The sequence below is a fragment of the Salmo trutta genome, unplaced genomic scaffold, assembly GCF_901001165.1.
Source record: "Salmo trutta unplaced genomic scaffold, fSalTru1.1, whole genome shotgun sequence".
Taxonomy (NCBI): Eukaryota; Metazoa; Chordata; class Actinopteri; order Salmoniformes; family Salmonidae; genus Salmo; species Salmo trutta.
The window spans coordinates 115651-173150 of record NW_021822266.1 but is presented as its reverse complement, the minus strand read 5'-3'; the positions used below and the strand labels follow the sequence as shown (position 1 = coordinate 173150).

The 57500-nt window shown below is 43.3% G+C and overlaps 1 protein-coding gene across 6 annotated transcripts; it reads left to right on the top strand.

Moving 5' to 3' along the window:
- Positions 1-2265: 2265 nt before the first annotated feature.
- On the top strand, positions 2266-31034 carry LOC115181509 (protein mono-ADP-ribosyltransferase PARP9). 6 transcript variants are annotated; one of them, XM_029743431.1, is made up of 9 exons: positions 2266-2721; positions 14441-14627; positions 20394-20872; positions 20965-21127; positions 28026-28319; positions 28732-29235; positions 29592-29737; positions 30293-30467; positions 30669-31034. In XM_029743431.1, the coding sequence occupies exons 2-9, from the start codon at positions 14468-14470 to the stop codon at positions 30950-30952; spliced, it is 2205 nt and encodes a 734-aa protein (XP_029599291.1). In that variant the 5' UTR covers positions 2266-2721; positions 14441-14467; the 3' UTR covers positions 30953-31034. The 6 variants fall into 6 exon arrangements, with proteins under 6 accessions (XP_029599291.1, XP_029599295.1, XP_029599296.1 ...); XM_029743433.1 differs by lacking the exon at positions 2266-2721 and adding an exon at positions 12897-13004 and having other exon boundaries at positions 28732-29229; XM_029743434.1 differs by lacking the exon at positions 2266-2721 and adding an exon at positions 12897-13004 and having other exon boundaries at positions 30675-31034.
- Positions 31035-57500: the final 26466 nt, after the last annotated feature.

Here is a 57500-nt window from a genome sequence, read left to right as displayed (position 1 = left end):
CTGGTACATCAAGCTGTCTCACTACAGAAACAGGAGATAGACAAGTGTCCTGTCCAGGGGGTGTCCTGTACATCAAGCTGTCTCACTACAGAAACAGGAGATAGACTAGTGTCCTGTCCAGGCCGTGTGTACTGTACATCAAGCTGCCTCACTACAGAAACAGGAGATAGACTAGTGTCCTGTCCAGGGGGTGTCCTGGTACATCAAGCTGTCTCACTACAGAAACAGGAAATAGACTAGTGTCCTGTCCAGGCCGTGTGTACTGTATATCAAGCTGTCTCACTACAGAAACAGGAGATAGACTAGTGTCCTGTCCAGGGGGTGTACTGTACATCCAGCTGTCTCACTACAGAAACAGGAGATAGACTAGTGTCCTGTCCAGGGGGTGTACTGTACATCAAGCTGTCTCACTACAGAAACAGGAGATAGACTAGTGTCCTGTCCAGGGGTGTCCTGTACATCAAGCTGTCTCACTACAGAAACAGGAGATAGACTAGTGTCCTGTCCAGGGGGTGTACTGTACATCAAGCTGTCTCACTACAGAAACAGGAGATAGACTAGTGTCCTGTCCAGGGGGTGTCCTGTACATCAAGCTGTCTCACTACAGAAACAGGAGATAGACTAGTGTCCTGTCCAGGCCGTGTGTACTGTACATCAAGCTGCCTCACCACAGAAACAGGAGATAGACTAGTGTCCTGTCCAGGGGGTGTACTGTATATCAAGCTGTCTCACTACAGAAACAGGAGATAGACTAGTGTCCTGTCCAGGGGGTGTCCTGTACATCAAGCTGTCTCACTACAGAAACAGGAGATAGACTAGTGTCCTGTCCAGGCCGTGTGTACTGTACATCAAGCTGCCTCACTACAGAAACAGGAGATAGACTAGTGTCCTGTCCAGGGGGTGTCCTGGTACATCAAGCTGTCTCACTACAGAAACAGGAAATAGACTAGTGTCCTGTCCAGGCCGTGTGTACTGTATATCAAGCTGTCTCACTACAGAAACAGGAGATAGACTAGTGTCCTGTCCAGGGGGTGTACTGTACATCCAGCTGTCTCACTACAGAAACAGGAGATAGACTAGTGTCCTGTCCAGGGGGTGTACTGTACATCAAGCTGTCTCACTACAGAAACAGGAGATAGACTAGTGTCCTGTCCAGGGGTGTCCTGTACATCAAGCTGTCTCACTACAGAAACAGGAGATAGACTAGTGTCCTGTCCAGGGGGTGTACTGTACATCAAGCTGTCTCACTACAGACATAGGAGATAGACTAGTGTCCTGTCCAGGGGGTGTCCTGTACATCAAGCTGTCTCACTACAGAAACAGGAGATAGACTAGTGTCCTGTCCAGGGGGTGTACTGTACATCAAGCTGCCTCACTACAGAAACAGGAGATAGACTAGTGTCCTGTCCAGGGAGTGTCCTGTACATCAAATCAAATCAAATTTATATATATAGCCCTTCGTACATCAGCTGAAATCTCAAAGTGCTGTACAGAAACCCAGCCTAAAACCCCAAACAGCAAGCAATGCATGTGAAAGAAGCACGGTGGCTGGGAAAAACTCCCTAGGAAAAACTCCTGAGAAAGGCCAAAAACCTAGGAAGAAACCTAGAGAGGAACCAGGCTATGAGGGGTGGCCAGTCCTCTTCTGGCTGTGCCGGGTGGATATTATAACAGAACATGGTCAAGATGTTCATCAAGCTGTCTCACTACAGAAACAGGAGATAGACTAGTGTCCTGTCCAGGGAGTGTCCTGTACATCAAGCTGTCTCACTACAGAAACAGGAGATAGACTAGTGTCCTGTCCAGGGAGTGTCCTGTACATCAAGCTGTCTCACTACAGAAACAGGAGATAGACTAGTGTCCTGTCCAGGCCGTGTGTACTGTACATCAAGCTGTCTCACTACAGAAACAGGAGATAGACTAGTGTCCTGTCCAGGGAGTGTCCTGTACATCAAGCTGTCTCACTACAGAAACAGGAGATAGACTAGTGTCCTGTCCAGGGAGTGTCCTGTACATCAAGCTGTCTCACTACAGAAACAGGAGATAGACTAGTGTCCTGTCCAGGGGGTGTACTGTACATCAAGCTGTCTCACTACAGAAACAGGAGATAGACTAGTGTGCTGTCCAGGCCGTGTGTACTGTACATCAAGCTGCCTCACTACAGAAACAGGAGATAGACTAGTGTGCTGTCCAGGCCGTGTGTACTGTACATCAAGCTGTCTCACTACAGAAACAGGAGATAGACTAGTGTGCTGTCCAGGGAGTGTCCTGTACATCAAGCTGCCTCACTACAGAAACAGGAGATAGACTAGTGTGCTGTCCAGGCCGTGTGTACTGTACGTCAGTTTTAACACAGATTCGCATTGAGGTATTTTTTCTCCAACGTTGTTTTTTCCCTTCACAGTTTCTATTAGTTCAGAAAGTGTTGTAACTTAGGTAAACATGTGCAACACAAAACACTTCAAAGGGAATACGTGTTAAAACATGTTACAGAACTTATTGCAGACACACCTACGAGTGAAATGTCTGAGTGAGCACTTTCCCACATTATAAGAAGTGAACTGCCTCTGTTGTAAAGTTAGAACAAAATAGTAGCTAATGGATACTTGTGGATACATTGACACAGAACTTTATCCCGACAACCAAATTGTAGCTTTTGGACTAGCCCAATGAATAGGCCTATCAGACCGGTGGGATACCAATTGCACCAGCTATAAACAGGTAGTTTATGTGTATTTTAACATTAACAAAATCTGATCTAATAGTACCACAAAGTGTTTTTCTAAAATCCGATATGGCTATATTTCGATTCATAACATTTAGAATTTTAACTTTTTCAGGATGAGAAAAACATTTTATGCTAAATGCCCAACACAGTGTGAAATGCACAGAAACAATAGCCTAAATGTAGGCTGATTTTTACCTCAACACAGTGTGAAATACACATAGAAACAACAGCCTAAATGTAGGCTGATTTTGATTGCCGGCAGTCACAATATTCTGAATATTTCCCCACCGGGGGATGAGAGCGTGGCGTTTTCATAGTTTTAGTCAAATTCTGTTGATATCTTAATGACATCTATAGACTCCTCCATTGAAAAATATATATAGAGTACCAGTCAAAAGTTTGGACACACCTACTCATTCAAAGCTTTTTCTTTATTTTTACTATGTTCTACATTGTAGAATAATGGTGAAGACATACAAACTATGAAATAACACATATGGAATCATGTAGTAACCCAATTTTCTTTAAACAAATCAAACAGGGGTGACTTGTTTAAAGTTCATTTGTGGAATTTATTTCCTTCTTAATGCGTTTCAACCAATCAGTTGTGTTGTGACAAGGTAGGGGTTGGTATACAGAAGATAGCCCTATTAGTGAAAGACCAAGTCCATATTATGGCAAGAACAGCTCAAATAAGCAAAGAGAAACGACAGTCCATCATTACTTTAAGACACGGTCAGTCAATACGGAACATTTCAAGAACTTTTAAAGTTTCTTCAAGTGCAGCCGCAAAAACCATCAAGCGAAATGATGAAACTGTCTCTCATGAAAACCGCCGCAGGAAAGGAAGACCCAGAGTTACCTCTGCTGCAGAGAATAAGTTCATTAGCGTTACCAGCCTCAGAAATAGCAGCCCAAATAATGGCTTCACAGAGTTCAAGTAACAGACACATCTCAACTGTTCAGAGGAGACCGTGTGAATCAAGCCTTCATGGTCAACTTGATGCAAAGAAACCACTACTAAAGGACACCAATAATAAGAAGAGACTTTCTTCGGCCAAGGAACACGAGCAATGGACATTAGACCGGTGGAAATCTGTCCTTGGGTCTGATGAGTCCAAATTTGATATTTTTGGTTCCAACCGCCGTGTCTTTGTGAGACGCAGAGTAGGTGAACGGATGATCTCTGCATGTGTGGTTTCCACCGTGAAGCATAGAGGAGGAGGTGTGATGGTGTGGGGGTGCTTTGCTGGTGACACTCTCAGTGATTTATTTAGATTCCATATGTGTTATTTCATAGTTTTGATGTCTTCACTATTATTCTAGAAAATAGTAAAAATAAAGAAAAACCCTGGAATGTGTCCAAACTTTTGAATGGTGCTGTATATATATACACAGTTCCTTCAGAAAGTGTTCAGACCCCTTGACTTATTCCACATTTTGTTGTGTTACTATTATTGTTATTGCACACAGGGTGAGTTCATGCAACTTATGTTACGCAAATATTTACTCCTGAACTTATTCAGGCTTACCATAATAAAGGGGTTGAATACTTATTGACTCAAGACATTTCAGCTTTTCATTTTTAATTCATTTGTAAACATTTCTAAAAACATAACTCCACTTTGACATTTTGGGATGTTGTGTATTGGCCAGTGACAAAACTCTCAATTTAATCTATATTAAATTCAGGCTGTAACACAACAAAATATGGAAAAAGTCTACTTTCTGAAGGCACTCAATATAGCCTCTTCCATTGAGAAATATATACAGTACCTCCAGAAATGATTCATACTCCTCAACGTATTCCACATTTTGTTTTGTTACAGCCTGAATTCAAAATGTATTAAATAAAACATGTTCTCACCCATCTACACACAATACTCCATAATGAAAAAGTGAAAACGTGCTTTCGATTTTTTTGCAAATGTATTGCAAATTAAATAAATATATCTCCTTTACATAACTATTCACACCCATGAGTCAATACATGTTAGAATCACCTCTGATTCTAAGGAGTCTTTCTGGGCAAGTCTCTAAAAGCTTTGAACACCTGGATTGTACAATATTTGCACATTATTCTTAAAAAAGTCTTCAACCTCTGTCAAGTTGGTTGTTGATCACTGCTAAACAGCCATTTTCAGTTATTGACAAAGATTTTCAAGACGGTTAAAGCCAAAACTGTAACTAGGCCCCTCAGGAACATTCACTGTCTTATTGGTAAGCAACTCCAGTGTATATTTGGCCTTGTGTTGTAGGTTATAGTCCTGCTGAACGGTGAATTTGTCTCCCAGTGTCTGGTGGAAAGCAGACTGAACCAGGTTTTCCTCTAGGATTTTGACTGTGCTTAGCGCTATTCCGTTTCTTTTTATCCTAAAATACTCCCTAGTCCTTGCCGATGACAAGCATGCCCATAACATGTTTCAGCCACCACCATGCTTGAAAATATGAAGAGTGGTACTCAGTGATGTGTTGTGTTGGATTTGCCCTAAACATAACACTTTGTATTCAGGACATAAAGTGAATTTCTTTGCCACATTTTTTTGCAGTTTTACTTCAGTTCCTTATTGCAAACAGGATGCATGTTTTGAACTCTGTCATTTTGTCTATACCAGTGGTCTGTCTATACCAGTGGTTTGTCTATACCAGTGGTTTGTCTATACCAGTGGTTTGTCTATACCAGTGGTTTGTCTATACCAGTGGTTCTGTTTATACCAGTGGTTCTGTTTATACCAGTGGTTCTGTTTATAGCAGTGGTTCTGTCTATACCAATGGTTCTGTTTATAGCAGTGGTTTGTCTATACCAGTGGTTCTGTTTATACCAGTGGTTCTGTCTATACCAGTGGTCTGTCTATACCAGTGGTTTGTCTATAGCAGTGGTTCTGTTTATAGCAGTGGTTTGTCTATACCAGTGGTTCCTACTGTGGGGACCCACTTCTGGGTTGTGGCACTGGCAAGGGTCGAGGTGGGTCGACCTTTTTAGTGCATCGTTAAACATAATTTCATTATTATACAGTCAATTTCTTAATATTGGTCAGAAGAACCCATACCATACCCATAAATCTGCATTCAGTTTACTGTTTCTACCAAAAGGGTTTTATTAATAAATGTTTGATGTATTATTTGGTCTATGTTTTTTCACCTCTCTACTGAGTCATTTCTACAGTTGTAGTTGTAAAGGAGGAAATACCATAGCTGTCTGGTCCCTGGTATACAAAGGGTTGAGAAACACTATTCCAACAGGTCCTGCCTCCTGGGATCGTATTGTTAGTAGTGTCAGCAGGGATGGGTACATTACAAAATACAAATACAAAACACTACAAAGACCAATGTATCAAAATAAACTACAAAATACTTGTATTTTTCTGTGTATTTCATTAAAATACATGTATTTTGTATTTTAAAATACAGAAATACATTAGCCAGTATCCAGCCCCAACAGCAACAACATTCTCAGTAATGGTTACAGAAAAGGTTTACTTGCTATGACTGTGATACAGTATGTTGTTGTTATCTACCTTAGTTGAATCACGCCTGCTCCTGCTAGAGCGCCAGGCTCCCCAGCATTACACACTCCTGCCTTATTACCCCCGTCATGCGCATCAGCGTATCATTGGACTCAATCACCTGTTTATTACCTCCCCTATATTTGTCAGTTCCTCATCTTTGTTCCCCGCTGCTGCATTTAAAAATATAGATATTTCACCTTTATTTAACCAGGTAGGCTAGTTGAGAACAAGTTCTCATTTACAGCTGCGACCTGGCCAAGATAAAGCAAAGCAGTGTGACACAGACAACAACACAGAGTTACACATGGAGTAAACAATAAAGAAGCCAATAACACAATAAACAAGTCAATGACACAGTAGAAAAAAAAGTCTATATACAGTGTGTACAAAATGCATGAGGAGGTAGGCAATAAATAGGCCATAGGAGCGAATTATTACAATTTAGCAGATTAACACTGGAGTGATACATGAGCAGATGATGATGTGCAAGTAGAAATACTGGTGTGCAGAAGAGCTGAAAAGTAAATAAAATAAAAACAGTATGGGGATGAGGTAGGTAGATTGGGTGGACAATTTACAGATGGACTATGTACAGCTGCAGCGATCGGTTAGCAGCTCAGGTAGCTGATGTTTAAAGTTGGTGAGGGAAATAAAAGTCTCCAACTTCAGCGATTTTTGCAATTCGTTCCAGTCACTGGCAGCAGAGAACTGGAAGGAAAGGTGGCCGAATGAGGTGTTGGCTTTGGGGATGATCAGTGAGATATACCTGCTAGAATGTGTGCTATGGGTGAGTGTTGTTATCGTGACCAGTGAACTGAGATAAGGCGGAGCTTTACCTAGCATAGACTTATAGATGACCTGGAGCCAGTGGGTCTGGCGACGAATATGTAGCGAGGGCCAGCCGACTAGAGCATACAGGTCGCAGTGCTGGGTGGTATAAGGTGATTTGGTAACAAAATGGATGGCACTGTGATAGACTGCATCCAGTTTGCTGAGTAGAGTAATGGAAGCTATTTTGTAGATGACATCGCCGAAGTCGAGGATCGGTAGGATGGTCAGTTTTAGTAGGGTAAGTTTGGCGACGTGAGTGAAGGAGGCTTTGTTGCGAAATAGAAATCCGATTCTAGATTTGATTTTGGATTGGAGATGTTTAATATGAGTCTGGAAGGAGAGTTTACAGTCTAACCAGACACCTAGGTATTTATAGTTGTCCACCTATTCTAGGTCGGAACCGTCCAGGGTGGTGATGCTAGCCGGGCGGGCAGGTGCGGGCAGCGAACGGTTGAAAAGCATGCATTTGGTTTTACTAGCGTTTAAGAGCAGTTCGAGGCCACGGAAGGAGTGTTGTATGGCATTGAAGCTCGTTTGGAGGTTTGTTAGCACAGTGTCCAAGGAAGGGCCAGAAGTATACAGAATGGTGTCGTCTGCGTAGAGCTGGATCAGGGAATCGCCCGCAGCAAGAGCGACATCATTGATATACACAGAGAAAAGAGTCGGCCTGAGAATTGAACCCTGTAGTACTTCCATAGAGACTGCCAGAGGTCCAGACAACATGCCCTCCGATTTGACACATTGAACTCTGTCTGGAAAGTAGTTGGTGAAACCAAGGCTATTGAGTCTGCCGATAAGAATACAGTGATTGACAGAGTTAAAAGTCTTGGCCAGGTCGATGAATACAGCTGCACACTACTGTCTTTTATCGATGGCGGTTATGATATCGTTTAGTACCTTGAGCATGGCTGAGGTGCACCCGTGACCGGCTCGGAAACCGGATTGCACAGCTGAGAAGGTATGGTGGGATTCGAAATGGTCAGTGATCTGTTTATTAACTTGGCTTTCGAAGACTTTAGATAGGCAGGGCAGGATGGAAATAGGTCTGTAACAGTTTGGGTCTAGGGTGTCACCCCCTTTGAAGAGTGGGATGACCGCGGTAGCTTTCCAATCTTTAGGGATCTCGGACGATACGAAAGAAAGGTTGAACAGGTTGGTAATAGGGGTTGCAACAATGGCGGCGGATAGTTTTAGAAAGAGAGGATCCAGATTGTCTAGCCCAGCTGATTTGTACGGGTCCAGGTTTTGCAGCTCTTTCAGAACATCTGCTATCTGGATTTGGGTGAAGGAGAAGCTGGGGAGGCTTGGGCGAGTAGCTGCAGGGGGGGGGGGGGGGGGGGGGGGGGGGGGGCTGTTGGCCGGTGTGGAGTAGCCAGGAGGAAGGCATGGCCAGCCGTTGAGAAATGCTTATTCAAATTTTCGATTATCATGGATTTATCGGTGGTGACCATGTTACCTAGCCTCAGTGCAGTGGGCAGCTGGAAGGAGGTGCTCTTGTTCTCCATGGACTTTACAGTGTCCCAAAACGTTTTGGAGTTAGAGCTACAGGATGCAAATTTCTGCTTGAAAAAGCTAGCCTTTGCTTTCCTGACTGACTGCGTGTATTGCTTCCTGACTTCCCTGAACAGTTGCATATCGCGGTGACTTTTCGATGCTATTGCAGTCCGCCACAGGATGTTTTTGTGCTGGTCAAGGGCAGTCAGGTCTGGAGTGAACCAAGGGCTATATCTGTTCTTAGTTCTACATTTCTTTAACGGGGCATGCTTATCTAAGATGGTGAGGAAATTACTTTTAAAGAATGACCAGGCATCCTCGACTGACGGGATGAGGTCAATATCCTTCCAGGATACCCGGGCCGGGTCGATTAGAAAGGCCTGTTCACAGAAGTGTTTTAGGGAGCGTTTGACAGGGATGTCGTTTGACCACAGACCCATAGCGGATACAGGAAATGAGGCAGTGATCGCTGAGGTCCTGATTGAAAACAGCGGAGGTATATTTGGAGGGCAAGTTGGTCAGGATAATGTCTATGAGGGTGCCCATGTTTACGGAGTTAGGGTTGTACCTGGTGGGTTCCTTGATGATTTGTGTGAGATTGAGGGCATCTAGCTTAGATTGTAGGACTGCCGGGGTGTTAAGCATATCCCAGTTTAGGTCACCTAACAGAACGAACTCTGAGGCTAGATGGGGGGCGATCAATTCACAAATGGTTTCCAGGGCACAGCTGGGAGCGGAGGGGGGTCGATAGCAGGCGGCAACAGTGAGAGACTTATTTCTGGAGAGATTCATTTTTAAAATTAGAAGTTCGAACTGTTTGGGTATAGACCTGGAAAGTATGACAGAACTTTGCAGGCTATCTCTGCAGTAGATTGCAACTCCTCCCCCTTTGGCAGTTCTATGTTGATGGAAAAAGTTGTAGTTGGGTATGGAACTCTCAGAATTTTTGGTGGACTTCCTAAGCCAGGATTCAGACACGGCAAGGTACATCAGGGTTGGCGGACTGTGCTAAAGCAGTGAGTAAAACAAACATAGGGAGGAGGCTTCTGATGTTAACATGCATGAAACCAAAGCTTTTTCAATCACAGAAGTCAACAAATGAGGGTGCCTGGGGACACGGAGGGCCTGGGTTAACCTCCACATCACCTGAGGAACAGAGGAGGAGTAGGATGAGGGTACGGCTAAAGGCTATCAAAACTGGTTCGCCTAGAGCGTTGGGGACAAAGAATAAAAGGAGCAGATTTCTGGGCGTGGCAGAATAGATTCAAGGCATAATGTGCAGACAGTGGTATGGTGGGGTGAAGGTACAGCGGAGGTAAGCCCAGGCACTGAGTGATGATAAGAGAGGTTGTATCTCTGGACATGCTGGTTATAATGGGTGAGGTCACCGCATGTGTGGGAGGTGGGACAAAGGAGGCATCATAGGTATGATGAGTGGAAATAGGGGCTCCATTGTAAACTAAAACAATGATAACTAACCTAAGCAACAGTATACAAGACATATGGACATTTGAGAGAGACATACAGCGAGGCATAAAGCAATCACAGGTGTTGATTGGGAGAGCTAGCTAGACAACAACGGGTGAGACAGCAACAGCTGATCAGCTAAAACAACAACAACAGGTAAAATGGCGATGACTGGGCAGAGAGGGTCGGTTAACTACACACAGAGCCTGAGTTTGCGTCTGGGGCCGACAGATAAACAAAAAAATAAACAGAATTGAGTACCGTGATTAATGGACAGTCCAGCAGGCATCAGCTATGTAGCCAAGAGATCATATGGTCCAGGGGGCAGCAATAGATGGAACAGGGAAGCCGCGGAGTAGTCGCTACTACGCTAGCACGCGTGCGTCAACGCGTTTAAAGTTAGTAGCCCGGGGCTAGTAGAAGCGTCTGCTCTGACGTCCGACAGAGGCCGGTTGAAGGCACAGCGGATGGAGTATTCGTCGGCAGACCAGTCGTGGTGGTGCGGCGGTGCGCCGTGTCGACAAAGGATCCAAGCCAGATGGCGAACGAGGTATTGTAGTTGTAGTAATTTATGCATTGATTGTCGTTGTGTATCCGTGTGCTGACTCTGTTCCTGTCTTGCTCTTTATCTGTTCCTAATTAAATGTCAACTCCCCGTACCTGCTTCTCGACTCCAGCGTCGGTCCTTACACTCTGGTTAAGAGTGTCCGCTAAATGACCAAAATGTAAATGTTTGTGTGAGAATGAACATACCAAAATGAACTGCAAAGCATAATGGGTGTTGTTATTGGCCCTATTTCAGGGCAGAGCTCATTAGAATAATACTCAACATGCTTTGCGCTAATTTTTACATATACAATTAAACTTAGTCCATTTAGCAGACACTCTTATCACACCATAGTACCATCAGACTTCTGATACCAATGCAGGATGAAAGGGGGCCACAAAATGGTGAACAGCTATCAAAAATGGTATAGAATAGTATTTTGTATTTAAAAAATAAAAATTACAGCTCTCTAAAGTATCTTGTAACAAAATACATTGGAGTGTAGTTCAGCCCAGTGTAATACAAATTACAGCTCTCTAAAGTATCTTGTAACAAAATACATTGGAGTGTAGTTCAGCCCAGTGTAATACAAATGACTAAATACTCAGCAGTAATTGAAACACATATTTGAAATACATGCAACAGGAATAGGCCTACTGTCCATCTGTGATTGTTAACTTTTCAACCATAAAAGCGTTGCAAGAGATTTAGTGTTTCTCAACCTTTGTTCCGTGGACCTGCGCCAGTCAGTGGGATGTTGCTGGCCGGTTCCTGAGATGATTAACTGACACTATTGTAGTCCGTTCTACAGTGCTAGTTTGAATGTAAGCAGTCCCCCAAGGAGGAGAAACCATAGCTCACCAGTCCCTAAAAGGAGAAAAGGTTTGATAACCTTCACTGTAGCTCAAACATCTGGGCCCGTATCTTAAAAGCATCTCAGACTAGTGGTGGTCTAGGATCAGGTCCCCCTGTCCATGTAATCTTATTCATAATGATTCTAATAATTAAAACTGATCCTAGATCATAACTGCCCGCCTGCCCGCCCATCCAGCATAACTTCTCTGGACGGTTCTAACTTAGAATTTGTGGACAACTACAAATACCTAGGTGTCTGGTTAGACTGTAAACTCTCCTTCCAGACTCACATCAATCATCTCCAATCCAAAGTGAAATCTAGAATTGGCTTCCTATTTCGCAACAAAGCATCCTTCACTCATGCTGCCAAACATACCCTCGTAAAACTGACCATCCTACCAATCCTCGACTTCGGCGATGTCATTTACAAAATAGCCTCCAATACCCTACTCAACAAGCTGGATGCAGTCTATCACAGTGCCATCCGTTTTGTCACCAAAGCCCCATATACAACCCACCACTGCGATCTGTATGCTCTCGTTGGCTGGCCTTCACTTCATAATCGTCGCCAAACACATTGGCTCCAGGTCATCTACAAGACCCTGCTAGGTAAAGTCCCCCCTTATCTCCGCTCACTGGTCACCATAGCAGCACCCACCTGTAGCACGCGCTCCAGCAGGTATATCTCTCTGGTCACCCCTAAAGCCAACTCCTCCTTTGGTCGTCTCTCCTTCCAGTTCTCTGCTGCCAACGACTGGAACGAACTACAAAAATCTCTGAAATTGGAAACACTTATCTCCCTCACTAGCTTTATGCACCAGCTGTCAGAGCAGCTCACAGATCACTGCACCTGTACATAGCCCATCTATAATTTAGTCTAAACTACTACCTCTTCCCCTACTGTATTTATTTATTTTATTTATTTTGCTCCTTTGCACCATATTATTTATATTTGAACTTTGAACTTTCTTCAAACTACAAATCTACCATTCCAGTGTTTTTCTTGCTATACTTTACTTACTTTGCCACCATGGCATTTTTTTGCTTTTACCTCCCTTATCTCACATCATTTGCTCACATTGTATATAGTCTTATTTTTTTTCTACTGTATTATTGACTGTATGTTGTTTACTCCATGTGTAACTCTGTGTTGTTGTATGTTGTCGAACTGCTTTGCTTTATCTTGGCCAGGTCGCAATTGTAAATGAGAACTTGTTCTCAACTTGCCTACCTGGTTAAATAAAGGTGAAATAAAAATAAATAAATAAATAACACTGATGCAGAGACGCTATTTGAATCAAGGAGGCAGAAAGTAGGTATGGAACACAGCCAAGCCCAGCCCATGACTAGGACTACTTTCAGTTCAATTTCCTGAACACTCTGGGCTCTTCATGGGTAGTCCTGCCCCCAGAGTAAATAACGACACACACACACACACACACACACACACACACACACACACACAACAACAAAGCTTGCAGATCATCCAATCATCTTCTCACACGGCCTCATACAGATCTAGACGGACATCGAGCACCAGAAAATAGAGATTACATTTATTTTAAAACACCAGGTACAGTGATTTTTTTAATGTACTTTTTTGTGATCTGGTCTGTCCTTACTAAACAAGTTAGATCTAGTCTGTCCTTACTAAACAAGTTAGATCTAGTCTGTCCTTACTAAACAAGTTAGGTCTATTCTGTCCATACTCAACAAGTTAGGTCTATTCTGTCCATACTAAACAAGTTAGATCTAGTCTGTCCTTACTAAACAAGTTAGGTCTAGTCTGTCCATACTCAACAAGTTAGGTATATTCTGTCCATACTCAACAAGTTAGGTCTAGTCTGTCCTTACTAAACAGGTTAGATCTAGTCTGTGATGTATATTTTTGTAGGTCTGAAGAATATGCCCGAATCTAGTTGACAATTAACAACTTGATACTTTATTTGATCTAATTTGAGTTTATTGTTTATGTTCAGATACACCAACAGTTGTAATCTAACGAGCTAATGACGTGATTCAAAATCAATTATACATACATCACCGGTCAAAAGTTTTAGAACAACTACTCATTCAAGGGTTTTTCTTTATTTTACTATTTTCTACATTGTAGAATAATAGTGAAGACATCAACACTATGAAATAACACATATGGAATCATGTAGTAACAAAAAAAGTGTTAAACAAATCAAAATATATTTTATATTCTTCAAAGTAGTCAACCTTTGTCTTTTATTTAACTAGACAAGTCAGTTAAGAACACATTCTTATTTACAATGATGGTATACCCTGGCCAAACCCAGATGACACTGGGCCAATTGTGCACTGCCCTATGGTACTCCCAATCACAGCTGGATGTGATTCAGCTTGGATTCGAACCAAGGACTGTAATGTTCACTCTTGGCATTACAAAAAAATAAATAACGTAATTTCACTTTGACATTATGGGGTATTGTGTTTAGGCCAGTGACACAACAAAATCTTAATGTAATGCACTTTAAATTCAGACTGTAACACAACAAAATCTACATGTAATCAATTTTAAATTCAGACTGTAACACAACAAAATCTACATGTAATCAATTTTAAATTCAGACTGTAACACAACAAAATGTGGAAAACGTCAAGGGGTGTGGATACTTTCTGAAGGCACTGTACATGTCGGCAGTTACGAGCAAACTACCACAATAGGCTATATGAAAGGCTATATTATGTTGATGAGATTTGATTTGTATAATGTATGCCTTAAAGCTGGAATATTTAATGGTGAAACTGCCATGTCCGTTTATGGTATTACAACATACACTACCCAAGTTACTTCAAACAACCAACGCTGCTTTTTCCCTCAGACATCATTGCATCACGGGACGTGATAGAACAGCAGAGTGTGTTTTTGTTTCACCACGGTGCGTGATGCTCCTCACCTCCACTTGGTCAACAAAACAAAAACAATAACAACGCCGCATATTCCATCTTTTATTGATCTTAAATGTTCTCCTCATTCCTCAGATCAATATTCCCTGTTCTGTAAGAGCAATGGCCAGTTCAGAGAACATCCCTCTGGAGGAGGAGATGGTGAGCATCCTGGACCAATGCGGGCCAGCTCTGACATATGTCCTGCATAGCAAGTTTGGATGTACTGCTGTGCTCCATGGTGTTGATGCCGGTGCAGGTGCCATGAAGTTCAAGAAGCCAGGTGAGGAAAGGTTTTCTACCCAGCTGTCAAAGGGCCTCAACCGTAAAAAGACAGTGAAAAATAACAGTAGCGAGGCTATATACAGGCACCGGTTAGTCGGGCTGATTGAGGTAGTATGTACATGTAGATATGGTTAAAGTGACTATGCATATATGATAAACAGAGAGTAGCAGTAGCGTAAAAGGAGGGGTGGGTGGCGGGACACAGTGCAGATAGTCCGGTTAACCAATATGCAGGGTCACTGGTTGGTCGGGCCAATTGAGGTAGTATGTACATGAATGTATAGTTAAAGGGACTATGCATATATGATAAACAGAGAGTAGCAGCAGCGTAAAAAGAGGGGTTGGGGGGCACACAATGCAAATAGTCCGGGTAGCCATTTGATTACCTGTTCAGAAGTCTTATGGCTTGGGGGTAAAAACTGTTGAGAAGCCTTTTTGTCCTAGACTTGGCACTCCGGTACCGCTTGCCATGCGGTAGAAGAGAGAAGTCTATGACTGGGGTGGCTGGGGTCTTTGACAATTTTTAGGGCCTTCCTCTGTAGAGGACCTATAGAGGTCCTGGATGGCAGGCAGCTTCGCCCCAGTGATGTACTGGGCCGTACGCACTACCCGCTGTAGTGCCTTGCGGTCGGAAGCCGAGCAATTGCCGTACCAGGCAGTGATACAACCAGTCAGGATACTCTCGATGTTGCAGCTGTAGAACCTTTTGAGGATCTGAGGACCCGTGCCAAATCTTTTTAGTTTCCTGAGGGGGAATAGGCTTTGTCATGCCCTCTTCACGACTGTCTTGGTGTGTTTGGACCATTCTAGTTTGTTGGTGATGTGGACACCAAGGAACTTGAAGCTCTCAACCTGCTCCACTACAGCCCCGTCGATGAGAATGGGGGCGTGCTCGGTCCTCCTTTTCCTGTAGTCCACAATCATCTCCTTAGTCTTGGTTACGTTGAGGGATAGGTTGTTATTCTGGCACCACCCGGCCAGGTCTCTGACCTCCTCCCTATAGGCTGTCTCGTCGTTGTCGGTGATCAGGCCTACCACTGTTGTGTTGTCTGGAAACTTAATGATGGTGTTGGAGTCGTGCCTGGCCATTCAGTCGTGGGTGAACAGGGAGTACAGGAGGGGACTGAGCACACACCCTTGAGGGGCCCCTGTGTTGAGGATCAGCGTGGCAGATGTGTTGCTACCTACCCTCACCACCTGGGGGCGGCCCATCAGGAAGTCCAGGATCCAGTTGCAGAGGGAGGTGTTTAGTCCCATGATCCTTAGCTTAGTGATGAGCTTTGAGGGTACTGTCGTGTCTTTGGCATCATTAAAACGGAAGACATGTTTATCAAATAACTCTCTGTAATTATTATCACGCGATTAAACTGATTAATCGTGTAACTGTAATTAACTAGGTCAGGGCACCAAGGAAAATATTCAGATTACAAAGTTATAATTTTCCTAATATTACTTTCAGATATTAATATCTGATCGATTAGTCTCCTTTAATGATGTTAGTTTACCTCACGTCAATCTCATTCCAAACGTCGTAAATTGTTGGTTATCTGCACGAACTCAGTCTTCACTATGAGTCATCCATACATCAATTGTCTTAAAATCATTTATTTACTAATCTAAGTATTTCACAGAAATGCATAAACAAACAGATATGGTTACAAGGAAATGATAGGAGAATGTGCCCTAGTGGACTAAACTGGCATGGCGGCTTGGTACACAAAGAAAGGGGGTTGGGCTTGAATGAAAGAGCGGGAAGACTGAGGAACAGAGAAACAGCTCTGCTATCGTAAATACAGAATCTTATGCATTCTAAATTACCGCCCATTTGGAAAAGGAAAATGCAATAAATATTTACTCTGAGCTGCGCTTCGGTAGGTTGGTCGTAGATGCTGGCCGTGTTGGCCAACAGAGATCTTCCTGTCCTCGGAAGAATGTCACTGGTGGCAAAATGGATACGTTTTAGTATCTTCGTTGTGTGTTAGAATGGATACGTTGTCCGTCCTTTCTTAGCCCACATTTACAGCGGCCGCTGCTAACTCAACGGCTAGGAAGTATCACTTCTGTAGTGAATAAGGGTTCAAAGTTCATACCATTTGCAACCAAAGCTCACGCTGAGGTTGGCTTAGTTCTGTACTTGACATGTGTGTCCTTTTAACGCAGAGGCTGCAGACCTCACGTACCCGAAACTGGGTGGTTACCTTTTCGTCAAAAGCTTATATAGTGGCGAGGGAGAAGGGTGTGTTTCATCGTTTATAACCCATGTCTCTTCACAGGGGTGGGCCACTGATTAAGCAGGGCACTTTCCTTATGAAAACCCAATTCTCTCATTTGGATGCTAAAATTACATTTAATCTTCTAACAAACATTTTCATTATCAAACATTTAAATTGCACAACAATTCCATGTGAATCTGATAACTAGAATGTGTAGACTTTCCCAGGTACAGTTTATGTCGTCCTGTCATCAGTCATAATGTCTCAGATGACAACCGAACTGACATCCATACTTTTATTACCAAAATATGGTTCCTTTCCCCCAACTTGTTTGATGTTCCCAGACTCTCTATGTTTAACAACGCTATTCGAGAGTCCTTCAGTAGGGTCAGAGAGAGAGGGGAAGGGAGAAAGGTATTTATGGGGGGGTCATAAACCTTACCCACAGGCCAACGTCATGACAGTACTATGGTGTTGAACGCTGAGCTGTAGTCAATGAATAGCATTCTCACATAGGTGTTCCTTTTGTCCAGGTGGGAGAGGGCAGTGTGGAGTGCAATAGAGATTGCATCATCTGTGGATCTGTTTGGGCGGTATGCAAATTGAACTGGGTCTAGGGTTTCTGGGATAATGGTGTTGATGTGAGCCATTACCAGCCTTTCAAAGCACTTCATGACTACGGACGTGAGTGCTACGGGTCTGTAGTCATTTAGGCAGGTTGCCTTCATGTTCTTGGGCACAGGGACTATGGTGGTCTGCTTGAAACATGTTGGTATTACAGACTCAATCAGGGACATGTTGAAAATGTCAGTGAAGACACCTGCCAGTTGGTCAGCACATGCCCGGAGCACACGTCCTGGTAATCCGTCAGGCCCCGCAGCCTTGTGAATGTTGACCTGTTTAAAAGTCTTACTCACGTCGGCTACAGAGAGCGTGATCACACAGTCGCCCGGAACAGCTGATGCTCTCATGCATGCCTCAGCGTTGCTTGCCTCAAAGCGAGCATAGAAGTGATTTAGCTCGTCTGGTAGGCTCGTGTCACTGGGCAGCTCGTGGCTGTGCTTCCCTTTGTAGTCTGTAATAGTTTGCAGGCCCTGCCACATCCGATGAGCGTCGGAGCCGGTGTAGTACGATTCAATCTTAGTCCTGTATTGACGCTTTGCCTGTTTGATGGTTCGTCGCAGGGCATAGCAGAATTTCTTATAATCTTAGAGTCCCGCACCTTGAAAGCGGCAGCTCTACCCTTCACCTCAGTGCGAATGTTGCCTGTAATCCATGGCTACTGGTTGGGGTATGTACGTACAGTCACTGTGGGGACGACGTCCTTGATGCACTTATTGATAAAGCCAGTGACTGATGTGGTGTACTCCTCAATGCCATCGGAAGAATCCCGGAACATGTTCCAGTCTGTGATAGCAAAACAGTCCTGTAGTTTAGCATCTGCTTCATCTGACCACTTTTTTATACACCGAGTCACTGGTGCTTCCTGCTTTAATTTTTGCTTGTTAGCAGGAATCAGGAGGATAGAGTTGTGGTCGGATTTACCAAATGGAGGGCGAGGGAGAGCTTTGTATGCTTCTCTGTGTGTGGAATACATGTAACCTAGAATTTTTTTCCCTCTGGTTGCACATTTAACATGTTGATGGAAATTAGGTAGAACTGATTTAAGTTTCCCTGCATTAAGTCTCCGGCAACTAGGAGCGCCGCCTCTGGGTGAGTGGTTTCCTGTTTGCTTATTTCCTTATACAGCTGACTGAGTGCGGTCTTAGTACCAGCATTCGTCTGTGGTGGTAAATAAACAGCCACAAAAAGTATAGCTGAAAACTCTCTAGGCAAGTAGTGTGGTCTGCAGTTTATCACAAGATACTCTACTTCAGGCGAGCAAAATCTAGAGACTTCCTTAGATTTTGTGCACCAGCTGTTGTTTACAGATATGCACAGACCGCCCCCCCCCCCCCCCCCCCCCCCTCGTCTTACCAGAGTGTGCTGTTCTATCTAGCCGGTGCAGCGTATATCCCGCTAGCTGAATATCCATGTCATCATTCAGCCACAATTCCGTGAAACATAGGATATTACAGTTTTTGATGTCCCGTTGGTAGGATATTCGTGATCGTACCTCGTCTAATTTATTGTCCAATGATTGCACGTTGGCGAGTAATATTGACGGTAACGGCAGCTTTCCCACTCGCCTTCTGCGGGTCCGTACATCCTGTTCTGTGTCCTCTGTACCTGCGTCTCTTCCTCTTGCCAATAACTGGGATGTTGGCCTTGTCGGGTGTTTGGAGAATGTCCTGTGCGTCCTGCTTGTTGAAGAAAAAAATCTTAGTCTAATCCGAGGTGAGTGATGGCTGTCCTGATATCCAGAAGCTCTTTTTTTGCAGTAAGATACGGTTGCAGAAACATTATGTACAAAATAAGTTACAAATAACGCGAAAAAAACACATAATAGCACAATTGGTTGGGCGCCCGTAAAACTGCTGCCATTTCTTCCAGCTCCATTTTACATCTAGTTCTTAGTTCTTCCAAGTATCCTAGTTCTTCCAACAGTGCCTCCTCTCAAGGTGAGATTCTGGTCAAAAGAAGTAGATGAAGGGGAACTCTTATTATCATTGGTGTATTATCAGAACACCTGCCATATATCTCACTGTATTTCCTACAGTATATCTTACAGTATTTCCTACAGTATATCTCACAGTATTTCCTACAGTATATCTCACAGTATTTCCTACAGTTTATCTTACAGTATTTCCTACAGTATATCTCACAGTATATCTCACAGTATTTCCTACAGTATATCTCACAGTATTTCCTACAGTATATCTCACAGTATTTCCTACAGTATATCTCACAGTATTTCCTACAGTATATCTTATAGTATTTCCTACAGTATATCTCACAGTATTTCCTACAGTATATCTCACAGTATTTCCTACAGTATATCTTACAGTATTTCCTACAGTATATCTTACAGTATTTCCTACAGTATATCTCACAGTATTTCCTACAGTATATCTCACAGTATTTCCTACAGTATTTCCTACAGTATTTCCTACAGTATATCTCACAGTATTTCCTACAGTATATCTCACAGTATTTCCTACAGTATATCTCACAGTATTTCCTACAGTATATCTTACAGTATTTCCTACAGTATATCTCACAGTATTTCCTACAGTATATCTCACAGTATTTCCTACAGTATATCTTACAGTATTTCCTACAGTATATCTCACAGTATTTCCTACAGTATATCTCACAGTATTTCCTACAGTATATCTTACAGTATTTCCTACAGTATATCTCACAGTATTTCCTACAGTATTTCCTACAGTATTTCCTACAGTATATCTCACAGTATTTCCTACAGTATATCTCACAGTATTTCCTACAGTATATCTCACAGTATTTCCTACAGTATATCTCACAGTATTTCCTACAGTATATCTCACAGTATTTCCTACAGTATATCTTACAGTATTTCCTACAGTATATCTCACAGTATTTCCTACAGTATATCTAACAGTATTCTTCTTCTATGTCTCATCTTTAAGTATTTAAGCACGAAACGATCCATTCCGACTCCAGAGATGCAAGGAAAGGTTTTCAACCGTTTATCAAGCTCTGCGGTGCCTATCATGAGACATTGAGGGAGGCCAGACGCTGGTATTTGGATGTTTTGTACCCTGCCTCGAAGAATGTAATCACCATTCACAACAATTTCATCCAGCACTTTGGCCAGAGGGAGTTTGAAGAGCTTCTTTCCCTTCAGACCAAGAGGGAAGTTTCCATCGAGGAGAACTTTAAAGATGGCCGCTTTGGATTGACCATCCAGGGGGCTTCTAGAGGGTTCAAAGCTGCTGTGTTAGAGGTGGAAGCCCTGTGCTGCAAAGTCCAAGAGGACTTTGCAAAAGAAGAGTTGAGTTTAATAGGCCTGCAATCTCTCATCAGTTCCCCAAGGAAGCCTGTAGATGACAACAGTTCTGACTATAAAGAGAGAAAGCAACATTTTCCCGGACTTCAAATTGTCAGGGTGAGTGTCACAAGAAACGATGGATAACATTAATGGTGCAATCTGTGGTATTCACTGCCTGATCAAATATGTCCATGGCTGATGCGTTACAGGTTGAGAAGGTGGAGAACAAAGCTCTGAAGCAGGTCTTTGACCTTAGGAAAAGGCAGTTGCAGGTGTCTACCTCTTCTCAGCGAATGTACCAGCGCTTGCCTGTGCAATTCTGTGACCTGCTCAGCAGAGTGGGCTTTCAGATGGAGTTTGCACCACCTGATGGTAAGAGAGATTCAGAGTTTGCACCACCTGACGGTAAGAGAGATTCAGATGGAGTTTGCACCACCTGACGGTAAGAGAGATTCAGATGGAGTTTGCACCACCTGACGGTAAGAGAGATTCAGATGGAGTGTACGCCACCTGATGGTAAGAGAGATTCAGAGTTTGCACCACCTGATGGTAAGAGACTCAGATGTAGTTTACACCACCTTTTATTTAATTTATTTTATTTCACCTTTATTTAACCAGGTAGGCTAGTTGAGAACAAGTTCTCATTTACAATTGCGACCTGGCCAAGATAAAGCAAAGCAGTTCGACAACATATAACAAACATACAGTCAATAATACAGTACAAAAATAAGTCTATATACAATGTGAGCAAATGAGATGAGATAAGGGAGGTAAAGGCAAAAAAGGCCATGGTGGCAAAGTAAATACAATATAGCAAGTAAAACACTGGAATGGTAGATTTGTAGTATAAGAAAGTGCAAAGTAGAAATAGAAATAATGGGGTGCAAAGGAGCAAAATAAATAAATACAGTAGGGGAAGAGGTAGTTGTTTGGGCTAAATTATAGATGGGCTATGTACAGGTGCAGTGATCTGAGAGCTGCTCTGACAGCTGGTGCATAAAGCTAGTGAGGGAGATGTGTTTCCAGTTTCAGAGATTTTTGTAGTTCGTTCCAGTCATTGGCAGCAGAGAACTGGAAGGAGAGACGGCCAAAGGAGGAATTGGCTTTGGGGGTGACCAGCGAGATATACCTGCTGGAGCGCGTGCTACAGGTGGGTGCTGCTATGGTGACCAGTGAGCGGAGATAAGGGGGGACTTTACCTAGCAGGGTCTTGTAGATGACCTGGAGCCAGTGGGTTTGGCGACGATTATGAAGCGAGGGCCAGCCAACGAGAGCGCACAGGTCGCAGTGGTGGGTAGTATATGGGGCTTTGGTGACAAAACGGATGGCACTGTGATGGACTGCATTCAGTTTGTTGAGTAGGGTATTGGAGGCTATTTTGTAAATTACATCACCGAAGTCGAGGATCGGTAGGATGGTCAGTTTTACGAGGGTATGTTTGGCAGCATGAGTGAAGGATGCTTTGTTGCGAAATAGGAAGCCAATTCTAGATTTAACTTTGGATTGGAGATGTTTGATGTGAGTCTGGAAGGAGAGTTTACAGTCTAACCAGACACCTAGGTATTTGTAGTTGTCCACATATTCTAAGTCAGAACTGTCCAGAGTAGTGATGCTGGACAGGCGGGCAGGTGCAGGCAGCGATCGGTTGAAGAGCATGCATTTAGTTTTACTTGTATTTAGGAGCAGTTGGAGGCCACGGAAGGAGAGTTGTATGGCATTGAAGCTCGTCTGGAGGGTTGTTAACCTTGCGTCCCACCTACTCAACAGCCAGTGGAATCCCGTGGCGCGTTATTCAAATGCCTTAGAAATGCTATTACTTCAATTTCTCAAACATATGACTATTTTACACCATTTTAAAGACAAGACTCTCGTTAATCTAACCACACTGTCCGATTTCAAAAAGGCTTTACAACGAAAGCAAAACATTAGATTATGTCAGCAGAGTACCCAGCCAGAAATAATCAGACACCCATTTTTCAAGCTAGCATATAATGTCACATAAACCCAAACCACAGCTAAATGCAGCACTAACCTTTGATGATCTTCATCAGATGACAATCTTAGGACATTATGTTATACAATACATGCATGTTTTGTTCAATCAAGTTCATATTTATATCAAAAAACAGCTTTTTACATTAGCATGTGACTAGCATGTGACTAGCATTCCCACCGAACACTTCCGGTGAATTTACTAAATTACTCACGATAAACGTTCACAAAAAACATAACAATTATTTTAAGAATTATAGATACAGAACTCCTTTATGCACTCGCTATGTCCGATTTTAAAATAGCTTTTCGGTGAAAGCACATTTTGCAATATTCTAAGTAGATAGCCCAGCCATCACAGGCTAGCTATTTTGACACCAACCAAGTGTGGTACTCACCAAACTCCGATTTACTATTAGAAAAGTTTGATTACCTTTGGTGTTCTTCGTCAGAATGCACTCCCAGGACTTTTACTTCAATAACAAATGTTGGTTTGGTCCCAAATAATCCATAGTTATATCCAAATAGCGGCGTTTTGTTCGTGCGTTCAAGACACTATCCGAAGGGTAAATAAGGGTCACGCGCCCGACACGTTTCGTGACAAAACATTTCTAAATATTCCATTACCATACTTCGAAGCATGTCAACCGCTGATTAAAATCAACTTTTATGCAATTTTTCTCATAAAAAAGCGATAATATTCTGACCGGGAGTGGTGGTTTTTGTTCAAAGAGAGAGAAAGTAAACATGGAGTCGACTCGGGCACGCGCGCCCCGTCCCATTGTCCTCAGATCGACCACTATCAAAATGCGCTAATGTTTTTCAGCCATGGGCTGCAAAGCCACGATTCAGCATTCTGGCGCCTTCTGAGAGCCTATGGGAGCGTTAGAAAATGTCACGTCATGCCAGAGATCCCCTGTTTTTGTTAGAGATGATCAAGAAGGCCATGAAATGGTCAGAGAGAGTGCTTCCTGTTTGGAATCTTCTCAGGTTTTGGCCTGCCAAATGAGTTCTGTTATACTCACAGACACCATTCAAACAGTTTTAGAAACTTTAGGGTGTTTTCTATCCAAATCAAACAATTATATGCATATTCTAGTTACTGGGCAGGAGTAGTAACCAGATTAAATCAGGTACGTTTTTTATCCGGCCGTGCAAATACTGCCCCCTAGCCCCAACAGGTTAACAGTGTCCAAAGAAGGTCCAGAAGTATACAGAATGGTGTCGTCTGCGTAGAGGTGGATCAGAGACTCACCAGCAGCAAGAGCGACATCATTGATGTATACAGAGAAAAGAGTTGGCCCAAGAATTGAACCCTGTGGCACCCCCATAGAGACTGCCAGAGGTCTGGACAACAGGCCCTCCGATTTGACACACTGAACTCTATCAGAGAAGTAGTTGGTGAACCAGGCAAGGCAATCATTTGAGAAACCAAGGCTATTGAGTCTGCCGATGAGGATGTGGTGATTGACAGAGTCGAAAGCTTTGGCCAGGTCGATGAATACGGCAGCACAGTATTGTTTCTTATCAATGGTGGTTATGATATCGTTTACGACCTTGAGCGTGGCTGAGGTGCACCCATGACCAGCTCTGAAACCAGATTGCATAGTGGAGAAGGTGTGGTGGGATTCGAAATGGTCGGTAATCTGTTTGTTGACTTGGCTTTCGAAGACCTTAGAAAGGCAGGGTAGGATAGATATAGGTCTGTAGCAGTTTGGGTCAAGAGTGTCCCCTCCTTTGAAGAGGGGGATGACAGCAGCTGCTTTCCAATCTTTGGGAATCTCAGACGACACGAAAGAGAGGTTGAACAGGCTAGTAATAGGGGTTGCAACAATTTCGGCAGAAAATTTTAGAAAGAAAGGGTCCAGATTGTCTAGCCCGGCTGATTTGTATGGGTCCAAATGTTGCAGCTCTTTCAGAACATCAGCTGAATGGATTTGGGAGAAGGAGAAATGGGGAAGGCTTGGGCGAGTAGCTGTTGGGGTTGCAGTGCTGTTGACTGCAGTAGGGGTAACCAGGTGGAAAGCATGGCCAGCCATAGAAAAATGCTTATTGAAATTCTCAATTATAGTGGGTTTATCGGTGGTGACAGAGTTTCCTATCCTCAGTGCAGTGGGCAGTTGGGAGGAGGTGTTCTTATTCTCCATGGACTTTACAGTGTCCCAGAACTTTTTTGAGTTTGTGTTGCAGGAAGCAAATTTCTGCTTGAAAAAGCTAGCCTTGGCTTTTCTAACTGCCTGTGTATATTGGTTTCTAACTTCCCTGAAAAGTTGCATATCACGGAGGCTGTTCGATGCTAATGCAGAACGCCACAGGATGTTTTTGTGTTGGTTAAGGGCAGTCAGGTCTGGAGAGAACCAAGGGCTATATCTGTTCCTGGTTCTAAATTTCTTGAATGGGGCATGCTTATTTAAGATGGTGAGGAAGGCATTTAAAAAAAATAACCAGGCATCCTCTACTGACGGGATGAGGTCAATATCCTTCCAGGATACCCGGGCCAGGTCGATTAGAAAGGCTTGCTCGCTGAAATGTTTCAGGGAGCGTTTGACAGTGATGAGTGAAGGTCGTTTGACCGCTGACCCATTACGGATGCAGGCAATGAGGCAGTGATCGCTGAGATCTTGGTTGAAAACAGTAGAGTTGTATTTAGAGGGCAAGTTGGTTAGGATGATATCTATGAGGGTGCCCGTGTTTACGGCTTTGGGGTGGTACCTGGTGGGTTCATTAATAATTTGTGTGAGATTGAGGGCATCAAGCTTGGATTGTAGGATGGCTGGGGTGTTAAGCATGTCCCAGTTTAGGTCACCCAGCAGCACAAGCTCTGAAGATAGATGGGGGGCAATCAGTTCACATATGGTGTCCAGAGCACAGCTGGGGGCCGAGGGTGGTCTATGGCAGGCGGCAACGGTGAGAGACCTGTTTTTAGAGAGGTGGATTTTTAAAAGTAGAAGTTCAAATTGTTTTGGTACAGACCTGGATAGTAGGACAGAAGGCTATCTCTGCAGTAGATTGCAACACCGCCCCCTTTGGCCGTTCTATCTTGTCTGAAAACGTTGTAGTTATGGATGAAGATTTCAGAGTTTTTGGTGGACTTCCTAAGCCAGAATTCAGACACTGCTAGGACATCCGGGTTGGCAGAGTGTGCTAAAGCAGTGAATAAAACAAACTTAGGGAGGAGGCTTCTGATGTTAACATGTTTGAAACCAAGGCTATTATGGTTACAGAAGTCATCAAAAGAGAACGCCTGGGGAGTAGGAGTGGAGCTAGGCACTTCAGGGCCTGGATTCACCTCTACATCACCAGAGGAACAGAGGAGGAGGAGGAGGATGATAAGGGTACAGTTAAAAGCTATGAGAATTGTTCGTGTGTGACATCCGGAATAGAGAGTAAAAAGAGCAGGTTTCTGGGGGCGATAAAATAGCTTCAAGGTATAATGTACAGACAAAGGTATGGTAGGATGTGAATACAGTGGAGGTAAACCTAGGCATTTAGTGATGATGAGAGAGATATTGTCTCTAGAAACATCATTCAAACCAGAAGATGTCATAGCATGTGTAGGTGGAGGAACTGAAAGGTTGGATAAGGTATAATGAGCAGGGCTAGAGGTTCTACAGTGAAATAAGCCAATAAACACTAACCAGAACAGCAATGGACAAGGCATATTGACATTAAGGAGAGGCATGCTTAGCCGAGTGATCAAAGGGTCCAGTGAGAATTAGACAGCTAGCCGAGCCATAGGTAGCAAGCTGGTAGAAGATGGAGGGAGCTCTGTTTTTAGCCACCTCGTGCGTTTCCGTCTGTAGATTAGTGTGGTTCCGTGTGGTAGGGGGGACCAGTCCAATTGGCAAAATAGTTATAGTTATAGTGGCCGAAGAAAATTGTCCGATAGACCTATTCAGATTGCAGCCGATAAGACAGCTAACGTTTAGCGGGCCGCAGATGGGTGTTCAAGTTACGTCGAGACGGAGGGGCCAGATTGGATAACTCCCTCGGTCAGATTACGTCGGTAGTCCAGTCGTGAAGGCCCGATGGAGCTCCGCATCGGCAGTAAAACGGGTCCAGATAGGTGATTGTAGCCCAGGAGTGGCTGATGGAACTCTTGAGCTGGCTAGCTCCGGAATAATTGATGTTAGCTCCGGGACCGACGTTAGCCAATAGTCACTCGGGTAGCAGCTAGCTAGCTGCAAGATCCAGGTGTAAATGTCCAGAGCCTGCGGTAGAAAACCGGGGATATGGAGAGAGAAATATGTCCGGTATGCTCTGGTCTGAGTCGCGCTGTACAAAAAAACTGCCGATAGCATTTCAAGCTAATGGATAGCTGATGACCGCTAACCGTGGCTAGCTGAACTCCAACGTTAGCCAGTTCACCTCTGGCAAGCTTCTGTTGTGGATTTCAGATTTGAGGTAAACACCTGATGGTTAAAGAGATATAGAGTTTGCACCACCTGACAGTAAGAGAGATTCAGATGGAGTTTGCAACCCTTGACGGTAAGAGAGATTCAGATGGAGTTTGCAACCCTTGACGGTAAGAGAGATTCAGATGTAGTTTGCACCACCTGACGGTAAGAGAGATTCAAATGGAGTTTACATTAAAGGACACTAAATGAAGTGTCCTTTAATATAGACCATTTGGAAAATTCAATAAATCAGATTTTTTTTCATATGAATAAAAACTTGCTCAAGTTCATTTTTCCCTCGTCATGTTTTTCCAAATTCTAGGAAGATTGTAAACATCGAGCATAACACAATCAAACCTTTTACCCATAGATAGATTGGCTAGACGTTGTTTTTGTGAAGCTTGCACTCAATTGACCCTCCCTGTTGCACACAACAAGCTTCCATTCCACATGTCACAAGGGACAATGTATGGCTGATTTAAAGATGAAAACCTCTACCATGTTACCTTAATGGCACTTTAGTATTTGATTATTATTTAACGCCTTGAGATTGGAAAACCATGTTTTTTATGAAGATGAACATGTGTTCTTTATGACAGAATGTTGTAATAAATAGTTGTAATAAATAGAATGTTGTAATAAACAGAATGTTGTAATAAATAGGTGTAATAAATAGTTACATTAGCCGACATGTACTCTATCCGTGGGTCTACCGCAATCAGAATATGCAGGTCGGCAACTTTCACTAGTCCTTTTCAGTCAAAGCACATACCTATTCCCGGTGTGTAGCTACAATAACCACACAACCATCACAAAATGGTTTTATGTTGCCATGGAGTCCACTTTCTCTGATGCTGTGCATGAATATGTTTCATCCGCAGAGCAAAAGCTGGGAGAGGGGATCTATTTCAGCAGCAGCGTGCATGGAGCAGAGAGGCTGTGGAAGCGCTCAGCTGACGAGGAGTACCTCTACTTCATTGAGGCACAGGTGCTGACTGGCAAGTCAATTGTTGGCTGTCCAGGTCTCATCGTGCCACCTCCCTTTGCCAGAGACCCACTCACCCTGTATGACAGTGTGAACGGAGGCGGAGACACCTGGGTCATCTTCAATGGTCACCAGGCTCTACCTGAATATCTGATCACCTGCAAAAAGCCTACATACGTAAAACCTCACGGTAAGACATTCTACATGACTTTCTACTTGACGTTCTACTTGACGCTCCACATGACGTTCCACTTGACGTTCTACATGATGTTCTACATGACATTCTACATGACATTCTTTAGAATACCCTATTACTTCATTAAAACAGTGTGTTCTGTCCCATATGGTAGCCTAGTGGTTAGAGCATTGGGCCAGTAATCTAAAGGTTGCTGGATCAAATCCCTGACCTGACAAGGTCAAATCTGTTGTTCTCCCTGAGCAAGGCAGTTAACCCACTGTTCCCTGGGTGCTGTGGATGTTGATAAAAGGCAGCTCCCTGCACCTCCCTGATTCAGAGGGGTTGGGTTAAATACGAAAGACACATTTCAGTTGAAGGCGTTCAGTTGTACAACTGACACGGTATTTCCCTTTCATTCTCACAGCATTGTTCAACTGGGGTAAAGCTAAAAAGCCACAAAAGAATGAGGACATTGTCATCGAGGGCCGGGAAGTGGATCCGGCTGTCTTCCACATTTCTTCCAAAGTGGATCATTGGATCAAGGACCTGGACCTAAAGGAACCAGAGAGCAGCAGAAGCCCACACGACGCTGTCTACCTGTCCGAATCCCACCGCCACCGCATCCATGACATGAGAATCCAGGAGATGCTGAGGAAGGCCAGGGAAAAAGAGTCCTTCAACAGGAACATTAAAGTGGCTAGCAACATGGTGGATTGGCAGCAGCAGCAGCCAGGGGGGCAGTACCAGAGATTCCACCCCATCAATAACTTCCATCTGCAGCAGGCGCTGGAGAGGAAGCAGCCACGTGTGGAGGCCTCTGTCTGGGGGGAAATGTGCAAGTTCACCCTGCCTGACAGGGCTGCTAACAAAACAAGTGGGGGAAAAAAAGCAGACAAAAGCAGACAAATCGACAAGTTAGCAGGTACAGGTTGGTGTATTCCATACAGAGTTCATTTGTTATTTTAACCTTAGTTAACAAGAGGATAAGCTAAGTTCAAGTTCAACACGTCCATTAGCCGGAAGTCTATTTGCATTTTCTTAACCTTTGTATTCTGTTCATGGATACCATTATTGTGAGGAAGGTAACATTTTTAGAGCAGTGGAAACAACTATTACATGGGCAGATGCTTCGCTGAGACTGTTCTTCTTTCTCGTGGCACTATCATATCCTGTATACAACTATGCATGCACAGTTAGTGTTAGCATGATGGCTAAGTGTGACATGGTTTTCTTATGGGAAATGCTAACTGTTCACCAACTTAGTAATAACCGTGTTTGTTCAAGCTCAACCTATTGAGGTTCTCCCTCAGCATTGGGATGCCATGCCAGCCAACATGTCCTGCCTGTCCTGCCTCATCCAGCCAGGAAGCACAGAGCACAATGCAGTTTTAAAGCTGTTCCGAGCCACCTGCCCCAACAAAGTTATAAAGGTAGGCTACCTGTTTTCCAAAATACACGTCCATTGTAGTTATTTTTATGTCTTCGGATGTTCTGGATGTTTTCTGCATGGCTGTGTGAGTAGTGGGTTGATTAGTTCAGGGTGACTCATCTGTTGGTCTCTAGCCTTCTGACTAGGTTCCTGTCTTTCTATCCACCATGCTTCTTCACCTGTATAGTTTGCTGTTTGGGGTTTTGGGCTGGGTTTCTGTACAGCACTTTGACATCGGCTGATGTAAAAAGGGCTTTATAAATACATTTGATTTGAATTTGATTTGAGATCAGCCATATTAAATGGTTTGTTTATTAGAAACTTTGTGTGTTAGTATTTAGTTAAGCACTTGGAAATAATGATGAGGCCCCTCAGCTCATCTAGGGGTCATCTTGGGGTCATCTTGGGGTAATATAGGGGTCAGCTAGCCAGATATTTGTTTGTCTGGATCTTTTTCAGCCCACAATAATAATCTAAGATGTATAGAAGGTATTCAGGATACATTTTAGAGTCTATTAATGGCTCCTATAAAGTGTTTTCCCTCAATTTATTTCAGATTGAGAGGATCCAGAACCCAACCCTGTGGAGGAGTCTCCAGATCAAGAAACATGACATGGAGCTCAGGAACGGTCACCAGAAGAATGAGAAGAGGCTCTTCCATGGAACATGCCACACAACCATCAATCACATCAACAACCATGGCTTCAATCGGAGCTTTGCTGGGAAAAATGGTAAGATAGATACGTACGTTCCATGGACAAGTAGCCTGGTCCCAGATCTGTTTGTCATGTCTTGCCAACTCCTATGGTTATTGGTAAAAGTTATATGTAAAATTATTTTGCTTTTGATTTTAAATTTAGCTTGTGCTTCTCATTTACTCAGTCCTGTCTCTGCAATAATCTGAAACCTAAGCAATGTATAATTTTTTCCAGCTACAGCATTTGGATATGGCACCTACTTTGCTGTTGGTGCCAGCTACTCTGCCAGAAGCACATACTCAAGACCGGATCTCCAAGGGCAGAAGTATATGTACCTATGTCGAGTTCTGACTGGAGATTTCACAGCAGGACGACATGGGATGACAGTGCCTCCAGCTAAAAGCACCACGACTGTTGAACTCTACAACAGCGTGACAGACAACCCATCAGGACCATCTATGTTTGTCATTTTCCATGACAATCAGGCATATCCTGAGTACTTGATCACTTTCTTCTAGACCCTGTGGAGAAGTCTTCCTTATGATTATGACTATGTGCCTTATAAACTGTTATACACAACTTTTATTGACGAAATGAAAATGACTGTCACTTTTGCATGAAAAAGTGTAACCATTACAGGTTATAATGTATCCCGGTTCAATCTAACCCTAGCCTGAACCACAACCACAACCCTAATCCTAACCCTAATCCTAATCCTAACCCTAGCCTGAACCACAACCACAACCCTAATCCTAACCCTAATCCTAACCCTAGCCTGAACCACAACCCTAACCCTAATCCTAATCCTAACCCTAGCCTGAACCACAACCACAACCCTAATCCTAATCCTAACCCTAGCCTGAACCACAACCACAACCCTAATCCTAACCCTAATCCTAATCCTAACCCTAGCCTGAACCACAACCCTAACCCTAATCCTAATCCTAACCCTAGCCTGAACCACAACCCTAACCCTAATCCTAATCCTAACCCTAGCCTGAACCACAACCCTAACCCTAATCCTAATCCTAACCCTAGCCTGAATCACAACCACAACCCTAACTCTAATCCTAATCCTAACCCTAGCCTGAACCACAACCCTAACCCTAATCCTAATCCTAACCCTAGCCTGAACCACAACCCTAACCCTAATCCTAACCCTAGCCTGAATCACAACCACAACCCTAACTCTAATCCTAATCCTAACCCTAGCCTGAATCACAACCACAACCCTAACCCTCAACCCTAATCCTAACCCTAACCCTAGCCTGAACCCTAACCCTAACCCTAATCCTAATCCTAACCCTAGCCTGAACCACAACCCTAACCCTAATCCTAATCCTAACCCTAGCCTCTACCACAACCCTAACCCTAATCCTATCCCTAATCCTAACCCTAGCCTGAATCACAACCACAACCCTAACCCTCAACCCTAACACCAACCCTACCCTCTACCACAACCCTAGCCGTAGCCTCAACCCTAGCCACCGCCTCAACCCTAACCCTAGCCTTAACCCTAAACCTCAACCCTAACCCTAACCCTAGCCTCAACCCTAACCCTAAACCTCAACTACAAACCTAACCGTAGCCTCAACCCTAGCCACCGCCTCAACCCTAACCCTAGCCTTAACCCTAACCCTAAACCTCAACCACAACCCTAACCCTAGCTTCATGTCTATGACCCAGTTCAACCATAACCCAAACCACATCCAACCCTATTCCTGCAGCCATATTCTACCCCTTTATTATTTGTAACTTAGACCTCTGCTCTGACATTCTGGGGTTTCATTCTCAATTCTAAAAACCAGATTCTAAAATGGGTGGTTCAAGCACTGAATGCTGATTGGCTGACAGCCGTGGTATACCACGGGTATGACAAAACATGTATTTTTACTGCTCTAATTACGTTGGTAACCAGTTTGTAATAGAAATCAGGCACCCCGGGGGTTTGTGGCATATTGGCCATATACCACAAACTCCTCAGGCCTTATTGGACACAACTTGGTGTGATAGTGAGATAAAAAAGGTTTTATTCTGAACTCACCAGAATGCAGAGAAAGACAGTGAGCGAGTGAAAGCAAGCGAGATCGAGTGAGTGAGAGAGAGAGAGAGAGAGAGAGAGGGAGAGAGAGAGAGCTAGAACTAAGCATGTTTAAGTGGTTTTATAATGGTGAATTGAATTTAATAACCTACAAATAAAACCTCATTATTCTGTATACATTTATGAAGATAAAAAAATATGTTGTTTTTCGCATCAATTCAATGTCTCCATCCTCCCTAACAAGGCCTGGCTCTAGAAATACTAGTACAGTCTGTGCAGGGCAGGATTTGGTTCCAGCAAAGCATCAACACACTTTCCAGCTAATTGAAATGTTGTTTTTGTGCCCCTAGGCCAATTCAGAAAGCTGATAGAGGACCTTATTACTGATCAATGTGTTTGTTTTCTCTGACCCTGTTTTCCTGACTCGTGTATTTTCTGTCATTTCTCTAATTCAGGGCTCATCTGTGAAGAGACCTCGGTCTCAGCATGACTCCCTGATAAAATACAGGTTCAATAAAATAACCAGGGTCTTGATGATGATTGGTTGGCTTGTTGAATCAGGTGTGTTAGTGCTGGTATCAGTGCTTGACTTGAGTACCGGCACCTTCCTGCACCTCTTATTGAATATCAGACCAACAGTATAGTGGAGTTGCTGTTCCTCTTATAGAATATCAGATCAACAGTATAGTGGAGTTGCTGTTCCTCTTATAGAATATTAGATCAACAGTATAGAGGAGTTGCTACATCTCTTATAGAATATTATCTACAACAGTATAGTGGAGCTGCTGTTCCTCTTATAGAATATTAGATCAACAGTATAGTGGAGTTGCTGTTCCTCTTATAGAATATCAGATCAACAGTATAGTGGAGCTGCTGTTCCTCTTATAGAATATCAGATCAACAGTATAGTGGAGTCCCTGTTCCTCTTATAGAATATTAGATCAACAGTATAGAGGAGTCCCTGTTCCTCTTATAGAATATCAGATCAACAGTATAGTGGAGTCCCTGTTCCTCTTATAGAATATTAGATCAACAGTATAGTGGAGTCCCTGTTCCTCTTATGGAATATCAGATCAACAGTATAGTGGAGTTGCTGTTCCTCTTATAGAATATTAGATCAACAGTATAGTGGAGCTGCTGTTCCTCTTATAGAATATTATCTACAACAGTATAGTGGAGTCCCTGTTCCTCTTATGGAATATCAGATCAACAGTATAGTGGAGTTGCTGTTCCTCTTATAGAATATTAGATCAACAGTATAGTGGAGCTGCTGTTCCTCTTATAGAATATTATCTACAACAGTATAGTGGAGTCCCTGTTCCTCTTATAGAATATTAGATCAACAGTATAGTGGAGTTGCTGTTCCTCTTATAGAATATTAGATCAACAGTATAGTGGAGTTGCTGCACCTAAATATTAACAGTACAGGCACACAACATGAGTACTGGCACCTATTTCAGTCCAAGTCAAGCATGGGCTAGTATGGAACTAAACCCTGCACTCCCTGGCCTTGTAACTCTACAGCTGCAGAGGATGTAGTTTCTATGTAAATCCACATGGGGAAGACAGTGGTTTGTGTTGACGTCACTCTCATACCAAACTGCCACAAGGAGAAGTTGCTGGTGTGAGAAGAATGAGTTTGTTTATCTTACGCCACTAAAATACATAACTCTGTTGTTCATCAATGAGGCAGTTGGGACAGAGGGACTAACTCTGGTCTGTTGTTCATCAATGAGGCAGTTGGGACAGAGGGACTAACTCTGGTCTGTTGTTCATCAATGAGGCAGTTGGGACAGAGGGACTAACTCTGGTCTGTTGTTCATCAATGAGGCAGTTGGGACAGAGGGACTAACTCTGGTCTGTTGTTCATCAATGAGGCAGTTGGGACAGAGGGACTAACTCTGGTCTGTTGTTCATCAATGAGGCAGTTGGGACAGAGGGACTAACTCTGGTCTGTTGTTCATCAATGAGGCAGTTGGGACAGAGGGACTAACTCTGGTCTGTTGTTCATCAATGAGGCAGTTGGGACAGAGGAAATAACTCTGGTCAAAAGTAGATTATTAGGACGCACGTTGAGAGACTAAGGGGACTTTTCAGATGGGGGTGACCAGAGAGATATACCTGCTGGAGCTCGTGCTACGAGTGGGTGCTGCTATGGTGACCAGTGAGCTGAGAAAAGGCGGGGCTTTACCTAGCAAAGACTTGTAGATAACCTGTAGATAGTGGGTTTGGCGACGAGTATGAAGCGAGGGCCAACCAATGAGAGCGTACAGGTCGCAGTGGTGGGTAGTGTATGGGGCTATGGTGACAAAACGGATGGCACTGTGATAGACTGCATCCAATTTGTTGAGTAGAGTGTTGGAGGCTATTTTATAGATGACATCGCCGAAGTCGAGGATCGGTAGGATGGTCAGTTTTACGAGGGTATGTTTGGCAGCATGAGTGAAGGATGCTTTGTTGCAATATAGGAAGTCGATTCTAGACTTAATTTTGGATTGGAGATGCTTAATGTGAGTCTGGAAGGAGAGCTTACAGTCTAACCAGACACCTAGGTATTTGTAGTTGTCCACGTATTCTAAGTCAGAGCCGTTCACAGTAGTGATGCTGGACGGGCGGGCAGGTGCGGGTAGTGATCGATTGAATAGCATGTATTTAGTTTTACTTGTATTTAAGAGCAGTTGGAGGCCACGGAAGGAGAGTTGTATGGCATTGAAGCTCGTCTGGAGGTTAGTTAACACAGTGTCCAAAGAAGGGCCAGAAGTATACAGAATGGTGTCGTCTGCGTAGAGGTGGATCAGAGAATCACCAGCAGCAAGAGCGACATCATTGATGTATACAGAGAAGAGAGTCGGCCCGAGAATTGAACCCTGTGGCACACCCATAGAGACTGCCAGAGGTCCGGACAACAGGCCCTCCGATTTGACACACTGAACTCTATCAGAGAAGTAGTTGGTAAACCAGGCGAGGCAGTCATTTGAGAAACCAAGGCTGTCGAGTCAGCCAATAAGAATGTGGTGATTGACAGAGTCGAAAGCCTTGGCCAGGTTGATGAATACAGCTGCACAGTAATGTCTCTTATCGATGGTGGTTATGTGGTTTAGGACCTTGAGCGTGGCTGAGGTGCACCCATGATCAGCTCTGAAACCAGATTGCATAGTGGAGAAGGTACGGTGGGATTCGAAATGGTCGGTAATCTGTTTGTTAACTTGGCTTTCGAAGACCTTAGAAAGACAGGGTAGGATAGATATAGGTCTGTAGCAGTTTGGGTCTAGAGTGTCACCCCTTTAAAGAGGGGGATGACCGCGGCAGCTTTCCAATCTTTGGGAATCTCAGACGATACGAAAGAGATGTTGAACAGGCTACTAATAGGTGTTGCAACAATTTCGGCAGATAATTTTAGAAAGAGAGGGTTCAGATTGTCTAGCCCGGATGATTTGTAGGGGTCCAGATTTTGCAGCTCTTTCAGAACATCAGCTGTCTGGATTTGGGTGAAGGAGAAATGGTGGGGGCTTTGGCGGGTTGCTGTGGAGGGTGCCGGGCAGTTGACCAGGGTAGGGGTAGCCAGGTGGAAAGCATGGCCAGCCGTAGAGAAATGCTTATTGAAATTCTCAATTATAGTGGATTTATCGGTGGTAACAGTGTTTCCTAGCCTCAGAGCAGTGGGCAGCTGGGAGGAGGTGCTCTTGTTCTCCATGGAATTTACAGTGTCTCAGAACTTTTTTGAGTTTGTACTACAAAATGCAAATTTCTGTATGAAAAAGCTAGCCTTAGCTTTCCTGACTGCCTGTGTATATTTGTTCCTAACGTCCTTGAAAAGTTGCATATCACGGGGGCTAGTCGAATGTAATGCAGAACGCCACAGGATGTTTTTGTACTGGTCAAGGGCAGACAGGTCTGGAGTGAATCAAGGACTATGTCTATTCCTAGTTCTAAATTGTTTGAATGGGGCATGCTTATTTAAGATGGTGAGGAAGGCACTTTTAAAGAATAACCAGGCATCCTCTACTGACGGGATTCAATTCAAAACGGATTAAATATATATTTTTTGTCTCACTCATCTACACACAATACCCTATAACAACAAAGTGAAAGTGAAATATATATATACATATATATATGTATTCACATCCGTGAGTCAATAAATGTTAGAATCACCTTTGGCAGTGATTACAGCTGTGAGTCTTTCTGGGTAAGTCAATAAGAGCTTTACACACCTGGATTGTACAATATTTGCACATTACTATATTTCAAGCTCTGTCAAGTTGGTTGTTGATCATTGCCAGAAAGCTATTTTGAAGTCTTGCCATAGATTTTCAAGAAGATTTAAGTCAAAACTGTAACTCATCTGTAACATTCACTGTCTTATTGGTAAGCAACTCCAATGTAGATTTGGCCTTGTGTTTTAGGTTATTGTCCTGCTGAAAGGTGAATTCATTTCCCAGGTTTTCCTCTAGGATTTTGCTGTTACTTAGCTCCATTCCATAAACTTTTTATCCTGAAAAACTCCCCAGTCCTTAATGATTACAAGCACACACAACTTGATGCAGCCTCCACTAAGCTTGAAAATATGGAGAGTTGTACTCAGTGATGTGTTGTATTGAATTTGCCCCAAACATAACATTTTGTATTCAGGACAAAAAGTGAATTGCTTTGCCACATCTTTTGTAGTATTAATTTAGTACCTTGGTGCCAATAGGATGCATGTTTTGGAATATTTTTATTCTGTACAGGCTTCCTTCTTTTCACTCTGTCATTTAAGTTAGTATTGTGGAGTAACTACAATGTTGTTGATCCATCCTCAGTTTTCTCCTATCACAGCCATTAAACTCTGTAACTGTTTTAAAGTCACCATTGGCCTCATGGTGAAATCCCTGAGCAGTTTCTTCCTCTCCGGCAACTGAGTTAAAAAGGACACCTGTATCTTTGTAGTGACTGGGTGTATTGATACACCATCAAAAGTATAATTCATAACTTCACCATGTTCAAAGGGATAATCAATGTCTGCTTTTTTTTACCCATCTACCAATACTGTAGGTGCCCTTCTTTGCGATGCATTGGAAAACCTCGCAGGTCTTTGTGGTTGAATCTGTGTTTGAAATTCACTGCTCAACTGAGGGACCTTACAGATGATTGCATGTGTGGGGTACAGAGATAAGGTAGTCATAAAAAAAAGGATGTTATTGTCCAACACATCCATCAAGTCCAAGGGCTCTGGTCAAAAGTAGTGCACTATACAGTGAATCGCTTGCCATTGGGCTCAGGTCAAATGTAGTGCACTATACAGGGAATAGGTTGCCATTGGGCTCTGGTCAAAAGTAGTGCACTACTGTATGGAGGGAATAGGGTTCTATTTTGAGAATCTCACTCTTGTCAGCAGAACAACCTCCACTGTGAATTACACGCACGCACACACACACACACACACACACACTCAGGCACACACACACTCAGGCACACACACACACACACACACACACTCAGGCACACACACACACACACACACACTCAGGCACACACACACACTCAGGCACACACACATACACACACACACACACCCACACATACAGACGCAGACACACACACACACCTGTCAGTACTACAGTAAAAGGTAGTAACTCAACATTACAGCTTTCACCTTGAGTCAACAAGGCCCTCGACGATCAGGTGATTTAAGTGTGTGTGTGTGTCGTTGTGTGTGTGTGTGTGTGTCGTTGTGTGCTTGTGTGTGCGAGCATGTGTGTGTGCTGTAAAGCAAAGCTATTAACATTAACCCATGGTCCGGGGTCAGTTTAATGGTCTGCTCTCCATCATTAATATTAGACTGGGTTGTAATGACTGATCCCAAATCAGCCTGAAAGAGGCAGAGAGTTGGCTTTGCCACAGAGAGTGGATTATTTTATGATGTATATACAGTACATTATACAGTGTATATATATAGTATATGTATATAAATATATATATATTTTTAAATATCAGTATTTAAAACTCTCACTCTCAGTGTTATAGACCACCAACCACTACTCTCAGTATTATAGACCACCAACCACTACTCTCAGTATTATAGACCACCAACCACTACTCTCATTATTATAGAACACCAACCACTACTCTCAGTGTTATAGACCACCAACCACTACTCTCAGTGTTATAGACCACCAACCACTACTCTCAGTATTATAGACCACCAACCACTACTCTCAGTGTTATAGACCACCAACCACTACTCTCAGTGTTATAGACCATCAACCACTACTCTCAGTATTATAGACCACCAACCACTACTCTCAGTGTTATAGACCACCAACCACTACTCTCATTATTATAGAACACCAACCACTACTCTCAGTATTATAGACCACCAACCACTACTCTCAGTGTTATAGACCACCAACCACTACTCTCAGTGTTATAGACCATCAACCACTACTCTCAGTGTTATAGACCACCAACCACTACTCTCAGTATTATAGACCACCAACCACTACTCTCAGTATTATAGACCACCAACCACTACTCTCCATGTCAGTATTATAGACCACCAACCACTACTCTCAGTATTATAGACCACCAACCACTACTCTCAGTATTATAGACCACCAACCACTACTCTCAGTATTATAGACCACCAACCACTACTCTCAGTATTATAGACCATCAACCACTACTCTCAGTATTATATACCACCAACCACTACTCTCAGTATTATAGACCACCAACCACTACTCTCAGTATTATAGACCACCAACCACTACTCTCAGTGTTATAGACCACCAACCACTACTCTCAGTGTTATAGACCACCAACCACTACTCTCAGTGTTATAGACCACCAACCACTACTCTCAGTATTATAGACCACCAACCACTACTCTCAGTGTTATAGACCACCAACCACTACTCTCAGTGTTATAGACCACCAACCACTACTCTCAGTGTTATAGACCACCAACCACTACTCTCCATGTCAGTATTATAGACCACCAACCACCAACAGACAGTGGGATAGAAGGAATATCCGTCCATGTGTTTTAATCTACCTTAGAGAGCTTTGCTCACTACTCTGAGTATTTATTCCATACTACTGGCAGGGCCCATAGGGTCCTGGTCAAAAGTAATGCACTATGTAGGGAATAGGGTGCCATTTGGGACATAGCGTCTGTCTGGGTTATCTTTTCACCGCTGAACTGAGTTAGCGCTCCTTGTCAGAAAGGCCTCTTGTCAAAAAACAACCTTAAAGGGGCAATCTGCAATTGCCAAATCCATTTCTGGACTTTTAAATTCATTATATATACCCATTGATTCTTGAAGAATATAATGTATAAATGCCTCATAGCTTAGCTCAACTGTCATACCTCATCTGAACCCAAAATATAAGCTTGTTTTAGTCATTTTAAACAAACACCGTATAGCCTCAAAACATGGTTACAATTAGAATTTTGATCTCAATGGATGGTCAGTCCTTGCATCCATATCTTTGTGTATGAATTTGAGAGCGGTTACCTTTCTCCAACCTGTTCACTCAGCTGTTTACTGAAACAGTGGCGGAGTGACTGCTTTGTTCTTGTTTGAACTGCAGATTGTGTCATTAACATCTCCGACCGACAACACAATCCCCTCCTGGTTGTTTTCTCTGAGTTCTGGGTCAGAGAACAACCTTCGAATCAACATTGTGTCAACATTGCCTTGATAGTTGTCAAATAACCTCAATCCAATCATCGATTAACTAAAAGGACAAGGTCTGATGTTGAATTTTGGGGACCAAAGCCTGGTTCAAAGCTGGGTTAAATAACCATGTTGACAAAATGATGTTGAAATAACATTGAGACAACAATGTTGATTTAACCTGTGTGTACCCACAGGTCTCCCGTCCTCTCTCTGTCTTCACCCCAGACAGCAGGACCACATTATAATAGTTTCATCAGCGCTGGTGTCAGAAGACCCCATTTCCATCAACACTCAGACAAGGTTTAGGTTGTCCACCTACTTCCGCAGGTAGCAAATAGCAAATTTATCACGACACAAACTGAATTAAATGAAAAGGCTTTTTGAAAATAAAATGTGCTCGATCCGTTGACATTTCACAGACGCTTGTTTTTTTTGGTGAGAAAATCATCTAAAAACAACAGTAACTTTGTATTAATATGAAGACAGCCTATTCTAAAATATGAAATAACTACATGTCTCAACATCTATATCCATATTATTTTATGTCCTCTGGATTTGAGAAGAAAGAGGACTAGTTTAATGGTGAACTTGTCAGCTAGCTGTAATTCTCTCATAGCATCCAGCCTAGCTGACACCATGCTAGCCAAGCTGACACCATGCTAGCCTAGCTGACACCATGCTAACCTAGCTGACACCTGCTAACATAATGAGACCATGCTAGCCTAATGAGACCATGCTAACCTAATGAGACCATGCTAACCGAATGACACCATGCTAGCCTAATGAGACCATGCAAACCTAATGAGACCATGCTAACCGAATGACACCATGCTAACCTAATGACACCATGCTAGCCTAATGAGACCATGCTGACTTAATGAGACCATGCTAGCCTAATGAGACCATGCTAACCTAATGAGACCATGTTAGCCTAATGAGACCATGCTAACCTAATGACACCATGCTAGCCTAATGAGACCATGCTGACCTAATGAGACCATGCTAGCCTAATGAGACCATGCTAACCTAATGAGACCATGTTAGCCTAATGAGACCATGCTAGCCTAATGAGACCATGCTAACCTAATGAGACCATGCTAGCCTAATGAGACCATGTTAGCCTAATGAGACCATGCTAGCCTAATGAGACCATGCTAACCTAATGAGACCATGCTAGCCTAGCTGACACCATGCTAGCCTAGCTGACACCATGCTAACCTAGCTGACACCATGCTATTCTCCTGATGTATAACCACTTTGTTTCTCTGGCCTCCATTGATTTATTCGTCTTTGTTTGGGCCATCCTACAAGGGTCAAAACTCCAATAAGTTTGGAACGGATTATGATAGAGACATGAGGTTTGGGACCACAGGAGGTTGGTGGCACCTTAATTGGGGAGGACGGGATCGTGGTAATGGATGGAGCAGAATCAGTGGAATGGTATCAAATACATCAATCACATGATTTCTATTCCATTCGCTCTGTTCCAGACATTATTATCAGCTGGCCTCCCCTCAGCAGCCTTCACTGGTTTGGACCATTGGTTTTCTTAGAGGATTATCTGCACAATAAACATATTATTTTACCCGTTAACACTGCATCAAGGTGATGTCTGATCCACTTCATTCAACACTGCATCAAGGGGATGTCTGATCCACACAGACCTACAGACACAGGGTGATCTCTGATCCACACAGACCTACAGATTCAGGGTGATCTCTGATCCACACAGACCTACAGACACAAGGTGATCAAATCAAATCAAAGTTTATTTGTCACGTGCGCTGAATACAACAGGTGTAGACCTTACAGTGAAATGCTTACTTACAGGCTCTAACCAATAGTGCGGAAAAAAAGGTATGTGTGTGTATGTGTGTGAGGTGTGTGTGTGTGTGTGTGTGTGTAGGTAAGTAAAGAAATAAAGCAACAGTAAAAAGACATTTGAAAATAAGAGTAGCAAGGCTATATACAGATACCGGTTAGTCAGGCTTATTGAGGTAGAATGTACATGTGGTATGGTTAAAGTGACTATGCATGGGTATGGTTATAGTGACTATGCATATATTATGAACAGAGAGTAGCAGTAGCGTGAAAAGAGGGGTTGGCGGGTGGTGGGACACAATGCAGATAGCCCGGTTAGCAATTATGCGGGAGCACTGGTTGGTCGGGCCAATTGAGGAAGTATGTACATTAATGTATAGTTAAAGTGACTATGCATATAAGATAAACAGAGAGTAGAAGCAGCGTAAAAGAGGGGTTGGCTTGGGCTTGGGGGTAAAAACTGTTGAGAAGACTTGGCACTCCGGTACCGCTTGCCATGCGGTAGTAGAGAGAACAGTCTATGACTGGGGTGGCTGGGGTCTTTGACAATTTTTAGGGCCTTCCTCTGACACCGCCTGGTGTAGAGGTCCTGGATGGCAGGCAGCTTTGCCCCAGTGATGTACTGGGCCGTATGCACTACCCTCTGAAGTGCCTTGCGGTCAGAAGCCGAGCAATTGCCGTACCAGGCAGTGATGCAACCAGTCAGGATGCTTTCGATGTTGCAGCTGTAGAACCTTTTGAGGATCTGAGGACCCATGCCAAATCTTTTTAGTTTCCTGAGGGGGAATAGGCTTTGTCGTGCCCTCTTTACGACTGTCTTGGTGTGTTTGGACCATTCTAGTTTGTTGTTGATGTGGACACCAAGGAATTTGAAGCTCTCAACCTGCTCCACTACAGCCCCGTCGATGAGAATGTGGACGTGCTTGGTGCTCCTTTTCCTGTAGTCCACATTCATCTCCTCAGTCTGAGGGATAGCTTGTTATTCTGGCACCACCCGGCCAGGTCTCTGACCTACTCCCTGTAGGCTGTCTCGTCGTTGTCGGTGATCAGGCCTACCACTGTTGTGTTGTCTGCAAACTTAATGATGGTGTTGGAGTCGTGCCTGGCCATGCAGTCGTGGGTGAACAGGGAGTACAGGAGGGGACTGCGCACGCACCCCTGGGGAGCTCCAGTGTTGAGGATCAGCGTGGCAGATGTGTTGCTACCTACCCTCACCACCTGGGGGCGGCCCGTCAGGAAGTCCAGGATCCAGTTGCAGAGTTAGGTGTTTAGTCCCATGGTCCTTAGCTTAGTGATGAGCTTTGAGGGTACTATGGTGTTGAACGCTGAGCTGTAGTCAATGAATAGCATTCTCACATAGGTGTTCCTTTTGTCCAGGTGGAAAAGGGCAGTGTGGAGTGCAATAGAGATTGCATCATCTGTGGATCTGTTTGGGCGGTATGCAAATTGGAGTGGGTCTAGGGTTGCTGGGATAATGGTGTTGATGTGAGCCATTACCAGCCTTTCAAAGCACTTCATGGCTACGGACGTGAGTGCTACGGGTCTGTAGTCATTTAGGCAGGTTGCCTTTGTGTTCTTGGGCACAGGGACTATGGTGGTCTGCTTGAAGCATGTTGGTATTACATACTCAATCAGGGACATGTTGAAAATGTCAGTGAAGACACCTGCCAGTTGGTCAGCACATGCCCGGAGCACACGTCCTGGTAATCCATCAGGCCCCGCAGCCTTGTGTATGTTGACCTGTTTAAAGGTCTTACTCACGTCGGTTACGGAAAGCGTGATCACACAGTCGTCCGGAACAGCTGATGCTCTCATGCATGCCTCAGTGCGAGCATAGAAGTGATTTAGCTCGTCTGGTAGGCTCGTGTCACTGGGCAGCTTGCGGCTGTGCTTCCCTTTGTAGTCTGTAATAATTTGCAAGCCCTGCCACATCCGATGAGCGTCGGAGCCGGTGTAGTATGATTCAATCTTAGCCCTGTATTGACGCTTTGCCTGTTTGATGGTTCGTCGCAGTTCTTGTAAGAGTCCCGCACCTTGAAAGCGGCAGCTCTACCCTTTAGCTCAGTGCGAATGTTGCCTGTAATCCTTGGCTTCTGGTTGGGGTATGTACGTACAGTCACTGTGGGGACGAAGTCCTCAATGCAATTATTGATAAAGCCAGTGACTGATGTGGTGTATTCCTCAATGTCATCGGAAGAATCCCGGAACATGTTCCAGTCTGTGATAGCAGACTGGATCTCTGATCCACACAGACCTACAGACACAAAGTGATCTCTGATCCACACAGACCTACAGACTCAGGGTGATCTCTGATCCACACAGACCTACAGACTCAGGGTGATCTCTGATCCACACAGACCTACAGACTCAGGGTGATCTCTGATCCACACAGACCTATAGACACAGGAGGTGTCCCAAATGGAACCCTAATTAGTAATAATGCACTACTTTTGACCAGAGCCCAATGGCCGTTCATCTCTATCCTCCATCATCCTCCTCGTCCTCCTCCTCCTCCTCTCTCCTCCTCTCTCCTCCTCCTTCGTCCTCCTCCTTCTCCCTGTACTCCTCCTCCTCCCTCCTCCTCCTCCCTCCTCCTCCCTCCTCCTCCTCCTCCTCCTCCCTCCTCCTCCTTCGTCCTCCTCCTTCTCCCCATTCTTCATCCCCCCTTATAGCACGTATCCCCACTCCAGATGTCAGTCCAGACGTCTTGGCTGGGTAAGTGTGAGTGTGTAATTGGAGAATGACTGGTCAGGGCCGCTGGGTCCGCCCATTCAGTGACAAACCAGATGGATTTCTACTGACAAGCAAAAATAACACAAATGTGGTGATGTTCATTTAATTTGTTTTGGGGGACTCAGAGACTGTGTCCCAAATGGCACCCTACTCCCTATATGTCTAGTGCACTACTGTTATGGTGCCTGGTCCAAAGTAGTGCACTAGAACGGGACTAGGATGCCATTTTGGGACCCATCCGAAGACGTCAGAAGTCTGGATTGTGACGGCCTTCATTGGAATCAGCAGCAATACAGAGGGGGTACTGACTGTCAACAACAGCAACAAACCATGACAATTTGTTAGGCTAGTGGGCGTCTTATCACCTCTGACCACAGAACATCGGCTGTCATTTTCTATTCATTTCCTGACGATTCTACATGTTGAATCAGCATCGTTCGTCAACACCCAGCAGGTGAGATATTCTACTGCACAAGGCCAAAGGTCTGGTTGGTCTGTCTGCAGGGCCCTGAGTTTATCCTGAACAGGTGACCTAAGCAGGAGAATTTCCAGTCCCTATCCCAGAACCTCCCTGTGCATTTCATTTCTTAACTTAAAGGTGGACTGTTTTATTCCACGCTAGATTTCCTACAAGGCTGATGTAGAAAAAAATGTGGGTTCATGCTTGAACAACAAGTGAAGAGGAGCTACCTTAAATCCAGAGTCCTTAATGGTGGACAGTGGCCTCTGTTTCCTCCACAACAACAATAATGAAGGTGCTGTGGTGGACAGTGTCTCTGTTTCCTCCACAACAACAATAAGGAAGGTGCTGTGGTGGACAGTGTCTCTGTTTCCTCCACAACAACAATAACGAAGGTGCTGTGGTGGACAGTGGCCTCTGTTTCCTCCACAACAACAATAACAAAGGTGCTGTGGTGGACAGTGGCCTCTGTTTCCTCCACAACAACAATAACAAAGGTGCTGTGGTGGACAGTTGCGCTGTTTCCCCTGATGCGGATTCCATCTTTAGATCATAACAGAATCTCAAGAAAGTGGGGGAGGCACGACATTCTTCTCCATCCAAAAAACTGTCTTTTATAATGAATGAATCTAAAATATTGGGCCGTTTCAGTCCTGGTAGACCTTCATCAGACAGAGTTCTTTAGGTCCACCATGACCCAAAAGTCACAGTATTTAAAAAAATGATTCATAATAAAAGAGTTTTTGATGGAGAAGAGTCACATCTCCACCACTTTCTACCTACAGGCTGTGGTACAAATATTACATGAATCTCATTGGCCCGTTCTGACGTGTTCTCGCTCTATTACGTTTAATATCGTTTATTACAATGTTTCAGGGTTTAATTAAACAGCCAATGGACGCATTTACATAATAACTTTTATTCAAGCAGTCAACTATGCATGAATATCTAATATCTCATCATAATTACCCACATGACTTCACACACACACACACACACACACACACACACTCCCAGTCCTCATTCATTAACAGGGCTCTCCAGACTTTCCTTTGATGAGAGTGAAACGGCATTCATATGAAAACAACATCTAATAACTGTTCTGTTTTCAAAATTCAAATGGTTGAAATTACACTTTTATTCATTAAATTAATGCCTTTTTTCCCGTCCATATTTCCAATATGAATAATTACTCATATTTACATGCTGGAGGGACACAGTTCTGCCTGCATCCCTAATGGCACCCTATTCCCTATATAGTGCCTATTGACCCTGATCAGAATGTATAGGATAGGAAACAGGGTGCCATTTGAGATGCAGGCAGAACTGTGTGTGATGGCCTGTAGTAACATGGCAGCACTAGTCATTAATAAATAAATTAGGCATATTTGGGCAGTCTTGATACAAATATTTTTTTAACAGAAATGCAATGGTGCATTGGATCAGTCTAAAACTTTGCACATACACTGCTGTCGTCTAGCGGCGAAAATGTATATTGCACCTGGACTGGAATAATACATTATTGCCTTTCTCTTGCATGATGGTACAAAAAAAATATAAAAGAACGGTTGTTTTTTTCTTTGTATTATCTTTTACCAGATCTATTGTGTTATATTCTCCTACATTCCTTTAACATTTCCACAAATTTGAAAGTGTTTCCTTTCAAATGGTACTAAGGATATGCATATCCTTGCTTCAGGGCCTGAGCTACAGGCAGTTAGATTTGAGTATGTCATTTTAGGAGAAAATTGAAAAAAAAGGGGCGGATCCTTAACGAGGTTAAGGTTTCAATGCTGTCTGAGTCTTGGTTTGGAAAGAAACAATGTTATATAGCCACAATGATTTGACACAATGAGTTCCCCACCCTCCCTTCACAGTAACTTCACCGGCATAGCCATGAAAGATTGATTCATTTACATCCAACTGAATCAGTAAATTGTTCTTTGGGGAGAAATGGTGGCGGAATGCAGAGTTAGACACTGAATACCACTCATGTGATGGGTAGAATAGCAGGTTAGAGAAAAATAAAGAGAAGGGAGGGAGAGATTGAGAGAGAGAGAGAGAGATAATAAGAGAGATAGAGACAGAGAATGAGAGAAAGAGAGAGAGAGAGAGAGAGAGAGAGAGAATGACAGAGAGAGAATGTCAGAGAGAGCGAGAGAGAGAGAATGAAAAAGAGGGTGACAGAAAAAAGAGAGGGACAGAGAATGTCCTCTCTCTCATCCATCAACTTTATATTTATTATTATTAAAAGTGTACTTGACTTGAGAAAAACAACAGAAACTCAGCCTTCACCATGACGTCTAGACAGTTCTGATATAGGAGGACGGCCAGCTGCTGTTATTCGACTACAGGAGGACAGCCAGGCTCTGCTATTAGGCTACAGGAGGACAGACAGCTACTGCTATTAGACTACAGGAGGACAGCCAGGCTCTGCTATTGGGCGACAGGAGGACAGCCAGGCTCTGCTATTAGGCTACAGGAGGACAGCCAGGCTCTGCTATTAGGCTACAGGAGGACAGCCAGGCTCTGCTATTGGGCTACAGGAGGACAGCCAGGCTCTGCTATTAGGCTACAGGAGGACAGCCAGGCTCTGCTATTAGGCTACAGGAGGACAGCCAGGCTCTGCTATTGGGCTACAGGAGGACAGCCAGGCTCTGCTATTAGACTACAGGAGGACAGCCAGGCTCTGCTATTAGGCTACAGGAGGACAGCCAGGCTCTGCTATTGGGCTACAGGAGGACAGCCAGGCTCTGCTATTAGACTACAGGAGGACAGCCAGGATCTGCTATTAGACTACAGGAGGACAGCCACTACAGCCAGGTGAGCTACACCACTCCAGCCAACGCTTGGCATTGAGCATGGTGATCTTAGGCTTGTGTGCGGCTGCTCGGCCATGGAAACCCAGAGGCAGTTTGGAACTCGGTAATGAGCGCTTCAGCACTCAGTGGTCCCGTTCGGTGAGCTTGTGTGGCCTACCACTTCACAGCTGAGCAGTTGTTGCTCCTAGACGTTTCCACTTCACAATAACAGCACTTACAGTTGACCGGGGAAGCTCTAGTAGGGCAGAAATTTGACCAACTGACTTGTTGGAAAGGTGGCATCCTATGACGGTGCCACATTGAAAGTCACTGAGCTATTCAGTACAGGCCATTCTACTGCTAATGTTTGTCTATGGAGATTGCATGGCTGTGTGCTCGATTCAATAACAGGTGTAGCTGAAATAGCCAAATCCACTAATTTGAAGTGGTGTCGACATACTTTTGGAGATTGTTGTTTATCATCTAACCAGAAACCAATGCTCTCTTTCACAACCAGGGGCGGAAATCCCAGGGGGGACGGGGGGGACACGACCACCCCATCCTGGGAAAAATATGATTTGTCCCCCCCAATATATCACTGTAAACATAACTATGTAATTTAACTAATATTAATAATACGCAATGAAAGCAATTGTCCTTATTGTAGATACTTAATAGCGCGTTTTTATGTTTCAAAAGATTGCGACCCCCCACCCTTTGCCTCACAATGGTTTGATCCACTGCCAGTTCCTTAGTTGGCAAGGTAACAGATGGTTCGTATCTACTGTCTGAAAGGCACTCAATGCACGTAACTGACGTGAGGTTCATCCAGTCAATCGCCATAGCAATGTTTTGTTTTATATTGGCAGGGTTCACACACACTAGCTGAATTTGCAGAGCTAGCGCGCAAATATTAACTATTAAGCTAGCTAGTACCTATTCCATTTATGTGGCGTCGTCAAAGATGGAATCTTTGCTATCATCAATTTATTCCAAGATCAGCATGCAGATGATGTAAGTTAGTGCTTCGACATCCCTGTGATAAGGTTAGCGATAAACTGAAGTCCAAACTGAACAGAACTACACTCTCTTCTACCATTGTCTTAAATATATTTATTGGTCTCGTTGCAAAAGCTAAATTGTCGCAAGGGAACTTTTATTTATTTATTTTATTTCACCTTTATTTAACCCGGGTAGCAAAGATTATAGCAAACACCACTGAAACGGAATTGGTGCTCGCTAGCTTTGCAAATTCAGCTATTGTTGGAAGCCAGCCAATATGAAACAAACGATTAAAATTACAAAAGGTTGCAGCATATGTTGTGTAAATGGTGAACTCATACAGCTGTCAGCTCATGTCACTGCAATCCGTTTCACATTTGCTAGCTACCTTTTAGATCGAAGCCCATATAGAATGATAGAAGATATGATAGAAGCCCATCTCCTACTGTAAATAACCTACACACTGTGTGTGTAGCCAGCCAGCCAGCCAGGTAGAAAAATGGCAGAAAAAAGAAAAAAAGACTGACATCAGAGTATTTTTCAGTACACCAAAACGCAAAGTAAGAACCCTAGTAGCCTAATATTTCAAAGACTAGTTGATAAAATGTTCATAAGAAAGAAGTGAAATGCTAATGGAAATGTTTCACAATGATGTCATTAGGCAGAGCAGGCAACAGATGGCACACAGACAGCAGAGTTGGGGACAGATATGCAGGGACAGACTGGCAGAGACAGGGAGTCTCAGGTAAGTTTGTTGAGTCTTTGTTTGGCAACATTATGAAAGGTTCTCCATTTTTTTGACTTGTAAAATAGGAACATAATTGGAAAATGCCATGGATACCCCCACTCTCAACTTAAACTGGTGACTGAACTAAGATTTGTTAAAGGCAATAGTATTGCTGTGATTAGTTGTGTAGTTTTGGGTACCGGTAGTTAGGAGTACGGCAAACACCTTATTTCTTTGGTTCCTCAATATACATTTACCATATTACAACGTAGGCTATGTGTTACAGCACTACTTTTGGTGTCCCCCTCAGGAATTGCTCTTGAGAAAATTTCATGTAATTGTCCCCTCCAAAGTTGATATCAGATTTTCGCCCCTGCTCACAACGCTATATAATACATCAAATCCCAGGTGTTCAGAGTGTCCAGGAAGAATACTGTCTCGATAAACTTGATCTAATTGATTGTTTGATTAATCCATTCATTCATTAATTCAATTATGATTTCACAGATTTACAGAAAAAAAGGAGAGTGAACGACCAACCTGCCTCTCTTCCTACCTCTTCCTCCCTCTTCCTACCTCTTCCTCCCTCTTCCTCCCTCTTCATCCCTCTTCCTACCTCTTCATCCCTCATTCTTCCTTTTCTATCTGTCTTTCTCCTGAATATCCTCTCTGCTCTTCTTATCCCTTCTATCTGTCAATTCTACCATTCTCTCATTCTCTCATTCTCTCATTCTCTCATTCTCTCATTCTCTCATTCTACCATTTTCTCATTCTACCATTCTCTCATTCTACCATTCTCTCTCATTCTACCATTCTCTCATTCTACCATTCTCTCATTCTCTCATTCTCTCATTCTCTCATTCTACCATTCTCTCATTCTACCATTCTCTCATTCTACCATTCTCTCATTCTACCATTCTCTCATTCTACCATTCTCTCATTCTACCATTCTCTCATTCTACCATTCTCTCATTCTACCATTCTACCATTCTCTCATTCTACCATTCTACCATTCTCTCATTCTACCATTCTCTCATTCTACCATTCTCTCATTCTACCATTCTCTCATTCTACCATTCTACCATTCTCTCATTCTACCATTCTCTCATTCTACCATTCTCTCATTCTACCATTCTCTCATTCTACCATTCTCTCTTTCTACCATTCTCTCATTCTACCATTCTCTCATTCTACCATTCTCTCATTCTACCATTCTACCATTCTCTCATTCTACCATTCTCTCATTCTACCATTCTCTCATTCTACCATTCTCTCATTCTACCATTCTCTCATTCTACCATTCTCTCATTCTACCATTCTCTCATTCTACCATTCTACCATTCTCTCATTCTACCATTCTCTCATTCTACCATTCTCTCATTCTACCATTCTCTCATTCTACCATTCTCTCATTCTACCATTGTCTCATTCTACCATTCTCTCATTCTACCATTCTCTCATTCTACCATTCTACCATTCTACCATTCTACCATTCTACCATTCTCTCATTCTACCATTCTACCATTCTCTCATTCTACCATTCTCTCATTCTACCATTCTACCATTCTACCATTCTACCATTCTACCATTCTCTCATTCTACCATTCTCTCATTCTACCATTGTCTCATTCTACCATTCTCTCATTCTACCATTCTACCATTCTCTCATTCTACCATTCTCTCATTCTACCATTCTCTCATTCTACCATTTCTACCATTCTCTCATTCTCCCATTCTCTCATTCTACCATTCTCTCATTATACCATTCTCTCATTCTACCATTCTACATTCTCTCATTCTACATTCTCTCATTTACATCTCTCATTCTACCATTGTTCATTCTACATTGTCTATTCTACCATTCTACCATTCTACCATTCTATCATTCTACCATTCTCTCATTCTACCATTGTCTAATTCTACACTTCTCTCATTCTACCATTCTCTCTCATTCTACCATTCTCTAATTCTACCATTCTCTCTCATTCTACCATTCTCTCATTCTACCATTCTACCATTCTCTCATTCTACCATTCTCTCATTCAACCATTGTCTCATTCTACCATTCTCTCATTCTACCATTCTACCATTCTCTCATTCTACCATTCTCTCATTCTACCATTCTCTCATTCTACCATTCTCTCATTCTACCATTCTACCATTCTCTCATTCTACCATTCTCTCATTCTACCATTCTCTCATTCTACCATTGTCTCATTCTACCATTGTCTCATTCTACCATTGTCTCATTCTACCATTCTACCATTCTACCATTCTCTCATTCTACCATTGTCTCATTCTACCATTGTCTCATTCTACCATTGTCTCATTCTACCATTCTCTCATTCTACCATTCTACCATTCTACCATTCTACCATTCTACCATTCTCTCATTCTGTCCCTCTACCTCCTTGTCTTCCCATCTCTGTTCAATCCCCATGAATACCATCAATCCCTCCTCTTTTCTCCATTCCCTCTCTTCTCTCTCTATCTAGCTTGTTCTCTCTGTGTGTCATTTCATTCCAATAAGGCTCCAGTCCCCTCTGGCCCTGATGAAACCCAGTGTGCCATGAACAGATCATAATAACACCATCACCTGCATCTAGCAGACACTGCTGCTGCCTGTAGTGCCCTATCCATCTTTTATTCATCTGTACCCCCCTCTTTCACTCTCTGTACCCCCCCCTCTCTCTGTACCCCCCCCTCTCTCTGTACTCTCTGTACCCCCCTTTCTCTCTCTCTTTGTCTGTCTGCCTCTCTCTCTCTTTTTGCTCTCTCTCTCTCTCTCTCTCTCTCTCTCTCTCTCTCTCTCTCTCACTGTGGACTGGTGAACCGTCTGGAGGACTTTGTAAAGGGGGTTCTGTGTGCAGTGGAAGGGGGGGATATCTTTTACTAAAGTGATATATTATTGGGCCAATAAAGGTAATTTTAAAATTAAATCTGTCTGTCTGTCTGTCTGTCTGTCTGTCTGTCTGTCTGTCTGTCTGTCTGTCGCTCTCTCTCTCTATCTGTCTGCCTCTCTCTCTCGCTCTCTCTCTCGCTCTGTCTCTCGCTCTGTCTCTCGCTCTGTCTCTATCTCTCTATCTATCTGCCCCCCTATCTCTCCTTATCTCTGTACTAATCTTATCAAACAAGTTAGGAACATAACTTATTTTTCTTATGTTTCAATATGAACATCTCCACAGGATCTATCTTTCCTAAGCCTACATTAAAATACAATCAACATAAAAACAATACAGTTATAAAAATGTCAGATGTTTTTCATTTTGTCGCTGATGCTACGTGTCAATACGAATCATTTTGTTTTTTGCTTTTCTCCAGATTGTAGAGTTTTTAATTGTATAGAAAAGTCAGTAAAGTCAACTTTCAAAGCATTTCGGACCTCACTAAAAGTCAAACCCCTGGTTACGGCCCTGTGCGTGTGTGTGATCTGAAATCCCTGTTCCCTATAGGCCGTCAGGAGAGTTGTGAAAGCATCAGGTGTTGTTGAAGGGCTCTACTAGGTTAAATGGACTGTCACACTCCCCATTCCATTGGCCTGTTTTAGCCACACGTGAAATTAGGTTCCACTGTAGCCATCGCAAAATGTTGATGGAGATGTTGCATGGGGGAATGTTGTCAGCGTGACACCCAGAGGGTATTTGTTCCAGGGCACAGGTTTAACGTGAGTCACGTGCAGTGGTCTCTTTCTCTCTCTTTTTTTATTGATATTAACACACACCAAAACAAGCAGGAAGACACAGAGCCACATTATCTCTCTGCATGCTGGAAGTGTTTGGTGCATGCTGGGAATTATATGAGTGAGTGCGAGTGTTGTCTGGAATTAGATCGCCTGTGTTTTCTTTCTTGTTTCCTTTTCTTGGTGGTTTGCCTTTTTCTATGCATGATTAAGGTTATCATTAGTTTTTATTTTTGTGGTAGAATTAAGTATATTGTATTTCTTGTAGGAATTGCCCTGGTTTTGGCAGGGATGGCGACCCACATGGCGCCAGAATCCCAGAGTCGGCTCTTCACTGTTGACGTTGAGACTGGTGTTTTGCGGGTACTATTTGATGAAGCTGCCAGTTGAGGACTAATGTACTTGTCCTCTTGCTCAGTTGTGCACCGGGGCTTCCCTCTCCACTTTATATTCTGGTTAGAGCCCGTTTGTGCTGTTCTGTGAAGGGAGTAATACACAGCGTTGTACAAGAACTTCAGTTTCTTGGCAATTTCTCGCATGGAATAGCCTTCATTTCTCAGAACAAGAATAGACTGATGAGTTTCAGAAGACAGTTCTTTGTTTCTGGCCATTTTGAGCCTGTAATCGAACCCACAAATGCTGATGCTCCAGATACTTAACTAGTCTAAGGAAGGCCAGTTTTATTGCTTATTTAATCAGAACAACAGTTTTCAGCTGTGCTAATATAATTGCAAAAGGGTTTTCTAATGATCAATTATCCTTTTCAAATGATAAACTTGGATTAGGTAACACAACGTGCCATTGGAACACAGGAGTGATGGTTGCTGATAATGGGCCTCTGTACGCCTATGTAGTTATTACATAAAAAATCAGCCGTTTCCAGCTACAATAGTCATTTACAACATTAACAATGTTTACACTGTTTACACTGTATTTCTGATCAGTTTGATGTTATTTTAATGGACAAAAACAAGGATATTTCTAAGTGACCCCAAATCATATTTGCGCCTCTTCAATGGTCTGCTGTTCAATGCCTTCTCAGGTAAGGGGGCAGTAGCTCTTCGGCTGCATCAGATTCACAACTGTCAGTGTCCGTGCTAGTTGGATGTGCTCATGGAAGCAGTACAACTTGTGTCGTCGACAGGTGCAGGTGTAGTACTGCTGGTAGTAGCAGTACTACCAGTAGAGCTGGTATTTGTCTCTATGGACGTGGGCCTTTTTTTTAACCATTCATCCATTTTCGAGCAAACAGAATGAGCAGCAGCTACGTTTGGCTCCATAGTGGAATTCCCGAGAGAGTAAGGGTTAATGTGATTGGATGTTAATTATTTGACTAGGCTACCTGTATTTGACATTGTGTTGTTATTTCGCTAAACACTAGATGGTTTAATTACATTTTTGGCAGTGAAACGAGGCTACGCAGGCAAGAAAAAAAACTGACCCAAATGTATAGCCCCATTGGAAAATATAAATGGACTGTTTGAAAATGTGAATCAAATTTTTATCTGGCGTACCCCTGACGGCATTGTGCGTACCCCTGGTTTGGGAATACCTGATCTAGAGATATAGAATGTTATCACGTATTCACCAAGAGATATAGAATGTTATCACGTATTCACCTAGAGATATAGAATGTTATCACGTATTCACCTAGAGATATACAATGTTATCACGTATTCACCAAGATATATAGAATGTTATCACGTATTCACCTAGAGATATAGAATGTTATCACGTATTCACCTAGAGATATAGAATGTTATCATGTTTTCACCTAGAGATATAGAATGTTATCACGTATTCACCTAGAGATATATAAAGTTATCATGTATTCATCTCATACAATGTGTATTTGTGCATGCATCTCTGTTTGTATGCTTGTGTGTATGTGTATGTGTGTGTGTGTGTGTGTGTGTGTGTGTGTGTGTGTGTATAAGGCTGAGACACATGTGATGTCTATACTTAATTAAGTATGTCTCCAGTTTGCTTCATTCCCCACAGTGCTTGTTATGTCTCCAATTTGCTACATTGCTCACAGTGCTTGTTATGTCTCCTGCGTCTCTTCCCTGAGCCACAGTGCTTGTTAGTCTCCTGCGTCTCTTCACTGAGCCACAGAGGATATATAAGCATTAAATACTATCTACAGTAAGTGAGTTGTGAGTTGTAATTCCTTCTGTCACAGTACAGAGTCACAGAGGTGTGTGTGTGTGTGTTTGAGTGTGTGTGTGTGTTTTGTGTGTGTGAAATTGTGACTGTGTGTGTGTGTGTGTGTGTGTCTGAGTGTGTTATGGATGTGTTTGGTTTGTTAGGGTTGTTCCTTAGGGTTATTCGTTAAACCAAATGCTCCAATTTGAGCTGCGAAGGCCTTGGACTGGATGGAACACCAGCTGGAATTAGTTGTGTGTGTGTGTTTGTCCATGTCCATGTTTGTGTGTTGATTCGTGGGCGGGTGGTGTGAGCGGTTGATTAAAGAGAAGAATTAGATTTCTTTGATTGGCAGGTCGAGAACTATTGATTCTGTGGTGAAGCACCGCATACCTAATACCACACACACACACACACACACACACACACACACACACACACACACACACACACACACACACACACACACACACACACACACACACACACACACACACACACACGCTAACAAGATGTCATGGTTTGACCAATTTGACTTCACATTCCGACGTTTGTCCACGTTTCTCTAAACATCACTTTCTGAAGTTGCTCCAAACGTCAAATTTCGAGGTGTTTTAGACAGCCTGTGTTGCTCCTCCTGCTGTTGCTGGCGCCTCACGACTGGTTATGTTAAGGCATTCATTCTGAATGGGTAAGAGTAAAAGGGAAAATCTACTCAAAAATGATCCTTTGGTATGTTTTTAGGGTTGATACCGTTTTCAAGATATTGGACTTTCCCTTTGTTTGGGATAGACTCAAAGAGGAAGAGACAGGACCAACTCGGTGGAAAATCTGTCTCAAATCAAATTTTATTGGTCACAAACACATGGTTAGCAAATGTTAATGCGAGTGTAGTGAAATGCTTGTGCTTCTAGTTCCGACAGTGCAGTAATATCTAACCAGTAATCTAACAATTCCCAACAACTACCTAATACACACAAATCTAAAGGGGTGAATGAGAATATGTACATGTAAGTATATGGATGAGCGATGACCGAATGGCATAGGCAAGGTGCAATAGATGGTATAAGGTACAGTATACACATATGAGATGAATAATGTAAGATACAATTATTAAAGTGGCATTGTTTAAAGTGACTAGTGATCCATTTATTAAAGTGGCCAGTGATTGGGTTTCATTGTAGTCAGCAGCCTTTCTGAGTTAGTGATTGCAGTTTAGTAGTCTGATGGCCTTGCGATAGAAGCTGTTTTTCAGTCTCTCGGTCCCAGCTTTGATGCACCTGTACTGACCTCGCCTTCTGTATGGGAGTGGGGTGAACAGGCAGTGGCTTGGGTGGTTGTTGTCCTTGATGATCTTTTTGGCCTTCCTGTGACATCGGGTGCTGTAAGTGTCTTGGAGGGCAGGTAGTTTGCCCCCGGTGATGCGTTGTGCAGACCGCAACACCCTCTGGAGAGCCTTGCGGTTGAGGGTGGTGCAGTTGCCGTACCAGGCGGTGATACAGCCCGACAGGATGCTCTCGATTGTGCATCTGTAAAAGTTTGTCAGGGTTTTAGGTGACAAGCCAAATTTCTTCAGCCGTCTGAGGTTGAAGAGGTGCTGTTGCGCCTTCTTCACCACACTGTCTGTGTGGGTGGACCATTTCATTTTGTCAGTGACATGTACACCGAGGAACTTAAAACTTTCCACCTTCTCCCCTGCTGTCCCTTCGATGTGGATAGGGGGGTGCTCCCTCTGCTGTTTCCTGAAGTACACAATCATCTCCTTTGTTTTGTTGACGTTGAGTGAGAGGTTGTTTTCCTGACACCACACTCCAAGTGCCCTCACCTCCTCCCTGTAGGCTGTCTCGTCAATGTTGGTAATCAAGTCCACTGCTGTTGTGTTGTCTGCAAACTTGATGATTGAGTTGGAGGCATGCGTGGCCACGCAGTCATGGGTGAACAGGGAGTACAGGAGGGGGATGAGCACCCCCCCTCTGGGGCCCCAGTGTTGAGG

Excerpts from the sequence above, each read along its gene's own strand:
- LOC115181509 (XM_029743431.1), top strand. The coding sequence starts at position 14,468 with ATGGCCAGTTCAGAGAACATCCCTCTGGAGGAGGAGATGGTGAGCATC. Across the intron at positions 14,628-20,393 it reads CATGAAGTTCAAGAAGCCAG|TATTTAAGCACGAAACGATC; the intron begins GTGAGGAAAGGT and ends CTCATCTTTAAG. Across the intron at positions 28,320-28,731 it reads TACATACGTAAAACCTCACG|CATTGTTCAACTGGGGTAAA; the intron begins GTAAGACATTCT and ends TCATTCTCACAG.